Source organism: Vicugna pacos, chromosome 1, assembly GCF_048564905.1.
Source record: "Vicugna pacos chromosome 1, VicPac4, whole genome shotgun sequence".
Classification (NCBI taxonomy): Eukaryota; Metazoa; Chordata; class Mammalia; order Artiodactyla; family Camelidae; genus Vicugna; species Vicugna pacos.
The window spans coordinates 29,491,964-29,564,052 of record NC_132987.1 but is presented as its reverse complement, the minus strand read 5'-3'; the positions used below and the strand labels follow the sequence as shown (position 1 = coordinate 29,564,052).

At 38.1% G+C, this 72,089-nt stretch overlaps 1 long non-coding RNA gene across 1 annotated transcript; it reads right to left on the bottom strand.

Moving 5' to 3' along the window:
• Positions 1-34,825: 34,825 nt before the first annotated feature.
• On the bottom strand, positions 34,826-37,741 carry LOC140696026 (uncharacterized). Its single transcript, XR_012071955.1, has 3 exons — positions 37,603-37,741; positions 36,525-36,604; positions 34,826-34,902 (listed from the first exon to the last, which is right to left on the bottom strand). It is a non-coding gene; the product is annotated as an uncharacterized lncRNA (long non-coding RNA).
• Positions 37,742-72,089: the final 34,348 nt, after the last annotated feature.

The following is a 72,089-nucleotide window of genomic DNA, read 5'->3' as shown; positions in this document are numbered from 1 at the left end:
GACAGTTTGGTAGTTTCTTTCACCTTTTGATGTCCCACAGTTCTTAAATGTTCTGTTTTGAGGGGTCTTTTCTCTCTTTGCATTTTGGTTTACAGGTAAGTTTCTATGGATCTGTCTTCAGGCTCACCTAATCTCACATCAATTATGTTGTCTTTTTTGATGAGTCATCAAAGATATTCTTCATTTCTTTTACAGTTTTTCATGTCTAACATTTCCTTGTGATTCTTTCTTAGAGTTTCTGTCTTAGCTTACATTACCCATATATTCTTGCATGTTCCGTACTTTCTTCCTGGGGACCCCTTAAAATATTACTCACAGTTATTTTACATTCCCTGTCTGATAATTTCAGCATCTCTAGCATATCTGATTCTGGTAATTACTTTGTTTCTTCAGACTGTATTTTTTCTTGCCTTGTAATTTTTTTTGAAAGTCAGACATGTTGTATCAGGTAATGGGAACTGAGGTAAATAGGCCTTCAGTGTGAACATTTATGTTAACGTGACTAGGCTTTGGGCTATGTTCCGTGTTTGCTGTAGCTCTACAGACCAGAGACTCCAGATTCCTCTAGTGTCCTTGGTTTTGCCTTCTCTCTTGGCTTTGGGCTTTCCTACTCCTTGTCTTCCTCTGAGAGAGTCTGTGTCTTACAGCTATTTCAGCTACAACCCACAGTTATCCTACTGGAGTCCTGTTAGTGTGGAGAAAGGAAGTGCTTTATCATTAACTCAATAAAATGTCATTCAATTAAATGTCGGTGTCTCGGGTTTTTAGTTTTTTCCATCTTCTCTCCTCCCTTTCCTGGTTGCAGATTCCTGGTCTATTTCTTTTAACACCCAAGGCTATTAGACAGAAAGCCTTGACCTTGGGTGAGAGAAGTTTGGAGGCAACTGGAGGTAGAGAAAGTGCATTCCCCCGGCAAGGGTAATGCTCTTCTAAGATCTCTCCTTAGTTATGGAGCACGTGCAGGATGTATTTCACGATGGTTAATCATCCCCTGTCCCCACCAGACCCAGGGGAGACTTTCTCAGATCCTTACTGTGATAACCTCATAGAATTTCCATAGGAAAAGCTGAAGAAAATTTAGAGACTCCCCCTCTAAGATTATGGCCCCCAGGAGTTTCTCATTCTCAAGCTAGACCACACTCACTCAGCCTTCTCCAGAAATGTATCAAAATTACCATGTAAGTGTTCCTACTGGTTTTGACTTCAACAGCTTCTGCTCCAAGTAAGCAGACCTCAGCTGTGATTCTCTGTAGTCAACTGTCGGCCCAGAGTTTGAGGGGCTAATTTACTCTGCAACGTCAGTTTTCTCATGGGTCCAAGAAATGTCATTAATTTTCTGTTTCTGAAGCTTTTTCTTACAGTAGGGATAGTAGTGAATGCTTGTAAGTGCTTTACATGTCAAAGCAAAACTGTAAGGTCTGCATTTATTTTTAACTTAAAGCATCAATTCTCATTTTAAACAAATAGTAAAGGAAATAAGTAAAAATTTTGTTTTGAGCTTAGAATTTTATTTTTAAGTAAAATTTTTTCATATCATGAGATATATTAGTCTCTGAAAGAGTCTTCTAAGGTTAAGGGGAAAAGAATTACGAAAAACATAAAGAAGTTGGAGTCATTTTTTAAACTTTTTTTTTCAAGTTTAGACAGTTTGACTGAAAGATAAGGAAATTATCATTCTTACTTCTCATCCAGTGTTCTGTAACCTTCCCTTCTAATTTTTGTCATTCATAATATTGCTTTGATACAGTGAGGCTTATAACATTTCCGTTGTTATTTCTGCAGCCATTCAGCCATCATGTTCTATGAAACAGACAGTACATACATAGGCTTTTTACCCTGGCTTTTCCTTTTTGTAATATCTTTATTTTGATTCATTTCGTCATCAGCTAGATTCGGCATTAAATGGTAGTTTGTTTGTTTTAAAGAAGGCTTTATATGCTGCGCTCCCTGGATTGTTTTATGTTTTAAAATGTGGTCCTGAAGCTTTTATATTTTAATAATGTCATGAGCTCGTGGAGACATTCTGTTTCTCTCAGAACTTTGGAAATATTGTTTCTTTCTCCTGGCTCTGAATTATATTATGGAGAAATATGAGAGGAAATTTTGTTCACTTTGGGAAGTGATAAAACATAACCAGGATATTTATAGGTGATGTTCTGTGTCCGTTTTCCCTGTAACAGTCCTTTCTTTCAATCTTCCTTAATTTTAGGTAGGTTTTCTGTATGAAATCTTTTAACACTTTTTATATTCTATTTGTCCATTTCTTGACTTAGGTCTGGCCTCTAGACATAGTATCTTCTTTCCAATTGCTTTAATTCATTTGTTTTTTCTTATTCTATCCATTTGATTATGTCAAACTACTCTTATCAGTAATTTGAGTTTGTTACAGCTTTTTGTTCCTACTTCTAATTTATTTCTTAATTCTATAACGATATTATTTTATCCTCAGTGTTTTTCTTAACCGTTTAATTTCCCCATTTCCATCTCATCCTGATATCTTGTCTTTGGATTATTTTCCTGAATTTATGTTCTGACTAAATTCCACAGAGTAAAGCAACAGTGAGTAATGCTCCTTGTTCTTTGAGGTGTTTTTTTTCCCCCAAATTGGCTGACACTTTCTGAAGTTTATAACACTAGCTGTATCCCTATTTTAGTTTGATTATTGCTGAAAGGGGGGATTTTTTAATGGTTTTAATTTGGAGTTGTTGCCTTCATTGTTTTTCATTAACTTCATTTGGGAAATATTTGATTATCTTTTATAACATATTTATGCCTGAAACAGCATCTATGACACTTGCTTTCTCTTTATCCATCATTTTCTTTTCTTCTTCCTTTCCTCCTCTCTTCCTTCCCTTCTTTTGATTTTGAATTACATAAAATTCTAATTTTAAACCATGTTTGACCTATGAAAACAGCAGTTCAAACTACACAAGATACAGAATTATGTTGAGTTGAAATTTCAAGCCAATAATCTGATGTTAATTTGCCAAATATCAAGATGGTGTTTAATCATATTTCTAAAAATCTTCCATTGACAGCTCTCTTGTCCTGAGAGCTATGAGATATGGGCTGGTTGCTAAGTAAACTGAAACAATGTAACTGTGGGTTATAGGGTTGGGCAGGTTATGAGTACAGCATGATTTTTTTTTTAAATCCTACATTATTTTGTAATCCATGTGTCTTGATAAAGGTTAAGGAAGGCACTGGAAATTTATGCCCACTCTACTAGCCATTGAATTATTGACCCTAACCTGTTAAACTGTATCTTTTATCTGAGATAAATGAATAAATGCTACCAAGATAAGTGTATTTCCAAATACTTCTTTTCTGCTGATCCACTGATTCAAGAAGTACTTACTCCCTTATATGTGCAGGGCCTAGTCAGCTAGGTCCACTCTAGCCTTCTTGATTTGCTGCCACACTGCTGCCTTCGGTTTTTAGGACCCAAGAAATTGATGTCCTACCTCAATGTTCAAAAGAATTTTTCTGGAAGCTCTGCTTGCTTCGTAGAGAATCCAAATCTCAGACATGCCCCGCCTTTACCTAGAGGATTCCACACCACTGCCCTGATTGTCATTTATCAGGATCTTAAGTCCCCACATTGCTCCTCCTACTACTAATGTCATTGTCATTAAGAAGTTGCAGCTCTGTTTGCTGTTTCCTTCCAACCTGTCTTCATGTAGTCAAGAAGAGCTCACTACCACCATTAGAACTAGAAAAATGAAGACCAAAAGAGAAGGATTAATATGCATTCTCTTTAAAAGAAAATACTCTCATTACTCAATAAAATACAGTCTTGCCCTAGGGCTTCAACAAGACAATAACAGCACTGCAGAGTCTCCCACCTTTTGGTCCATGTCTTTGGCCTTCTTGTTTAATTACCAGAATTACAGGGTACTAGTCTTTAAAGATAACTTAACCCAACTTCTTTTGTTTTGAAGATGAGAAATTAAAAGATAATGATTTTTTTCTTGCATCTATATTGAATATAATTGACATAAAATATAGTTATTTAAAATGTACAATTTTGTAAGTTTAGGTATTTGTTTATACCCAGCCCTCCTTGCCTGAACTCTCACCATTGGTGTGTTTTTTGTCACTGTAGGTTAGTAGCATTTTATAGAGTTTTATATAAATGAAATTATGCTATACATACTCTTTTTTGTCTTTTTTCATATTGCATAATTATTTGAGGCTCATCCCTGTTATGAATCCTTCTTTTGCTGAGCAATATTCCCTTGTATGAATATACCACAAATTTGTTTATCCTTTCACCTATGGATGGAGATTTAAGTTGTTTTCAAGTAAAGTTGATGTGAATATTTGTGTATAAGTCTTGGAATATACATGCTTTCATTTCTCTCGGATAAATACCTACGGGTGGAATGGTTAGATCACATGATAGTTGGGTATTGAACTTTCAAAAATAACTTTAAAGAAAGTAGGTTGTGCCACTTTCCATGGTATTGAGAGTACCATTTCACATTCCCGTTGTAAGAGAGCATTGTAAGAGAGCTCCAGTCCCTCCACATCCTTGCCAACACCTATTATGGTCAGTCTTCTTATTTTTTTCTATCATTTTGTGTATCTCACATTTTTTATTCCTAATTTCTTCACTGTTTTCCTAGCATAAATTCCTGGAATCTGAAGCTAAAAAGATGACATTTGTTTTTCTTTGTAATTAAAGTTTTTTTAATTGAAGCATAGTTGATTTACAATATTATATTAGTTGCAGGTGTATAGCAAGATGATTCAGTATTTTTACAGATTATACTCCATTAAAAGTTATTATAAGATAATGGCTATAATTCCCTGTGTGGTATGCTTGTTGTTTATCTGTTTTATACATAGCAGTTTGTATCTCTTAATCCCATACCCCTGTCTTGCCCCTCACCTCTTTCCTTTCCCCACTGGTGACCACTAGTTTGTTCTCCATACCTGTGAGTCCGTTTCTGTCTTGCTACATACATTTGCTTGTTTTATTTTTTAGATTCCATATATTAGTAGTATCATACAGTATTTGTCTTTCTCAGTCTGACTTATTTCAGCAAGAATAATGGTCTCTAGGTCCATCCACGTAACTACAAATAGCAGAATTTCAGTCTTTTTTATGGCTGAGTAACATTGCATTGTGTAAATACAACACAGCTTCTTTATCCAGTCATCTGTTGATAGACACTTGGGTTGCTTCCACGTCTTGGCTATTGTAAATAGTGCTGCTATGAACATTGGAATGCATGTATCTTTTTGAATTAGTGTCTTCAGAGTCTTTTTGTTTCTGTTTTTGTTTTTGGATTATATACCCAGGAGTGGAATTGCTGGATCATATGTTAGTTCTATTTTTATTTTTTTAAGGAATCTCTGTGCTGTTTTCTGTGGTGGCTGCACCAGTTTGCATCTTCACCAACAGTGTACAGGGGTTCCTTTTTCTTCACATCCTCACCAAACATTTGTTATTTGTGGAATTTTTGATGACAGCCGTTCTGGCAGGTGTGAGGTGATATCTCATTGTGGTTTTGATTTGTATTTCTCTAATAATTAGCAGTGTTGGGCATATTTCCATGTGCCTGTTGGCCATCCGTATGTCTTCTTTGGAAAAATGTCCATTCAAGTCTTCTGCCCATTTTTTCATTGTTTTTTTTTATTGAGTTGTATGAGCTGTGTTTATGTATGTATGTGTATATGTACGTATGTGTGTATATATATACACATATGTATATGATATTAACCCCTTGTTGGTTGCATCATTTGCAGATTTTTTTTCCCATTCTGCAGGTTGTCTTTCATTTTGTCAGTGGTTCCCTTTGCTGTACAAAAGCTTGTAAGTCTGATTAGGTCCCATCTGTTAATGTTTGCTTTTATTTCTTTTACCTTAGGAGACAGATCCAAGAAAGTATTGCAATTTATGTCAAAGAGTGTTCTGCCTATGTTCTCTTCTCGGAGTTGTATGGTTTCTGCTGTTATGTTTAGATGTTTAAATCATTTTGAGTTTATTTTTTGTATATGATGTAAGGGAATGTTCTAATCTCATAGCTTTACATGTGGATGTCCAGTTTTCCCAGCACCACTTGTTGAAGAGACTGTCTTTTCTCCATTGTATATTCTTGCCTCCTTTGTCATGGATTAATTGACCATAAGTGTGTGGGTTTGTTTCTGGGCTCTCTATTCTGCTCCTTGATCACAAGCAGAGTCCAGGCTTCTCTCAGCCCTCCTGTAAGTCCAAACAGTGCTCCAACCAGCCAGAGGGGCTAGTCTCCCTCATGTAGGACCCCAGGGCTGGGGCATCCACTCTGTGACTCACTGCTCAATCCCCAGGGCAGGTCGCTGCCCATATTTTCTCCCATTTCCTCTGAAATGGGGGGCACAAGTCCTTTTTCCTCTTTACCCAATTACAGGTGGATCTTTCCTTTTCAGGGGCACAAGTCCTTTTTCCTCTTTACCCAATTACAGGTGGATCTTTCTTACAGCCTTGATTGTATGGGAGTCCTTCTACCAGTTTTCAGTTCATTTTTAGTGAGGATCGATCCACATGTAGATGTATTTTTGATGTGTTTGTGGGGAGAGGTGGGCTCCATATCCTCTTACTCTGCCATCTTCGTTTATCTTAGCCTTTAATTTTAAGAATTGCTGTGATATGTAGTGATATCTCTTTGTGGTTTTAATTTTTTATTTTAAAAGAAAAATGATGTTGGACTTACTTTCATGTGTTTATTTACCATCCACAGATCTTGCTTTTGGACGTATATACTCAAATTGTTTGCCTAAATATTTACTGGACTTTTTTTACTGTTGGGTTTTAAGAGTTTCTGATATATATATTCTGGATATAAGTCCTTTATCAAATATATAACTTACAGATTTTTTTTCAATCTATAGATTGTCTTTTTATTCTTTTAATAGTGTCTCTTAAAAAGCAGAAGTTTTTAATGAGGTCCAGTTTATCAATTAGTTCTATTATGAACTATGCTTTTGATGTCGTATCAAAGGACTCTTTGCCTAACCCAAGTTCATAGAGGATTTTTTACTAGGTTTTCTTCTATAAATTTTATACTTTAGGTTTTGCATGTAGGAGTATGATAAATTTTCAGATAATTTTTAAATAGGTTACAAGTGTTTTTCAAAACTTTTTTTCTGGATATGCATATCAAATTATTCCAACACCATTTTTTGAAAAGAGTATACTTCCTCCATTGAATTGTCTTTGCACCTTTCAAATCAGTATTTTTATACATATTCATATAGGTGATCTATCCCTTCTGTTCTGTCTACCTTGACACCTATAAACATTGTCTTAAATACTGTAGCTTCCTAATGAGTCTTAAAATTAGTTCGTGTGGGTCTTACAGTTTTTTCTTTTCAACAGTGTCTTGGCTATTGTAAATCCTTTGAATTTCCATAGGAATTTTGGAATTATCTTGTCAATTCTACAACAACAACAAAAAGCCTGCTAAGATTTTGAATAGAATTGCATTGAATCATTTTGTGGAGCACTTACATCTTAACAATACTAAGTTTAATAGCATATGAACACACTATATATCTCTCCATTAATTTAGGTCTTTTATTTCTCTCAGCATATACTAAGAAAACAATTGATTACTAGTCCAGCCTGAAGCACTTTGGAAACACAAGCTTTTGCTTTCACATTCATTTTCATTTATTTTAACTCTTGTTAACCATCACCATCCTGTTCAACTTATCTTAAGCTGTTTCAGTCTAACCCCGCTTCCTGGACACACCCTCCATGACGAGTCTCTTCAGATAGGCTTCTTTAGCTATTTGCCTACAGCTAGCATTCTCCTGTTATTTTTCATCTCATTATGAGAAGTAATTCTCTGGAAATTTGGCAGACGGAATACCACAAAGAGAGGAATGGCAAGAGCACTCAAGCTCATAGTGCAGGTTTAATGTGTAAAAAGCACTTTCAGATGATGAGCTATGACTGAACCACCTCATACCAGGGGCTCCCTGGGCTTTCTCAGTGAATTTGAAGCCAAAGTTCTTTAGGAATTGAAAGCAAACAGGTAAGTTGTGAATGCTCCAATCGCCTCCTTGGACTGTAGTAAGCATGTGAGAACGCGAAGGCTACATTAAAATTAAACTGAATTTCTAACATTCTTGTGAACCAGAGGCCAATCTGAGCCAAATATATCCTCTCCTGATTCAGTAAACCCCTTTCAGTCCCTTGGTTCACTATAGGAATCATAAAAACCAAAACATGGTCTTTATTAGTTAACTACTGATCTACTTTCTTTTTGATCAAACACATAGGTCATTTGAGGACATTTTATTTATCAGAGTTGCAGAGAAGAGTCTAGAAACACACTGCCTGTTCTCATAGAGGATTCTAATTTGTTATGTCAAGATCCCATTTTTCTTTCCCATCACACCCCAGCTGACCTCTGTGTTAAAACTTGGCCACTGCTGCTCTGAAGCAGAAGTTGAAAGCTGGAAGTTTTCATTTCAATTTTTTTTGTTTTTAATATTCTTTGTTTAACTTTGTTGTCCTTAGAGTTAATCTTCTGGTTTAAAGCAAATGCTATGTATGCAAAAAGACATCTTCATCATCACCATGAGACATTTTGGCTAAAACATACTGAGAACCTACTTTTACTCCCAAATATAATTTTATTTTACTAAACAGTAAATTTGAATTTAAAAGAATACAGTCACATTTGTGTTGCTCACTAAGCATCTTTTAACTTTTGCTGTGCAGTGTGTTATTCAACTTTTTCATATGGTTTGTAAAAATCCAGGAAATTCCACTGAAATGAAAAATAATTCTAATCTTGCAGAACTTTTCATGTTGATGGTCTGGAATGCTAGAACAATCTAGAAAATCTTAAACATTCATGCATCTTAATTAAGATAACACCAATTAATTATATGGATAATATTTGAAGTTCAGGTAATAGCCAAATGTTTAACAAAACATTTTCATCTGTAATGCTTGGATAAAAGTCTTACAGAAGATCTTGAGTTTGCTAATACTTAATTTTACTTTTCTATGGCTGGAGTGTCTTCTTTTTTAATTGCTTCATCTAGTAAAAACATACAACAAAATTAAGTCTCTATTTCTCGTATCTTACCCTACAATTTTGTGCAAAATGCAATCCCTAATAATAGAAACACTCAACACAGCAAGAAGTAATCCTCTGTAAATAAGATGACCTTTATCCAAGTGGTCACTTAATTATGTTCAAATGAGAAAAAAATCTAAGATAAATTGGTACTGGGGAGTTATGTACTTTTGTGTCTCTGTGTTCTAGTTTTTTTTATACTTGAAGTATAGTTGATTTATGTGTTATTTTCAACTGTATAGCAAAGTGATTCAGTTATATATATATATATACTATCATACATACATACATATATATATATATATATATATATATATATATATATATATACACACACACACACATATAAATGTATGTATATACCATATCTTCTTTAGCCATTCAACTGTCAATGGACATTTAGGTTGCTTCCATGTCTTGGCTATTGTAAATGGTGCTGTTGTGAACATTGGGGTGCACATATCTACTTTTCTATTCATCGACAGATAGATAGATAGATAGATAGATACACACACACACACACACACATCAGGGAGCATAATTCCTCCAGCTTCCGTCTTCTTTCTCAAAATTGTTTTAGCTATTCAGGGTTTTTTGTGTTTCCATACAAATTTTAAAATTAGTTCTGTGAAAAATGCCATTGGTAATTTGATAGGGATTGCATTGAATCTGTAGGTTGCTTTGTGTAGTATAGTCATTTTGAAAATACTGCTTCTTCCAGTCCAAGATCACTGTATATCTTTCCATGTATTTGTGTCATATTCAGTTTCTTTCATCAGTGTCTTACAGTTTTCAGAGTATGGGTCTTTTGCCTCATTAGGTAGGTTTATTTCTAGGGATTTTTTTTTTTGATGCAATGGTAAATGGAATTGTTTCCTATGTGTTCTACTTATTTATGAGAAGAAGAGAAAAAGTTTAAATAGTTATTTAATTACATTATAAGGACATCTGAATTCAATAAAATCTTTGAGAAAGTCCAGAATTTTTATATTAAGATATATATTACAGTTTGTTATTAATTACAAAGAAACTTTAGTACTTGGTGTCTTCTTTTCCATCGTATCAGTGTCATTTTGCAACCTAAAACATCTGGATACACAGAATCTGTGAATTAAATAAATAATAAGATGAAAAAAACCTCTCTGCCATCGTAAGAACAACAATAAAAATAGTTTAAAAAACCACAGAGACTCCAAGATCGTCAGCTTTGTGGAAACAAGGATTTTTGTTTCATACACTGATGCACGCAAGCTGTCCAATAGTGTCTGGCACATACTAGGTCTTCAGTATTTATTGAATGAATAAACCTTGTGGACTATTTCAAGGTCTAATCAGAAATGTATGATTTTCATTCCCTATAATAAAAAAAAACTATGAAAGTTGAGCCACATATCATGTATAGAAAATAGAAAAACAAAGGAGAGCTAAGGAAAGAAGTAAAAAGAAAAAATAAGAGAAGATAAAATAGACTTGACATTAGAGAATGGAAAAATCAGTTATTTTGATTAGAAAGAGAAATGGGTCTAGGGATGTTATACCCTCCCATACTGGAAAAGAACACCAGTGAGAGTCGTAGAAAAGAAAACTAATCTGCATTGGAATTAAGAGGCTTCTGGTAGACTAACTGGAGCCCAGCATGCATTAAATGCCTGCACATACCTGTTCGGGTAGAGTTTGGGAAGTAGGAAAAGAACATTAGGAAGGAATACAAATTTAAAGCAGTAAGTTAAATCCTGTTGACTCTAAATAATTGGTATATCATAATATGTATCCAGTATTGACTTAAAGCCCTGTTATCCCCATAAACACAAATACTATAATTCTCTACAGTAGGCTAACGGGAAGATGGTAATGAGCAAAGAATAAATGAGAACAGGATGAACAGACAATCCAAAGTGGAGATCTACCTCCAGCTTATGTGTAAGGGAAACTGTGAAGTCATGTTCATAACTGATTGAAAATCACTTACACATTCACCTGAGGCTGGCTTTACCAGCCATGGATCCAAGTTGCTGGGAGAAGCAGGGCAGTCGCCATCTCTCACAGAGGGCCTGAGTTGTGGCTTCAGGGAGCTCTGTCCGAACATGATGTGATCCAGTGACTAGAGGTTTGAAGAACAGAGTTTTCCTTCACCTCTCACAATAAAGTACACAACAAAAAAGAGCTGAACCCCTAGCTGAAATTGGGCTGGGGTTTAGTGCATACGACAATCAAGAAATCATAACAGAAATCTGGTCATAAGGTAAGGTTTGGGAGGAGGACAGATGGCTGGTGAATGTATACAAAAACAACTACTTCGGGTACTCTGTGAGCCAGGCCAATTCCAACTCTACCTACTAGATCAAATAAACGTATGTCCACACTCACATGTAGAAAATCCGTGTAGAAAATGCACAGCAAGACAGCCTATGTGTTCAGTGTCTTTGATACCCATAAATGGAAAGGTCCCATACCAAATACCCCTTGAACCATGGGTTGACCTGAAATTCCATGCCTATATTTTATGGGTTAAAAACATTGCTAATTACCAATATTGAATAAATTAAGGGGGAAAAAATCAATTGTGAATGAATAAGCAAATAGCATATCTCATTGCTAATCCCCTCCATTGTTTTATGCCCATATGACTCATGTAACATTTATAAAGCAGAACCTGGTTTTCCTAAAAAAAATCCTGCAGAAAATTAAAGAATGCTTTCAAAATTAAAAAAAAAAAGAAAATAATTATTTTCTGCTTCTCTAAGTAGAGAATAGAACTGAGTAAGTGTAGTGTGCTGCCACCTTTATTTCTACTGGAGGTCACTGGAGTCACCCTGTACCATATTCCATTTTCTGGCCTTTGACTTGAGGCCCCTCGCATGCATGTTCAATTTCCCACCACTCCAGGGTCACTGGTAACATGGCAACTTTCCACATGCAAAAGGAAAATTAACAAACTTATATTATTCTTTGTCTGGGTTTTTAAAAAAAAAAACATACATCAGAGGGAGCTTACACTATGCAAATGCTCAGCTGCCAACACAGCACAGATGGGCTCAGGAACAGAGAATGATGTAGATCGGCAGGACCAGAGCAGTCTGTGGGAAGTCTGGGCAGAAGATCTGATGCAAAAGACAGTAAAGGACTATTGAATGCTCCATGATAGATGTGCTTGTTCCCTTGCCCGGATGCCCTTTGAATATAGACATTTTGATCTCCAAGGCTGACCTGAAAAAAAGATAGTTTAATCTAGTTTTGAAAGAATAGCCCTACTGCACAAACAATGGCTCACAACGTTAAAACATACCAACTAAAATAGCAAAGGGATTTCATATCTCATTAAACCAGCTATCCTGTGTATTTGATATTCCACTTAATTGAATATTTCTTAATTTGTTCAAAATTGCATGAGCCTGCTGTGTTAAGTCCATTATTGCATATGGGAATACCCACTTTCAGAAGAGAGACAGAAAAAAGTGTTAACCTGTTTGCTCTTGGTTTTTTCTTTTCCCACCTCTACCTTATTCCCAAACTGCAGTTCACACTTACTCGCTCCTATTTCTTTAATTTTCTCTTCTTCTGCCATTCTTTCTTCCTAGTTCTCATTTTCCTATGCTCGGCTCACTTTTCTTCCTATGGCTGCCTTAGGACTCAGCTTTTTTAGCTAGTTAGTGATATCACTACCCAGCCTTTGACTCCAAGAGACTAAATATATAAACAGACAACAGCCAGATCAAATATAAAAACATCTCTGACCCACAATCTACAGCAACCAGTCCAGGAAGCCAAACCACAATTTCTGTAGCAACTGGTCCCAAATAATCAGGACTTGATTGATAACTGATAACCTCCATATTTGTACCTGCTTTGAACTTAGGACCATCTGGAGAAAGCCAAATAGGCACCCATAACCAATCACATAGGATGCCCTACTTATAATTTGCCTGCCTCCAGCCTCCCCCATGCCAGCAGCCTCCAATCAGGGCACATCTGAAGCCTTCCTTTTCTTCCGCTATAAAGCTTTCCCACTCTGCCTGCCTTTGAGTCTCTACTAAAACACAAATGATGGTGGCTGACTCCCTTGCCATAGCAAGCCCTGAATAAATAGTCTTTGCTTGTTCTCATTTGGGTGAACTTTATCTATTTCCACAGTTTTTTCGTTTCACAAAATTGCCAATTACAGAAATTCTTTGAATAAATACCATGGCCTTGGCTTTTCTGGAGGCATTAGCTCTCTAGCTCCTTCCTTCAATTCCTCACTTTACTCAAACGCAGGCTATCCTTTAGGAGCCTTTAAAAAGAACCTCTTTTTTTTTTTAATTACATGTTTTATTAGACTGAAAAATGGTGAAATATTATTTAAATTGAATGTGCATCAATTCTTGTTCCTAAGCTAAAAAATAAAATCGTGAATTTGTTTCCATAAGTATAACAGGATGTCTAATAATACTTCGTCTATCAATGAACGTATTCTGAAAAGTCATTTGGTTTGTGTCAAATAGATACTATAAAAATAGAATGGGCTTTTTGTCTGAAACTATTATGTAAGGCCTCAGAGTTTTCTAGTAGTTTAATGCTTTCCATTCTATTCACGTCTTTGTTGAAGTGAAATGTAAAACAAAATAACCTTATATATGCATATTGGGACTTCTAACAGGTAAGGTTTCCATGGATACTTTTATACAGCCACAGAGTTTGTGTGTGTGACGAAAAGCATTCATTTCTACTTCTAAGCAATTCTGTTCTGATAAAGAACTCCTGCCAATCATTTCATACGTCTTGACTTTCTCAAAGAATAAAAATAATACGTATCATATGTGCTATGTTGTAAGTCATGAGATAGTCTGTCTCAGTAACCTTTCAATCATCTGGCCTATTCTAGGAGTGACTTGTAATTTTGTTAAAGCTTGAAAAATCTAAGAAGGTTTTATAAGCAAATTTTAATTAGTTTAAAGTATTGTCTTCTAGACCTGTATAAAGCATTTCTCTCTCTTTTTTTAAGGGGTGGTCATAATTTAGGCAGTTTAAATTACCCAATTACCAATGCTAAAAGAAAGGTTTATCTCTTACTTAAAATAGCATTTGGACCAGTTTAATCTTCTGTTGTATCTTGACTTGAAAATCTTCAAAAGTCTTTGACTGAATCTAATTTCCTGACATGCCAGCCAAATGAAATTTTCTCCTACCTTCCTATCTTTTGGAGAAACATCTCAAAAACGATGTAAGATTTCAGTTCATGGAGTAGCTGGAGCCCTGTGGTGGCAACAACTGAGTGATGACTGGCGGGTCACTTCTGTCCCCTTGCTGGCAACAGCAATGCCAGGAAAAGGCCGAAAGAATATCCATCTGTTTCTAACAAGTCCACAAAAGAGCCTCAGGGGCTCCCAGTGCAGGCTGTCTGTAGAACCATGGCCACGCCTTCCTCCCACCCTCCTGATCTGTAGATCCTCCTCCTGCTGAAGGACCTGGGTTGGTCTGAGCTCTCTCAGGATGCCTTCCCGCCCCTCCTCCATCACAGCATCTTGCTGCTGAAGCAGTTTTGTCTCCTGACTCGTGCAACCGTTCCCCTTTGCTTGTGGCTGAGACTCCTGGCTTCATTTTAGTTGTGTCATTTTGTATGTTTTTTTAAAAAGTTGTACACATTTTTGTTTAAAAGTAGTTACTTAGAACAGGAACAGAAAGGGGCTTAAGCTTCATCACCTTCTAGGTAATCCACCTCTAGAAGAACCATAGTAAATCCTCACCCCCACCACTGCTAGGTTAAATTTTAAGCCCTATAGTTTGTGTTCTTATTAGTGTTCTTACTTTATGTACTTACGTTTATTCTTTTATCTTTTTTAGTTGAAGTATAGTCAGTTTACAATGTTGAAACAATTTCTGGTGTACAGCATAATGTTTCAGTCATACATATACATATATGTATTCCTTTTCATATTCTTTTTCATTATAGGATACTACACGATACTGAATATAGTTCCCTGTGCTATACAGAAGAAACATGTTATTTATTTGTTTTATATATAATAGTATCTACAAATCTTGAACTCCTAATCTATCCCTTCCTACCCTCTTCCCCCACTGGTAACCATAAGTTTGTTTTCTGTCTGTGAGTCTGTTTCTGTTTTGTAAATAGGTTTGTCTTTTTTTTTAGATTCCACATATAAGTGATCCCATATGGTATTTTTCTCTCTCTTTCTGGCTTACTTCACTTAGAGTATTTGTTCACTTTTAAAAGAACAAGGCTCAAACTCCTTAAAATGTTATGTGGAGTCCACGATGGTCAGTCACGGTGATGCCATCCTTTGAAGTTTAATTTCCAGAAAGTTCCTTCCACATATAAAATAGTCTCTGAACTGCTGCTCTCCATTTCATTTTGTTCTTTCATGCTTCCAGACCTTAGCACTTTCTATTCCTTTGCCCAGAATGTCCTGCCAGCTCACCTCCCTCTCACCCTTTTTTCCCAATTTTCACCCATCAGACTCCTCCTGATCATTAAGAGACACTGTTAGCATCAGCTCTTCCGTGAAGAACACAGAATACACTGCTTATACTCCCGCACTCCCAGAAGTCAGGAATCCTTTACTCCGCACTTCAGTACCTGTCCTGCATTCCTCCAGTGCAGCAGTGTCACACTGAATTACACGCCTTTTCTGATATGTCAGTTTCTCCACAGAAAACTCAGATCATTTTAGGGAGGTAACACTGGAATCAGGATCATGAGGATTGAGTGTGAGGACAAGTTTTGTCAGTCCTTCACTGTACAATTTGAAAACTGGCTGTTCTAAGCTATAAGCCGAGGGACCTGGATCACATGACACCTGAAATCCCTCCCAACCCTAATGTTCTATAATTCTTTGGTTCTCAAATAGCATCCAGAGTATGTACGTGTAATAGTGTATTTTTAAATACACTATTTAATAACTATTTATAGAACTCCAACTATATGCCTAGAACTGTGCTAGATTTTTTTTGAAAGATAGTCAATGTTTGCCTTCATGGTTTATAAGAATTAGGCCTATTTAGAGTTACCTTGATAGATTTAAGCAAACAGAATAGTAAAATATAGGAGAAAAATACTCAGCACACTGCAAGAATTATATGTTTTAATAACTGAAAAATGTAACAAGCTACTTCATATGGTGTAAGTCAAAAAGTCAAGATATTTGCTCAAATGGTTTCATTAACTGTGAAAATATGTTTGCAGAAACCATGAGTTTTGATAAGACAAGTCTGTTGATATAGTTTTTATTTATTTCTCATGGCAAGATGTCTAAAAAAAAAATCTAATTAACTTGGGTTCAAAGTGAAAGCATGTCTTTTCAGATTTCCACGAAGTCGAGAGAGAGAGAGAGAGAGTGTATGTGTGTGGGTGTGTGTAGGTGGGTAGGCTCTAGTGTTCCAAATCTGTGTATTCCACTTGTTTGGCTTCTTTTGGTCAATAACAAATTCATTCAGTAAGCACGTTTTACCCCTACTTCCTACAAAATACTGTGTTGGCACCATGGATGCAAAAGGTCACATGAGGCTCTGGAATCCAAACCTAGCAAAAAAAAAGGGGGGGGGTGTGCAGGTCCTGGACAAATCAGCCCATGAAAGATCTCTGTGCACCCCTGCTCCCTAGTTCTCATCAACACCAAGGAAAATACTCACAGTAATAATAATAATATTCAATACCTTGCATTTGCAATTTGCCAAGGATTTTCATATCAACTCAGTAATCAGTGATGATGTTTTTGACCATCAATTTTTTCCATGATAACTTCTTCAGAACTTCTTTAACTACAACAGTCAGTCATCTTTCATTTTGCATATTCACAGTTTGCTCTGCTTACCTCTAGTCAGGCAGCTGTCCAGTGGGTAGGTATTATCATTTTCCTTGGTTCACCGAAGAGGAAAGGAGGAGGCAGAAGTGGTAAATAAGCTGTGTAAGTTCACACAGCTAGGAAGTGGTACCACTGGAATTTAAGTCCAGGAAATCTAACCCCCAAGTCAGTGCTGCTCAATACCACATTGTCATTTTATCCTGGGGGAATTAGAACCTAGAAATTTAAAAAGGACACATGCAGCTTTGAGGGAGAGTTGGAGTCTATAAAGAGAGAATGCTTTGGTCTTGAATATGTGGAGATTTATGGGCCAATTAGATGCATGCAGTTGAGCCTTGGGTCTTTTTAGTACCAGCCAATGAAGCTTCTCCTCCCTTCTAAGCCAGCGCCTAGCACCCAGAGCTCCAGGCATCTTAGATTCTGAAAATGGATCTGTCCCTCTGCTGAGATTTGTTCCAGCCCAGAAATAGCTCTTCCACTTAAGGGGGAATGTAAAGAACTCTTAACAAACCGTAGTTAGTTACCCTGGGGGAGAACAGTCTAGTAGAGAAAACCAAGAGACTGTGTACGGAAGTTAAAGTATAACGAAGACTTAAACACCAGTGCAGTTAAGAGACAGTGAGTGCCACCACTGACAGTAGGCAATGCATTGTTCCACTGCTCAGAGAGGGAGAATCCCTTTGCAGTTACGCAGTGTTGAAGGAAATAGAGCCATGGGTTCAGCCTGGAAAGTCTGATGCATTTCACCAACTAGGGAGTGGAGGGGAACATTCTTGGTGAAAGGAACAATGAAAGCAAAAATGTGACATGAGAAATATGCTTTGCGTTCTCAAATGAGGGTCCTGAAATATCACTTTTGGAAAAGCAGGTTGGATTAGTGGTGGCAGTAGAGTCAAGAACGGTTCAAGTCTAGGTGCAAGTTTGGAAATGAAAAGACAGAGCTCTCATTGATTCCCTAACTTGTGGAGCTAATCAAAACAGAAGCCTTTTTATGGGTACAGCATTCAGATTCTGCCATGGATCTGAGTTAAGAGATTCCTGCTTATTTGTCTTACTGGCGTCAAAACTGTTGGATGCTTGTAATTAAGTCACTTTTAGAATTCTGCCACCTTCAGCCACCTGGAGATTAATGTAGGCCCCCATATTCTGGAGAGGGCATAGGAATGCGGTGACAAATGTAGTGTATACTTTTATTTAATTGAGAAAGAATTAGCTGGCATCTTTCAATGTTTGCTTCCATTAAAAAAAAAAAACCCACAGATTTCTAAAAGGATATTTGGTGCATTAAAACAAATCAAAACAATGTAAGAAAAGACAAACACAAAACATTTTTTTAATTGCTCTGAATTCCACCACCAAAAAGACCTCCATTATAAACATCTTACAAGTATATGCTGCCTTTCTTTTCTTAGGCGGATTGATTTATCTCTTTACTTATTTATAATTTGTAATAAATGTATAGATTTGCCATGGCATTATTTTTCTTTTCCTCATACTTGAAGGACCATGTCCAGACCTTTATTTGTATGATACTGTGCAGCAGTTACTGTATAACTTCTCACTATTCTCATTCACTCATATTCATTCTCTCTCTGAGGTATCTGCGTGTGTATCTGTGTGTGTGCTTCTGTCTGCCTTCAGTGGACTTTCCCAGGGGAAGGAGACTCGGTAAGTAAGGGCTAAGGTGGGAGCATACTTGGTTCTGATGTCTCTCTTCTGAGATTCGGCTCAATGTCCTGGACCAGGGTTTTGTAAGTCTGGAGGTGCACCCGATTCTCGTAGAGGGTGAGGTGGGAGGAGAGAGTACCATTCTACTTTGGACCAATTTCCAAGTGCAGAGTGTCACAGAAGGAATTTTATTTCTGAGAGCATCAACTTCCTTTTTTATTTTCCTCATTTTACCTGTAGTTTCTGGTAGCAATTTCCACTGTGGCCCTATACAGGAGAAGACAGGGTTAATTATAGCTTGTTTTTCTGAATATCTAGGAATATTGTGAGAATATCAGGATTTAGTCAGTGCACCAAACTGACTTCTAGATTTAGAAGCACTTTGAACCCCACTTGTGCTGCCTTCCTTCTCCAAAACCTTCTCCCCTCCAAAACCTGTTTCTTTCCTTGATTGTGTTCCTGAAGCTTGCATGGTCACAGTACGTGCCTTCCCTTGTTTTTATTGTTAGAGTATATAGATACAATGCAGAAGTGCAGACTCTGGTAATAACGGACATCCCTGGAACTATCGAGAACCTCTGTTCCAAGAATTCCTCTCGTCCAGCTTTTTACTTCTCTTTATGTGCTCCTCTTCTTAACATCAAGAAGAGAAATAGTTCCTCACTCAAGCCACATTTAGAATTGGGAGAAGCCCCAGCTAAGGCTCCAGCTAGACTCTTAAATCTTCTGACACTTTAACCAATGAGGGGCCTTTCTTCTTTTCTCAAGACTATCTAAGAAATTGATTTATTAGGTACTAATCTCTCCTAAGATCCTTGAACTAAATTACATTTTTCTGGGGCACGCTTTAGAGGATACTGCCCTTACAAAGACCATGGCAGAGTGTCAAGACATAATAAATAGCTGATTACAGTGTACCTACTCTGACAGTACATTTAAGGATACTGAATACCACTTATTTTTTTAAATATCATAAAGGCATAATACGAATGTCTAGAGTTAACTGAGATTAAACAAATTAATCATTTTATGCCATGCTACAGAGGATTTGGAAAGGCGTATACATTGTAAGTGAAGAATTAGAAGGCAAGTAATAGTAATTCAGAGATGCTAAGACAAGTCAATGATGATTGATAGGTAATGAACTAAGGAAATAGTTATGCATTTAAGTGGTAAAATTAGATATTAGAAACAACCTAAATAGCCAACAATAGTGAAATATTTAAATAAAGTTTGTAATGTCCATATAATGGAATATTACACAGCCATTATTAGGTAATGTGTATATAAGATGATTTCAATTATGCAAATAATCTGCATATTTGAATAACTGGGAAAAAATTACACTAACATTTTAGGAGGATTTATTTCTAGATGGTGGACTTTAGGATAACTTTCTTTTTTATACTTTGTTATGGTTAATAAACACACATTACTCTTAAAGGAGGAGATATATATTTTACATCAGTTAACAATAATGAAGCATCAATGAAAGAAATCATGTTTATCAGAATAAAGAAAGCTGGGAAAAGATTAAGATGCACTTTAATGTAAAAACTGCAAACATTTTGCCAGGAGACCAAGGCTGTAAATAGATTAAAAAAATGGAGCTTTTAATTCCTAGGTATCTCTCTAGATGAAAAGAAATAAAGATTTTCCTATGACTAGAATGAAATGAAAAGCCACATTTTAACTAAGTAGTAGTTAAAAATGAGTGAGTACCAGTGAATGAAATTTAGAGTAACAAAATTTTAGATTTAGTTAAGACTTCAGCAGTCATTGAATCCAACCTTTTGAGAGGGTCAGGAATCCCTTCTTCGGTACACTGGAGAAGTGGGCATCCAACTTCTGTTTGAATACCTGCAGTGGACACACAGCTGACCACCTTAGACACAGTCTACTCTACCCCTTCGCAATTCTAGGTGTTAGAAAGTTCTCTTTTATGTGGAATTAAAATTGGAGTCCAGTAACTTCCATATGTTTATTCTTGAAGAGTACTAAAAATGAGTAAGAATAAGTTTTTAAGCAGTAAAAATATTGATGTATTTCCATAGAGGTTTGGAGAGAAAATCGGAGAAGTTTTATAGTTGTGAAGTCAATTTCAATTTCCTCTTCTTTACAACAGTGTTTCTAATATTTGATAACAGACCCCTTTTAAATCCTCCCTTTGCCCCAGAATGATTATCTTCCATAAGACAGTTCTTCCCATGACATGGTTTCCAAACCCCTGACAGCCCAGGGAATCCTCCTTTAGAAGCCATGTTGAACTGTTCTGTCAACAAATTGGTAAATCTGGGAGCTCTGTTTCCCATAGTCTCCTTCCTTATGTGGTTCTGCGTTAGAGCAACCAAAAGAGGAAGCCGCATAAGATTCAGAAGGCAGGAAGAAGTCATGGTCATTATTTCTGCAGGCCTTAGCAGGCAAGTGGAGTGATGGACAGATACAGAAGTGCTTAGAGGGTTTCACTTGGCCCTCACTCTCCTCTGCACCACATCTAGATCCTTGTCCTCACTCCTGATCCTTGTGCCCCAGAATAGCCCCAGTCCCCAGCTAGCCACCTGGGGGAAGACACACTGACGTGGTAACAACACAGAGGGAACAACCAGTGCTGTCTCTTAAAGGTATAACGTCAGCCACATATGCAATTTTAAATTTTCTAGTGGCCACATTGAAAAGGTAAAAAGAAACAAGTCAGTTTTAATAATCTATTTTATATAACCCAACATAATTAAGGATGTATTCTTTCAACACATAAACAATAAAAAATGGTTAATGAAACAGCAGGGAAGCTAGCGTACTAAAAACGGTGAGTGAAAAGGAAGGTAGCAGGGGACGAAGTAAAAATGCAACCAAGAACCTGTTTGTAGAGGGCACTGTAGACCACAGTAATGGTGTGGGATTTTCCAGGGTGTAATGAGACATTTGAGTAGAGGGATGGCATGAGCTGACTTCTACTTTTAAATAGTTTTGATTGTTCAGTGGAGAATAAACTGTAAGGGAGCAAATCTGGACGTGGAGAGCAGTGAGGAGGATTTTGCAGTGTCTTAGGTAAAAGATGAGGGGGGCTTGGACTAGGGTTGTAGCGTAAAAATGATAAGTTACGGAAAATCTGTGATGTGGTTTCAGGGTAGAACCGACAAAATTGGCCCATGGTTGAATGTGTGAGAGAGAGAAGCAAGACTTAGAGATGGTGCCTATCTTTTTGGATTAAGCACTTAGGGATGACAGTGCCGTTGACCATGAGGAGGGAGACCGTTACCGAGTCCAAACTCGGTATCCCATATATCCCATATATTTCAGGCTGTAGGCAACATTCTTTTACACAAAGGTGCAGAACCAGCGTGACTAAGCCCAGGAAACTGAGCACAGGGCTAAAGCCGAAGGAAGAGATATAATATGGAGTCAGATTTGTTCTTTTCTACTTATAAGACTAAGAAAAAAACTTTATTTTGTTTGGCTTTATCATAAAATATGATTTTAAATATTGATTCTTTGTCATTTTGACAAGCATATCATTAAGTCACAGACATAAATCTTGAACTGAGGAGAGCTGACTATAGAGTTTTATGGTTCCATTCAGCTTAATAACCAAGCATTTAACATTACGTCCAGAACACAGTTAATTCATCTTACTCCACTACTTCCTATCATTTACACATCTTGTCCATAAATATAAAATTCATTCAGCATCGTGTTTCATTTATGGCATTACTTTGATCTCCCAAACTAGTAGCTTCATTTCTTCCTTCCCTACTTAGCCTGGACCATTTCAGTGAGTTCTTGCCTATATCCTCCAGTCTCTCAACCCCCTCTTTCCGGCTCATCTGAGTCACCAGTCCCTAACCTGTGATTAGTCCAACCATCTGTTTGCTCAACAGATACTTCAAAGCTGCCGAATGCTGCTGGAGAAACACTGCATAACTGGATTGCTTGAACTTACCACATATTTACCATTTCCAGCCTCAACTCAGTCCACAGTGTTGTTGGGCAGTGCTTTCATTGCCTCTATTAAGATAACTTTCCCAATCACTAAGGTTATCATTTTATGTTTTTGCATTCCTCCTCGAACTTTCACTTTCATACACAGAAAAAAGTATTGCTTGCTGGAAAACAAAATGAGTACTCCAGGTAATTAATTTATTCACATTTTCTCCTCCAACTACAACATTATATATATTGACACTCATCCTCACCCACCACATTCAAACCTTCTTGCATTCATCTCCAAATGTCTCTTCCAGATGGTGCTGCATCATCAATTTCTCCCTCTTCATTGACTGCTTTTCTTTCTTCAGTAAATATGCTTAAGTCTCCTCTCATCCTAAAGAAAATCTTCTTCTCTCCTTTGTCCTTCTTAAGCTACTACATCTCTGTCCTTCTTTCACTGCAGATTTCATCAGGAAGTTTCATAATCCGCTATAATCACATCCCTCTGCTGAACCTGTTCTTCCCAAAGTCTTTAGTGACCCCCAGGTCTTAAATTCAACTATTTATTATACTTCTTTTATCCCATTTATCATCTCTGTAGCATTTAGTGCTGTTGACCACAGTCTCTTTCTTGAATTTCTCATCTCTGGCCCTCACTCCTCTGATCAATTCTGGATATTCTTGATTGATTCATCTTCCTTCACAATCACTTGCAGATGGTACTTTGAGACCTTCCCACATATTTCTTTTCCTCTCGTGCACATTCCTCTCCTTGAGTGATGTTACTCACCTAGACAGTCTACTTTCATCTACCATGGTAGCTGAGAAAATGTGCTGTTGCAATCTCCTACTGTGAGGAGCAAAGTTGACTAAGAGCCCTACCTCCTGCCCTTACAGATCAGCCACCACATTGGCACCAAGGCCATGCTTCCCCTGGCTGCTCCCAGTCAATTGAGTTTGATTGAGTTTGGTTGGATTCTAGTGCAGACTCAGGATGCTCTTTTGGCTCTAGGACTCCACTGAGCCTGGAGAAAACTTTCTTAGGATTGTGCTGCCATCTGAGACTCTTCCCATGCAAACCTCCTTCCTTCCCTCACTCCTTATTACAAGTGTTAAACCAGCATTGTGGTCTAAAGGATTTCCCTGCCTTTCTTCTCCTTCATGAATATTTCCCCCAATAATTCTCTTGCACACTTGATCTCAACTTGGCAACTACTTCTTAGAGGATCAGATTCCACCCACCAGTACACTGACAGCTGACAAATATATCCCCAGTTCCTACCCTGAGCTGAAGATTTATATAACTGATCGCTCAATAACTTCTCCAGGTGATTCAAATATATCTCAAATTCAATACATTGCATATTAAATTCCTTATTTGCCATGCACTCATATTGCTTTCCAGCAATTCTTGCCTCGTGTAGTTGCACCATCATCCATCCAACTGTTCTCTCCTGCTCATCATCCCCTCTTCCATGTGCTTAACTCGGGCATTCATTAAACTATTCGGGACTGGTGCCCTGTCAATTATAGACACCTGGCTTTCTGTCTGGCCCCTCTCCAATTCTGTATTCACAAAAGGCTCTCTACAAGCTGGCTCCCTCATATCTTTGCCTGCTTTATCACTGTCACACTTCTTGTCCAGCCATCATTCTATACTTCCTTCCACTCACTAATTAAGTATTCCACACTTGCTCATGGCTCTGAGTCCTTGAAGGTGCTGTTTTACTATCCCCTACTGTCGCTGTTGCTCAACTTCTACACGTTTTTCAAGGTGCAACTCAAATGTTATTTACTTGAGGCTCCACTTCCAAACCAGCTACTACCATAGACAAAGATAGCAAATCTTCCCTTTTTATTATCTTAGTACACCTATAGACTCCAATTACAGCACTCTTTTCTTGTATTTTGCTAGTTGTGTGTATAATCTGTCCCTGTCACTATCTTCTAAGACTTTGAGGAATGAACTATGTATTATTAGTCTGTATCTGTCCAGTTCCTTGAATGGTGCCTCCATCATAATAGGTACTCAATAAATATTTGTGGAATTAACTGAAGCAGCAATGAAATTAAGTAAAGTTATATATTGATTGGACTTTTCTTGAGAAATGCATGCTAACTTTTAATGATTATGTCAGTGTTTCTTAAATGCTTGAAAATAACCTCCTTTTTTTTTTTTTTTTGCTGCCTCTATCAAAACAGATAGGTTTGAGGCCACCACTCAAAGTCTGAATCAAAACCTAGGGCTAAATCTATAATTTTCTTAAGAAAGAGCAATGCTAGCCAGACACAAACTTATTTGAGCAAATCCAAGTGCTGATAGTATGAAGGTTTTTAAGGAAGAGTTTGTTTTGAGACATATTTGTCACAGAGGCAAGACGAGGGTGACATCAATCTTAAAAACTGGCACAAATACTCCACAAATAATTACTGAATATCTGCTATGATGGATGCACTTTTGTGCTGGATACAAAAGTGCATTCTGTTTGGTTAGAGAAGTAGAATGGGTTTGATGTAAGCTTTAGAACTGTGTTCAATGCTTTGAATCGGCCACAGATTGGCTGACTTTCAAAGCATGAGGCTGTCACTGACTGGTCAGCTTTCAGAAATGTAATCACTGAAGCAAAGTATCATTGAGCAGGAAATTTTTAAAATCAATTCTGGTAATCTGTTAGAACCATGGCTACAAAACAGTCAATAATTGATTAGACAGATGTAAAACCATTTAGGTGGAGGTTTCTGTGACACTATAGAACAACCAGTTTGCTACGAGTGGCGTGAGACCCTCTGACACTGCTGACTTCTTACCTTAGTTCAGTTAGGGTCTCTAATGTACTCCAGGCTCACGAAAGCACAGACACACACATGCTTTATTCCTACAACCTGCTGATTAGAAAGAGGAATACAATAATAAATGCCACTGCTTGGTGTCACACAGTCTCCCCTGGAGGGCTTATCTTTTACTGAGAGGGATAGATCAGTGAAAATATTAGTGCAAGGAACTCTCTGAATTGGGGACTGTCTGTCCATAAGGCTGATTTTATTTCAGGTTTGTTAAGTAATGAGCAACTTGAGAGCTATAATACAAGAACTCATGTTTGCTGAGCCAGGTATTTTGAGTTATGCCAAACGAAGCACAGAGAGCAGAAAAGTGAGCCAACACATATGTAACATGTTAATCATTCTTTACATATTATCAATTAATCTCCAAAACCACCAAGTAGGTAGGTGTTATGTTCTTATGTTCATTTCTGTGAAACAAAGTGGAACTTAAAGGGGTTCAGTAAATTTTAGAATGGAAGTGACAAAATTAGAATTTGAATACAGATTTCTTTCTTTTTTTTTGTTTTTTAATTGAAGTATAGTCAGTTACAATGTGTCAATTTCTGGTGTAAAGCATGTCCCAGTCATGCATATATATATATATATATATATATATATATATTCATTTTCATATACTTTTTCATTAAAGATTATTACAAGATGTTGAATATAGTTCCCTGTGCTATAAAGGAGAAACTTGGTTTTATATCTATTTTTATATATAGTGGTTAATATTTGCAAATCTCAAACTCCCAAATTTATCCCTTCCCACTCCCTTTCCCCCAATAACTGTAAGATTCTTTACTATGTCTGCGAGTCTTTCTGTTTTGTAGATGAGTTCATTACTATCCTTTTGTTTGTTTGTTTCCAATATAAGTGATATCAAATGTATTTTTCTTTTCCTTTCTGGCTTACTTCACTTAGAATGATGATCTCCATGTTGCTGCAAATGGCATTATTTTATTCTTTTTATGGCTGAGTAGTATTCCATTATATAAATATACCACATCTTCTTTATCCAGTCATCTGTCAATGGACATTTAGGTTGCTTCCATGTCTTGGCTATTGTATATAGTGCTGCTGTGAACGTTGAGGTGCATGTATCTTTTTGAATTATAGTTCCCTTTGAATGGGATTGCTGGGTCCTATGGTAAGTCTATTCCTAGTCTTTTGAGGAATCTCCATTACTGTTTTGCATAATGGCTGCACCAAACTGCATTCCCACCAGCAGCGTAGGAGGGTTCCCTTTTCTCCGCAGCCTCTCCAGCATTTATCATTTGTGGACTTTTGAATGACAGCCATTCAGATTGGTGTGAGGTGATACCTCATTTTAGTTTTGATTTGCATTTCTGATATTAGCAATGTTGAGCATTTTTTCATGTGCCTATTGGCCATTTGTATGTCTTCATTAGAGAATTGTTTAATTCTTCTGCCCATTTTTGGATTGGGTTTTTTTTTCTTATTAAGTTGTATGAGCTGTTTATATATTCTAGAAATTAAGCCTTTGTCAGTCTCGTCATTTGCAAATATTTTCTGCTATTCCGTAGGTTTTCTTCTTGTTTTACTTCTGGTTTCCTTTGCTGTGCAAAACTCGTAAGTTTAATTAGGCCCCATTTATTTATTTTTGCTTTTATTTCTATTGCCTGGGTAGACTGCCCTAGGAGAACATTGCTAAGATTTGTGTCAGGGGATGTTTTACCTATGTTTTCTGCTGGGAGGTTTATCATGTATTGTCTTATATTTAAGTCTTTAAGCCATTTTGAGTTTATTTTTGTGTATGATGTGAAGGAGTGTTCTAACTTCATTGATTTACATGCTGCTATCCAGTTTTCCCAACATAACTTGCTGAAAAGACTGTCTTTTCTCCACTGTATATTCTTGCCTCCTTTGTCGAAGATTAATTGACCATAGGTCTGTGGGCTCATTTCTGGGCGCTCTATTTTGTTCCATTGGTCCATATGTCTGTTTTTGTTCCAATACCATGTTATCTGGATTATTCTAGCTCTGTAGTATTGTCTGAAGTCTGGGAGGGTTATTCCTCCAGCTTTGTCCTTTTTCTTCAGTTTTGATTTGGCAATTCTGGGTCTTTTGTGACTCCATATAAATTTTATTATTATTTGTTCTAGTTCTGTGAAAAATGTCACCGGTAATTTGACAGGGATCTCATTAAGTCTGTAGCTTGCCTTGGGCAGTATGACCATTTTAACAATATTGATTCTTCCAATCCAAGGGCATGGGATATCCTTCCATTTCTTTAAGTCATCTTTAGTTTCCTTAATCAATGTTTTGCAGTTGTAAAAGTCTTTCACCTCCATGGTCAGATTTATTCCTAAGTATTGTATTGTTTTGGATGTGATTTTAAAAGGGACTGTTTCTTTACTTTTTCTGATATTTCATTGTTAAGTGTAAAGAAATACAACTGTGAATCCAGGTTTCTATTTCAATAGTCAAGAAAACATTCCCCCTGAACTGTATTCCCTGCCCCCAAGGAAAAGTGGAATACCTCCACTCTGAAGAAATCAGTCTGGAGAGAGCATGCAGTGGAGACTGGGGGAATCACCACCAGTCATCCTGACCTGGAAAAACAGTTGTGCTAAAATTTATATTTCTGAACCTCTTACTCATTGGCTGGGGTGTTTTGTTTTTGTTTTTGTTTTTTTTGATTACTCACAAAACAAAAACTAAAATATTCTTACATTTTAGAAAGTTACCCAAACTCCAAATGCCTGCTGTTCTCACACAAACATTTGCTGTGCAGAAAGCCACAGCACAAGAAATTGTGGTGTAATTAGGTTCCAGTGGGTATACATAAATGGCCACTTCAACATACTCACTTGTCAAAAAGCTACATGACTCAATAATGTCATCTCTCTCTCTCTACCTCACACATTTTTAAAAAATGACTGAAATAAATATACAAAGCTGTATCAAAATATGAAAAACAAATATGGCTAGCTTAAATTTATTGAGATTTTCTAGGAGTCATATGTGCTACTAAGCACTAACTTAAAACAAGGATAGGGGCATAAAAACAGAGAAGAATGGAGTTAATTATTTTTTAAATGCATACAATAAAGTCCTGTTCACTAATATTGGACAGATCACAAATTTGACTCTAGGTATTTTAAGTTCTATTTAAGAAAAAGATTTGGTGTTACTCTTAGTAATACAATTAATTCAGATTGGCAATTAAAAATGATAGTGTAAAAAGTCAAAAGACCGGAGTGAAAAATGATAGCACAGTTCAGTATATAAAAGTTGAAAATAAAATCAGACCATCAGAAGAAGCACAACTTTTTCTTGATACTAAGCCAGTAAGCTAATTTCTTTTGTGAATATTCAGAAATACGGTATTGAGCAATGGCCTTAAAAATATCTACTTCCATTAAATTGTTTGTATAGCATCTTCTGAATATCCCGGTACCTTGAGTATTTCAACATATTTCTACTGACAATGAGTGGCAAACATTGCCTATCATATTCAGTATACTAAATAAAGATTCTGGTTTTCTAAACTATTTATTTTTGAATAGGTAACATGTAGAACAGAACACAAAGAACAGAGTGAAAGTCTCTCCTAATCGTGTCCTCCAGCACCCCAGTTCCCAATGGAAGGGAAATAATATTAAATACTATAATTTTAGAAAAGTTCTCTTAAATAAAGGCAGACCTGGATCTGTAATATTGAATAGATCCATCTTTTATCTCAGAAAATCAATCCAGAACAGTCGACTGTGAGACATATCCTAGTAAGAGTATTGAACTTTAGAAATAAAGATAAGAACCCTCTGTGTTTCCAGGCAGAATCAAAAAGTCACTTAGAAAGAACAGAAATTTAGGTTAGCATCAGACTTAGGGTCATCAACAATCAAAGCAAGAAAGCAGTGCAACACCCCCATAAACTTCAAGAAAGAAGGGGTAAATAAAGGATTTTATATACAGCCAAGCTGTTCTTCAAATATTGTGGCGACCCCGGAATCTTTCCTGGGGAATCTACTAACAGATGAACTTCATTTAACAAAGAAGTGATTAAGGGAACTAGCAAAAGAACTAGTACTGAGGATTAAATATACAGTTGACCGTTGATCAATATGGAGGTTTGGGGTACTGACTATTCGCATGTAACTTCACAGTCAGCACTCTGTAGGCAGGTCCACATCTGGGGATTCAGTCATCCGTGGATGGTGTAGTACTATGGTACATACTTAGTGAGGAAAAAAATTCCACATGTAAGTGGACCCCCACAGTTCAAGCACCTGTTGTTCAAACGTCAACTGTACGTAATTATAGATCTAAGACTAACAGGTAAGAATGAGAAAGAAAGCCTAGTATGTAAATATCCTTTGTCAAAGTCAAAGTAACACACACACAAAACTGAGAAATAAAAGAAAAAGAATAGTATATGGTCACTGACTGCTACAAAGGTAATAGGTAGAAATAAAAGGAAATCATCTAAAGCTGACAATATAGTTGACATCTAACCAAGGAAGAAGGGGACTAAAAGTATTAAAAGTATCAAAATAAGGTAATAATTGTTTTAAATATGTATCTTAAACACAAAAATATTACAATATAGTAGAAGAAGTTTAATTGAAAAGCAGACAATACAGGCTACTTAAAGTCACATAGTAAATAAACATAATTCTGTTATGAAAGTCCAAACTTACCCGTCATACTGATAAATGTAAATAGGCTCAATTTATCTATCTAAAAATATTTTTTAGATTTGCTTACAAATCAAAACCAGAGTAAGGAATATTCCTCAAGACACATGATTTTATTTCTTCCAAAAGTCATTGTCATTCCTCTGCATTTTCCTGCCCTGAGCATTTGCCAATATCGGCTTTGTTCCTGTTTATACTCTACACTTGCAAAATATGTTTTTAATCCCTCCAATCTTACTGTTCCAAATTAAGTCTTCCAAAGCAGTTTAGCATTGGATGTTTATTAAAGTAGAGGAAAATATGGGCAAATGTTGGGTTTTGAGGGAAAGAATCCATCATGTAATGCTTTTTATTCTTAAATGCTAAGTGGTTCCAGGCTTTCTCTTTGTTTCTTATGGAATTGCATCAGCTTTTTAAGGCTAAATACAAGAGATCAGAAGAAAAAAAAAACACATCAGGAAAAGATACTTATTTAAAAATTATCTTAAAAGTCTATTTCCTTGCTATGCTATCACAGGTAAATCACTAATCTCAGCCTTTTCCAAAATTTTGCATCCTTCCTACATTGCAGATAATTAATAATCAGCTACTTTAAAAGCTATTTATAAGCAATGTATAGTATGGATGCTCACAATCATATCTTACAGAATTTTCACTGACTTTTACGTTAAATAACATTACCATATGGAAAAAAATAGAATATATACATAGAAAAAAACAGCCCAATAATTAAATCAGCCACAATTCCACCACAACACTGTTGTAAATGTTTCCGTATATATAGATACGTGCACAGCAGCCACCAGACCTGCAAGCAGCCTGCTGCCCCTTCTCTATCTACCTCTTTGATTTGCAAATGGAGATGGAAAACGAGGCTCGGAAGGAAAAAGTCAGAGCAAAGGCTCTAGTTGCATCATAGGCACTGACACCTGAGGACCTTTAGTGCGGCTCTTACCAGGCCAGAGGGTTAAATACTGAATGAAAAGCATCCTTAGATAAATTGTAATCTACTTAGACTTTTAATAGGGAGTCATTTGTATCCTCCTAGTTTTCTATCAGAGAATCAGAAACAGAAAATAATATTTCTCTAAAATATTGATGCATGTGGTTTTTCAAATAATAAAAATTACAAGTAACAGATATTCAATGCAACAAAAAATTAGATGATACAGAAAAGTACAGAAAGAAATTAAAAATCCCACATTCATCACTCACTCTGCCACCATATTTTACATCAACAAACCATTTTGACATGTTTTTAGTGCCCGAGAGAACTGACCCTTAACTGCAAATATTGGGACGTTACCTGGAGAGGAAGTGGACGATTAACCTACTACTGTGTCCTTTCACCTTCTTAGTAAGGGTCAGCCAGGATTGGTCCTTGACTACAATTTAGTCACAATTATATTGTATAATGGCTAAGTATTAATTATTACGTATTTGATATTAAGTATTAATGTCTAAGTATTAATTGCTCCAGCTAAAATTTTTTTACCAGTGATATGAAATTAATTTGGTTACTAAATATCCAGCTTTCACAACTATAACATTTTTCTTAATTCCACATATTTATTTGAATTAGGCCAGATGATTCTTGAGTTTCCTCTAGCACTAAAATGTGGGTTGCAGTTCCCTGAAAAGCAATATAAAAAGAAACTAAGACAGCACTGTAAATAAGTTAGCTTTTTGTGAGATTTTCTTAAAGTTATCAAAAAATCAATTCAAGCGTTTTCTTCTAATGCATTTTGACGTTTACTCTTTCAGTATAAAAGTTGGTTACCATGCAAAAGCATATTCTTAATAATTGATGTTGTTTACTTTGAATGTGATTACTCATAGAAGGCTGGAGAAATGAATCAATACTTGCTTAGCTTCTCCAAAATAAATCAGAGATAATTGTTAAAGTAATGCACGTTAATTTAGGCTGTCAAATTAATTTCCCAACACCTCCTTATGCTACAAGAGTCTTAATTAAGAAATAACTAAGGTTGCCTTCCCTTATCACAGGTACTGCTGAGCCACTGGCTCTGAACAAAGTCATTTAACTCCTTTGATGTATGTGATTTAAAGAACACCAGAGAAAATCCACACCCCATTAGTTATGCTGTACATTTGTAAAGGGAATTGGCAGTTTGCAAAATGCTTCCATGCTCTTTCTGCAAACTGTGTTCAGTTCTGTAAGATGCATCATGGGCCTCCTACAAAGCTATTTCAGTACTGTGTGGAGCCCCCCAGAGGGTGCAGTCTCAAGTTCCTTAATTTTAAGAGGATCACTGACTAATAGAGTGCCTCAGAGAGAGAAAAGTGAGTGATGAAGTCTATGGACATTATGATAAGAGGGAAGCTTGAAGGAATTGGGAAGATTTAAGAAAAGAAGGGGTATAATAATTGGAACATCCTGTCTCGTTTGAATGTATGGTATATGGCAGAGGGCTTAATCCTTTATCTGGTTCAGATGGCAGGAGCAGCTCTGGTGATTGATAATCACAAGGAAGTACAAAAAGATTTAACATCAGAATCTCTTAATGGTAGAGAGGGCTGCCTCAGTCAGGAGTGCGCTTCCTGGTGCCAAGCTTCCCTTGAAGGACCACTTAGGAGGGGTGAAGGCTGACACTGAGGGACAGTTCTCCGAGGCCCACAGCCTCAGGCTTTCAAGCCTGCCAGGCATGAGGAAGCCTATCCTTCTTGGTCCATCCCACACCTTGACTCTTGTTACCAACATTAGATGGACATTGCAAAGCTCCAAAAGGCAAGTGACCATTCAGAAGCCCTCTCAGTCCATTACATGCCAAGCTAAGCTTAGGGACTACCCAGTGCAGTTCTGTAGAACTGGCCACTGCCAGGGCACAGACCAGGCCATTGGAGAGCACGTGTGACTCTAAGGGCACCAGTCCCCCTTCCCAGAGTTTAAGGAGAGCGCTGCAGTTCTTTACAGGCTGCTACACTCTGTCCATCCACCTAGTCTAGCGCTTACTATATAATTCTTCGTTACTTTGTACAACATGCTTCTTTAAGAGCAGAGGCTCTTCTGTTTATCCTTATAGCACCGTAACTTATCCAAGTGTTGGCATTTATTAGATACTCAGCATGTGCTTAGTGGAGGAATAAATGTATTCCATTCCAAATAGGCATTGCCTCAGTGCAGGCACTACAGCAATGGCAAGATATAGAGAATTAAAATAAGGTTCAGTCCTTGCCCTTAAGACGTACTAAAAAATCAGAATAAATATGAGTCAGTGAGGATACCGATAATGGGTGGAGTTTTGACTTTTAAGATTCCTTTCAACTCTAAGATTCTAGAAATCCACCTTTCCTTCCTCAATTAAAATAGCTTCAATGCAAGGGCATGAAAAGTGTCCATACTCTATTAGGATTTTCCTAGGTTTTAATCTACCGTAGGTAATACAGCTCAGCTTCTAGCAAATCAAATAATGTGAGGAGTCAATCTATAGATAAAGCATGAAGTTAAAGAGTTGGGAACAAAAGGTCTTGGAAGAAATTAGTGTTGAAACCATATAAAATGCTCTTTTCTCATATTGAGAAAAAAAAGACTTTCTGGTTCTGGAATGTAAAGTGTATGGTAATTTATATACTACTGGAAGAATTCAAACTACTTAATCTATATTAAAAATAATAAACAAGTTCCTACTATATAGCACAGAGAACTATATTCAGTATCTTTTAGTAACCTATAGTGAAAAAGAATATGAAAAGGAATATATATATGGATGACTGAAATATTATGCTGTACACCAGAAATTGACACAACATTGTAAACTGACTATGCTTCAATTAAAAAAATAAAAAAGACTGTCTGAAATTATAAAAAAAATACTGACAATGCTTACTCTCCACTTAACATTTACAGATTAAATCTGTTCTTTTATAATGTAGTTACTTTCATTGTTCGTGTTTTACAGAGCATGAAACAGGACATAGAACAAAGTCATTTGCCCCTGGATTATGAAGTAGAAAGCGGTGCACATAGGTAGTGAAGCACTGGAGTTTACATTCATAACTACTTCACTATATTGCCTCTTCTAATAATCTCCTAGATCACGATAAGAATTTTATTTCTTACATCATATTAAGATTCTTTCTGCTAGCTTTTTCATAATCCACAATCAGTGACCCTTGATTAGCCTCGCTTCTGATGCATTCGTGAACAAAGACAAGCCTAGGCTTTGAGGGAAACTGCAAAGCAATGAAACAGAGCCCCTTAACAGGAAAACAGTTGCTGGGATTCTAGCCCCTTTCTCAGTTTCTCTGGTATCATTTATGTAAAACCAGACAATCATCACCCTCTGTGCCCCATTCCCCATGCCGATGTGCAAAAGGACACAGCTGTATCAAATAATAACCGATTATTTGATCAAATGACAATGGACTACTCTACACAGTCACACACACACAAAAGCCAACTAACCAACTGTTTTGCTAAACCATTTTGATTTACTGGGGGTTAAGTTGCTTACTCTGAAAAGCAAGGTGCCTTTCATTTTGGAATTGCAAGATCTTTTTTTCACTTAGTTTCACACGTATTCTGTTTTTCACTTTGTGCTCTAAATAGTTAGTTAATTGGGACTATTTAACAGATTGTATATGTGGCTGCTGAGGGTAATTGTATCTTAACAACTGAAGGGTTTTTTACTTAATTTGTGAGTTGGTTCATGGTTTGGTTGAGAATGACCTTGCCTCCTACAGTTGGCATCAAAGAGTTAGGCAGAAGCTGAAGCATTCCTGACTGTAGGAGGTGAAGCTCATTCATATTCTTTTGTAAACAAATTAACAGTTGCCAGTGTTTGTTTTCATCCCACAAAATCACCTTAGCAACATGGATGTAGAAACAGCACGAACCTTCCTCGGAACCTCCAGTTGTTCCCAGCACCAGGAGACAGCAACAAACCTGACTGGCAAAGTTCTCCACTTATTTTCATCCTGAAAATGAGTGTCAGAATTTCCATGAAACATTATACAGCCCAATGTTTAAAAAAAAAAAAAAAAAGCTCAACTACTCTCATATATACAATAGTTATTTCTCAATAGAGCTTTATATACTTTTAAAATTTTTTCCTGACATGGTTTGACCAAGTTTAAATTAATTTTAGCCCAAAAAGAAAAGGAGGATCTATTTCCAAGTAACTTAGGAAATTAGGCTGGACTAATTTGAATTGTGGGCCACTGATGATAGTTACCTTGTATTCTTCTGTGTGTGAGGAATATGAACGTTGCAGAGTAGAGAAAGGTACAGCCAGAGTCTAGTCACGGAGCCCACCTGAGAGCCTTGGGGCAGAGGAAACCTGGGGCAGGACAAACCTTGCCAGACAGCTGATGTCAGAAATCTGTCCCAAATGTCTGTGAATCTTTTTCTGTTTTATAAATAAGTTCATTTGTGTCTTTTTTGAAGATTCCACATATAAGTGATATCATATGGTATTTTTCTGTCTTTTCCTGGCTTACTTCACTTAATATGATGATCTCCAGGTCCATGCATGTTGCTGCAAATAGCATTATTTTATTCTTTTTTATGGCTTAGTAGTATTCCATTGTATAAATATACCACAACTTCTTTATCCAGTCATCTGTCAATGGACATTTAGATTGTTTCCATGTCTTGGCTATTGTAAATAGTGCTGCTATGAACATTGGGGTGCAAGTGTCTTTTTGAATTAGAGTTCCCTCCAGATATATGCCTCACAGACACAGAAAACAAACTTATGGTTATCAGAGGGGAAAGGAGGTGGGAAGGGATAGACTAGGAGTTCAAGATTTGTAGATACTATTATATATAAAACAAATAAATAACATGTTTCTTCTGTATAGCACAGGGAACTATATTCAATATGTTGTAGTAACCTATAATGAAAAAGAATATGAAAACGAATATATGTGTGTATATGCATGACTGGAACATTGTGCTGTACACCAGAAATTGACACAACACTGTAAACTGACTATACAGCTGTTTATTACTTTTTCTCCCTTTTTAAATAGAAATATAGTCAAAACAAAAAAAAGGGAATCTGTACAAAATGTCCCAGATAGCCGTGTTTTGTGTGCTTTCCTGTCCACTCATCCTTCCCACATAGAGAGGCAAGAAACCTGTTTATGGATTTCTTAGAGTTTTGTATGCTGCTGATCTTCACTCTAGACAAAGGAGAACTGGTTAGGCGGAAGCACAATGTATTTAAGACTGCCCCTGGGCCTTGGCCACCTATAGCTCTGTCTTCACTCTTTGTCTTGTCTGTCTCTTTGCGTTCCTGAAAAGTTTTGTTCCTCAAGCAAATGTTCCACATAGTTCAAGAAACCAGTAGTAAGAATTTTATGTTTACAAATTTAGCAGAGGGTTTACCCCAATATTCAGAGTGAAGGAAAAGCAGACCATCATAAGAAAAAGCACTTCCTTGTCTTCACCACTGTTGCTCTTCAGTCTGCGAGGACTTGCCTTTTCATTGCTGCATTAGTTCATAGAATGTCTAATTTACTAGTGTCTATGTTTAAAAGTTGTAAAAATATTTTTAATGGTTTTAAAGAATTGAGATATCATAGGCGCTACTTACCCATTTTTCTGTCTTGTGTGAGGAAAATCCATGCTGGCCTTGCTGGAGAGAGAAGCATCACGGCGTGTGTCCCTGGCACCCTATAGTAGAAGAGCCATCTTTAAAACAGTACAGAGCCTGGGACTTTAAACACTACCATGAAATGCAAAGAGTGAAAACTACTGGATGCTACCGGTGCCCTTATAAATTGGAAAACAACTAGTGATACAGACTAAGAGCCTTAAAGAAGCTCTTGAACAACTTTGTAACACAAATCTAGTGTCTTAGGTTGGGTTCCCCAAGAAACAAGTTGAGGCAGATTTTCCTGCAGGCATTTTATTAGAGCGTCCCCTTGCGAGGAGCATCTGTGGGGAATAATAGAAGCAGGGCTGAGTAGAGAGGGAAGCTGAATGAGGTCGCATGAGGGCCTCGGCAAATCCCACAATCTGAATCCTGTATAGCTCTTCAGAGACTCCCAAGACTTTATACCACCACCACCTCCTAGAGGTGGGCAGCCACAGGGGAGGAGACCTGACACTGGGCAAGGCAGCTCCCATCTGTTGAGGCAATTCCTAGGGAAGAACTCAGCTGTGTACCAATATCAACCACATTCACAGCAGCCAGGGAAACGGGGGCCTTGGTCCTGACGTGGGGAATCTGGGCAGCAGACCGCAGCACGCACTAGAGTCCAGAAATGGCAAAACTCAGATCCACTTGGTTCGTGTAAGTTCACCATCTGGAATCACCTTTTCTAGGGTTCTGGGCTCATGCACAGGATGGAGGCTGGTGCGAGCAGCTACAGCCCTCACCACCGAAGCTGGTCTCGGGAACACAACTTGGGCTACGCATCTCCTTTCTTTACTCTGTTCCCATCTAGATTGTCTTCAGTCTCAAAAAGCTCACTCCCTGGTCTAATCAGGTAATGCATGCCTTCATTCCTAAAAGTTCTGATCCTCTGATGCCCACGCACTTCTTAAACTGTGGTGTTGGTTCTTGACCATTTACTGTCAACATCTGGTAAGGAGTACCAAGGAACATCACTGGATCACCTGGCTAAGGTATTCTTGCTCCCCCACTGTGTCATGGCGGTGCTACCTACTCCTGATCATCAGGATCCATCAGCTCAGCCAGGATGGTGGCTCCTTTCTTGGCCTCTGGCACATGGAATCTAAAGTGCTGGTTGATTAAGAAGCAAAAAGATCTTCAAGTCCTGCAGGTAAAAGCATTCATCTTCTGAGAACAGAACCTCTGGACCTGCAAAGCTTGTCATCGTAGTCAGAGGCACATCATAGTCAGAAGTGATAGTAAACTTTCCCATCGTGTCTCCTGGGGACACAGCACTATATAGTGGTCACTAACTCAGGATGTATCCTATATTCTAGAGGATGGCACCCCATCTTTGCAGGGTATTATCTCCAAACTTAGGTTTCAGCTATACTTTCCAAAGGCAGTTTCATCACCCTGTATAAATCTAGTCCCTTTTGAGTGGTATGGTCTGTTGTAGGAATGGTGTATTCTGTTGTCTTAAATCCCCTGCCAACCTCGTTTGCTTTAAAGTGGTCCTTGGTCTGCAGGTACAATACCATGTCTGTGGATCAAATGTTCTGTAAACACTGGAGATGGCTGAGGCCCTACAAGGGGGAAATTAAAACCCATATCTGGAATATAGACTGATTTCAGTAAAGAAAAATTGCTGCCTTTTTCAGGATGTAACTGACTTGCCACCAAGTGACTTCTTAGTCTCTTTAGAAGACGGTGCCCTGTCAGGTCTCTGTATTGTTCTTCACTGCTGGCTGGTTGGATATCGGGCAGCAATAGGTAGCTAGATCAGCCACAGTGACCGAGTCCGCGATGCTGACTGGACCCAGGCAGAGTTTCCATCCCTAACATCACAGATACTCTGTTCCCGCTCTCGTGCCAGCACTGCAGTTGCTGACAGCAGAGGCTGGCTGTCATGTGTCTGCCAGCAGCTGACGGAGCCGTTCTGTCTGTCTCACTTTCAGTCCCTCTTTCATGGTAAAAGGAATGGCGGGTGTTCAAGTCCATGGACCTTCAAGAGCTGTGCTCATTTCCAGAGGCCCATCCTAGGCCTTTTCCTCAGCCCTCCTTTCCCCCAAAGCTTCCATCTTTCTCCTTTCCAATTTCTGATCAAGCAGCCACACCCAGTGCCACTGATTAGAAGTCCACGTACAGGTTAAACTGGGGCCATTTCTCTTTCCATATAAATCAGGTATCCTGGTGCATGTCTGAAGCTCTGCCCATGAATAATCACTCCTTACCTCTTTCAGGGCCGCAGCTGAATGGGACTATAATAAAGCAGTGGTCCACTTGGAGCTTGTACTTGAAGGTGAAGATTAACCACACATGAGCCAAACTATCTATCACACCCACTTCTTTAAGCCTTTGGATCTCTTTCCACTATTTGCATGGCAGTTTGGAATTTCTAGCTCAACTGGAAAGGGCCATCCCTTTTACCAGGTTTCTAAAAGCTAACAAGTAGCTTATTAGCACCAATTCCCAGGGTCCTTGCCAGCATGTTATGTCCTGTATCATTTCCAAATCAATAATTTCTCCCTTATGCAACTTTGTATTCTCTCCCCCTTGACTCAGCATGCTCAGAATCCAGCCCTCCTAGCTCCTGACAGCACACGTTTTCTAAGTCCGAGGATAGTCCCTTTCCTCCCCTAACACGCCCAGCACTTCCCATACCACGTTACCTTGTCTCTTGACTACAGTCTTTGTTGTCTGGTGGCCAAGAGAAAACATGTTGGCAGATCAGAAGAGAGGAAGGTGCATGTTGCTTTGCAAAACAAGGCTTTTGAACTATTTTTCAAGCAAAGAGGGAGTGATAACTTTCAGTGGGCATTTATGCAGAACCAGATTGTCCAGAAAAACCTAGAATTAAGACTTTTTTAGTGTATCAACTCAGATGTCCCCATCACAAATCTCAGGGTGTCACTCCTTCCTAATCAGAATCTGACATTAGCATCATAGACTTGCCTTGCAGGGGCAGAGAACTCAACTTTGTCCGGAGAGCCACTACCCTTACAATGAACTCTTCAGGTTTTTCTGACCTTTCATAGCAGGAGGCAGACATATATATTGCCACCAAGGAGACTATCTAACCTTCATATTTTGTCCTAAAGTGATGATATATTGCCCTCAGCCTTTCATTATCGTTCTCCAGTGAGTATAGTAGAAAAAAATAATTTTTCCTCCACCGTTTTGAAGTTTTGCTGAGACTCCTGTAATAAAAGACAGATTAATAAAAGAAAAACAACAAATTTACCATGTATAACTCATGGTATATATGGGAGATACTCAGGTTAAAATGAGTAATTTTCCAAGGTCAGTTAGAATTTAGACTTCAGCGCCATTTTAATAGGGAAAGGGGAGGGGCATGTGGGACTCTTAGGGAAGACTAAATGATTTTTAGGAAAGATGAATGAACCCTTAGAAGAACAGATAGGAGGTGCCATATTTGATGACAAAGTTTGGGTGCGGTGTCACCTTCTGTTCTCTCCTGTGACAAGGAAGAGAGAATAGACAGGGAGGGGATCTGTGACAGCTGAGTCCCTTTTAGAGGATCTATCTTTAGGCAAATAAGGGCACTTCAGGGAAATCCTCTCCCTGCATTTGCTGTTTCTTAAGTGCCTGTAGCTCAAAATAATCAATATACTAAAGCGTCATATTTTAGGGCAGCATATCCTGAACTCCTGCATCATATTTCGGAGTGGTATATTCTGCTACCCTTCAAAGGCATTGATGGAATAAGTCATCTGATTCTACTTTTTTTATCATTACTGTTCTTCCCAGACCTTTATAATGCCTACAGTAGTTCCTACTCCCATACCAGTTTACCGCCTGTGGGAGTTTAACAGTCGCACCACTACAGTAGGCTGGGGGCTGCCCATAATCTACCCATCACCAGTGACAGGGTCCTTCCTCCCAGCCAGCTGGTCGGTGACCCAGCTCCAGAGTCACCTGAGTCTCCTTTGTAGGCTCAGTCCTGGCATTAATAGCCTGAGGTGAGATTCCCCAAGAAACCAACCCTGAGCTGGAGAACTGCATCCAGGTGGTTTTTTTGGAGATATTCTGAGGAATAACACCCATAAGGGAGTAAAGGAAACAGTGTTGGGCAGAGGGAGAAATTAAACTGGAAGCAGTTGGAACAGAAGTCTCAGCTGGTCACGCGGAGAGCTCTGAAACTGGACTGGCCTGCCCAAATGGTGTGTAGGAGGAGGCTGGGCTGAGGGCAACAAAGGGTCAGTTTTGCAACTTCCTACACTGAAGAGTCATTGAAATGTGGGCTGCTTATGACACTGGCAAAGCAGCTCCTTTCCCTCCAGGGCAAGTCCTAGGGAAAGACTGCCTGCCCAGCGCTCTCAGCAGGCCACGGCCCTGGAGCTGAGGAGGAGAGTTTCGTCCTGAAGGGGAGTCTGGGCCTTGCACTGAAGACTTTACTTTCGGTTTTGAGTGTCTGATACGATTTGGGGGCAACATATTTGCTCTCTAATTTATTTTACTAGGTTAATATTTTTAAAGCTTGTAAACCCTTACCACAAACAGACAATATAAGAGGAGCTAATTTAGAGCTATGCAGGGCAAGAGGGAAAATTCAACCCAGAACTACAAACTACAGAAGACTCAGAAGTACATGACCTACATCCTAAATAATCAAGGATGGACTGTGTTGGGGAATCATCAAGTGCCTTTGTGCTAAGAGCCTAGTTTCTTATTTTATGAGTAGCCAGAAACTTGGATTTTTACAAGAGGAAAGGAGCGCTCTGCTCTTATCTGACATTCTCGAGAGGCCTGTGGTAAAGTAGTTCATGGTGAGATTCCTGTGCAGTTAAAAAAAAAAAAAAAGTCAGATTCCTGACTGCATGGAGACCTCGGATAAGCAAATGTAGTGTCAGGAGGTTTCACTATGGCTTCTTTAAGTCTAGAAAGGGCCTGGAAAGCTTGTACACAAGGCAATTGTGATTGTGTTTCAGAATCTTATTCTCTCTCATACTTGGGTGTGTGTGTGTGTGTGTGTTTACCATGATCAGGCAATGGCCAGCTATAAATAGACTGAAATAATGGGCTAGGAAATAGGAGTTACAACTCTGATGATTTCTGCTATGATAACAAGAAGGGGAAAAAAACACCAAGCAGGGTATCCTAAAGAAAATCGTATAAGCAACTAAACAAAATAACCAAAGAGAAAAGGATGGAGTAGACTTCAGAATGAGAACTTGCATCTGTGCACAGTGGTAGTCTTAAATTCTGTCAAGAGGTGTTAAAGGGAACCTGGGCCAAAGAAAATGGGGGGCTCTCAGATCATTCTCAGGCTAAAAATCTCTAATTAGGTGGTTTTTTTTTTTAATGAATTGACTTAAATTTGAGATGGAAATAATTATCTTTGGTAATAAAGCAACTTAGAAACTCATTGAGCTGTCATAACTGTGCACTTGGACTTGTCATGTTACTAATTTCCTCCCTTAGACATCCAGTTATCAACACATCTAATAATATTTAAATGCACAAAAATGACTGTGTCACTAAGGTATTCACTTCCTCTCACCTTGTTTGTTCACTCATCCCTACTATGTTGCAGACATTGCCAGGTGTAAGGGATAAAAGATGACTAAGAAACAATTCCTGTCCTCAGGGAACTCAGTGTAGTAAGATACACAGACCTAAGTAAAGGTGATACCAGCTACAGAAAAATATAGAAAGAGTGAGTCGTTAAATAGGATGCTTAGTGACTACCTACTATGCCCCAGGTTCTAATATTCATAAAATAGGGATAAAACATGGTACATATTCTCAGTGAACTCACGGGAGGGGATATCTTATCTGGACTCATTTGACTGAAAAAGAGGGACATCTCATCATCAGACTGAAATGATGGGTGAGCATGTATATGTTTTAGTTAAGTTTCATACTTAATGACTGTAATTGTCCAAGTAAAATAGGAGATTTTTACCTGCTCAACCTGCTCTTGCCAAGGGGAGTATTGACTTCCTCAAGTAGTACTCAGTGTAGGAGCTGAGAAGAGAAATTGTAGATTAGCAGGCTGGAATCGTGCCATGAGGGCAGCGATAGAAAGGGACTATGAGAGCTGAGGAGATTGGCAAGAGAACAATTCAAGTCCATAGATTCTTGTGTTCTTGATAGCTGAACACCATAGATCATGGGGTCTAAGCAAAGTCAGGAAGAAAATGAAGGTGGCACATAGTTGAGAAATTGGAAGAAAATGAATCAATCAAGTAAATTTAACTTTTCATGAGGCCAATGAGTATACTGGGGTGACAGAGCAAGAGCTGGAAAGATGGGAGGTCATGGTTTGATGGTGAGTTGTTGAACTTTGATGTTTCAAAGGAGGAGACTCCCAAGTCACGACAAGGGTAAGTGAATGTGAAGGCCTGTGGCGGTACAGAGATCAGAGAACCATGAGGGCAAGGGCATTGGAGAGGTCATCCATTTGAAGTTGAGAGTAAGCCAGGATGATGGTGGAAGTTGGGGTGGAGAGGAAGGTCGGGGGTTGGCTGCCTGCCTCAGTGGAAGGATGACCATCACCCAGTAGCTCACTTGTCAGGGGTCCCTCAGAATCACATCAGTGGGTATATTCCTTGCCTGGAGGAGAAGGTAAGGATGCTGGTGAGAATTACCTTCTCACTGGCCCAGTTTGATCTCCGCCCTTGTTATTCCTGTCAGAAAGATCTAAGGTCTCTAAATGAGCACCGAACAGCAATCATTCTCAATACAAGGACAGGAAGTTAGTGTAACCTCAAAGACCTTTTTACTTTATTGTGTTAATTTCCTCTTTAAAAAGTATTTTCTGCATGACTGTTTCCTAATAAGAAGGATGTGGGGCAACAGGAAACTCACTGTCTGGGTCTCAGAAAATCTTTATGACCCAGTTCTATCTCCTGGATGAATTGTCATGCAGACAATTCACCTAACATCCCTCAACCCATTCCAGAAAAAGCAGGAGCATCTAGAAGCTAATCTGAGGCAGGAAAAAACACACTGTATTAAAGAAAGTAAAAGAAAACTACTGAGATTAGAGAAAGACAGGGGAGGTTGCACCTCAGAGAGTGGTTAAGACAGTCAAATGCGCAGTGGGTATGAAATTGCTTCTGTACTGGAATACCCAGACAGGTATGTCATTGTGCTTTTTTTTCCAGCAAGTGAGATGCTGAGAGTTACTTTAGCTTTCTGTGTCATTGAGGACACAGTTAGGAAGACAGACTAAGACTTTCAAACAGAAGGATTTAGTTACACAGCTTCCTCAGTTTAGGTCACTAAGAAATGACAACGTGGGACAAGGATTTGGGTGCAGGTGATGTTTTTGAAGGTATGCTCTTTAAGAAAAGCTTGTGAGGGAGAGAGCAAATCAGGTTGGAGAAAAGGAAAGGGCCAAGCAAGGATGCGGTCAGGTCAGACAGGGGGCGCCCTGTAACATAAACCCCACCACAAAACCGTCCCTTCCTTGACACAAAGTGCTCAGTGTTTCATAACCTGGACCCGTCATCACTGGCTGTGGCTGCTCTGTCTGCTGCCATGAGTTCAGTCACAGAGAAGGGGGCTAGTTTTGAGCTCTCAGCAGTCAAGGTTCATGGCAGCAGGGCGGTAGGTACACCAGGCCAGTAAGGGGACTTGGAGCTGGCGTATCTCCTGCAAAAGCTGGTGGAAAAACAGAGTCCTAAGAGGGGATGGTGAGGCCACCCAGAGTTTGGCAAGAGCAGGAAGAAGCTGTCGTTCCTAGGTCTAGAGAGACGACCAGAGGAAGTGGTATTACAAGAGCCCACAAGCCAGGCCACTGAGTGGGAGGTAGACATGGTAGGCATGGACCAGAAAGAGCTGGGACCACAGGAAGAGAGGCTGCCTGGCAGAAATCAGAGCTATGGAAGAGATGCTGCCAGAAATGCCATGAAAATCAGAAGGAGGAGGGGGAGAGGAAGGAGGAGAAGGAAGGAGAAGGGGAAAAAAACCCCAAAACTACACCATTGCCATCATCCCACCCCATGACCCTAATCTTGCTTCCCATTGGATGAATGAACCTACCTAGAGCCTGGGGAAGGTAATTCCTTGCCATTCAAGCCAGGGCAGAAGTTTGGGAAACAGATCTCAGAGCCAATAGGCGGTCAACTGGGTGCCCCCTAGAGAAACTGAGGGCATCTGCCCTTAGGAAGGTGAGCTCAACTGTCTGAGAACAGTGTGTTCAGATATCAGATTCTCTGCATTTAGGGACTCTTTGGATTTGGGTAGGAAAAGCTTAGGACACTGAGTCTGAAGCAACAGCCACCCAAATCAGTTGTGACCAGGGGCTCCAGAGCCAGTGTGCAACCTCCAAGCTTACTCTGCATAAGGAAGTAGATTTATAAGACCAGTTTTTATTAATTTCTGCTGACTATTTTGAGGATATATAGACATCTCCTCTAACTACTTACCTTTGCTACTTTCTAAAGGAGTAAAATTCTATTTACAGGAAATTGGTGAGGGCGAGGGTACCAGGGAGACTTAGAACTTCCAATCATCTTCAGAAAAGAAAAGAGAATTCACAAAGCCGTTCTTGATCTTAAACCTATGTTAGCAACCCAACTATGGCAATAGCATAGATGGTTCCTGGGAAATGGAAACCAAAATGATAGTTGGGGAAAAAAATGATATAAAACGTAAAATAGGCCAAGAGAGCACACAGGTTTGGGAATTAAATATGTTGCCTTTTTATCTTTCATTCCTCACATAAAATTGATTCCTGTGTTTGAAACCTACTCTGAGTTTTGTTTTTTTTTATTGATCACATTGCCTCTTGTCATAAAAAACATCTAGCAAGATATTATCACATTGCTCTCCAATGCAACTATAAAAATGTGCACTGTGTGGCAACTTGCAAGATACTCATCTACACCTAAAAGAAATGATCTATGGACATTTTGATGAAATGCTTTATCCCAATCTCATGCTTGGCTGGTGCTATTTTAGAGGTCCACTTGGAAATAGGTTCATTTTTTTAAACTTTTTTTCAAGGTGGTGATGAAAAACAGGTCATTTATAACTTGATAATATCATACTTAGGTACTTCATTGTCTTGGGACTCATATATCTTGACTGAATTTAAAACATCACTATTTGAGTCTTTGGAAGTATTTGCAAGTCGATATTTCTCTTCCTATTAATGAAGATGAAAGGATTCTAGAGGCAGAAAATTATAATCAATGCAAGAGGTACTGCTTGTCCCCCTGAGGAGCCTACAAAGATCCAATCCATGTTTTCGCTCAAGAACTTTTTGAAGTGCTCGAAGCAACTGTCAAAGCATCTGGGATGTCTGGTGGTTTAAACAGTCCTTTCTGAGAAATATGAAACATTAACTTTCTAAAAATGGCATGACAGAATGAAACGGACTAATGTACAGGAGTGGTCTGAGGGTGAGCAAACAAGTGACATATGAGAAGGAGCATGGTCTGCTTTTGATTTTTTTCACTTTAAAAACTCCCCTTTCACATCCCTAACAGAATCACTCTTTTTTTTTTTCTGTTTTAATATCACATGATGGTGGGAAATGACAAGAAAGAGAATGCTGAGAAAGTAGAAGAATGCTGTGGGGGCCGCGTACGGTGGGATTTTAAATAGAATAGAGAAGGCATTACCTCTCCTCCAGTGCCGCGGGTCCGCCGTGCACGGTGTAGGCCGCAGGGTCCTGGGCAGAAAGTCGTGTTTGGAGGTCATCTAGTCTCCCTTACATCCTTTAAGCGAAATTGTACCTGATGTAAGATAGAACGTAGGAGACATAGGAGAAAAATCCCTGACGTCACCCTGAACTGTGGTGAAAGATTCTCTCCACTGCTGCCCCATCCCCATTATCACAAAAGCTCCAAATACATGGTTTGATTTCTACAAGTTACTGAAACCAAGTAACCTGTGAATTTTCTGTTACCATCTTGGTAAATGGAAACCGGAAGAGATTTTTTTCAAAGAGAGACCTCATTCTTGGATCCTGTGGCTTTCATCCACTTTTCTTGCTGTTGTCCTTCCCTCACTGTAGCCTCTCGGGTCCATCACCTTCATCAACCAGGAGTATCTTTTGGGCTCCTGCCTTGTGGGACACACTGACCTGCACTATGGGGGGTGCAAAAGGGGGAGGGGAACGGGCTCTGCCGGCCAGGAGCTTCCAGCCTCCCCTCTCCGTCTGACTGGCCTGCTACTCTCCCCTTCCTCCTTCCAGCGACTCCACCGTCCTTGAAGACTGAGCACAAGTGCCCCCTCTCTGAGTTCCCCAGTCATAGTTGCTCCCTTTCTGGAATCAGGAACCACAAAAGTAGAGAAAGGGGGTTACCATAGGCTAGAGTGGCTGGGAGATACTTCAGAAATAAACAGACATGAAAAGCTCAGCCTAAAAGAGTCAGCCAGAGTGGTTCAAGTATGGAGGGGTAGAACAGATAAATAGCAAGGTCCTACTGCACAGCACAGGGACTATATTCAATGCCCTGTCATGCCTATAATGAAAAAGAACATGAAAATATAAATATATATGCATAACTGAATCACTATGCTGTACACCAGAAATTAACACAACATTATAAATTGACTGTACTTCAATTAAAAAAAAAGTATGGAGGAGTAGGAAAGATCTTCTAGTGATGGGAATGATACATGAAAGGTACAGAGGTGTGAAATTAAAAAGCCAGTCTGTGTTCTGGTTAAACCATTGAGGAAAAAATTCTGTGTAGGAAAATAGTGATGGCAGGGATCAGTGGTTCTCAAATTTTAGATCAATGTTGTCCAAGAGAGGTGTAATGCAAGCCATGTATGCAGTTTCAGATTTTCTGGCAGGCACATTAAAAAAAGAAGTAGGTGAAATTCATTTTAACAATGTATTTTTTAATCCAGCTTGCCCAAGATATCATTTCAATGTGTGATTAATTTAAAATATCATCTATGTGACTTTCACATTCTATTTTTGTAGTAGGTCTTCAAAGTTTATTGGGTGCTTGGCATTACAGCCCATCTCAGTTTGGACTGGCCACATTTCAAGTGCTCGATAGCCACAGGTAGCTAGTGGCTACCATCTTGGACAGCACAGCTTTGAAGTACATCAGAATCTTGTTAAAATGCAGATTGCTGGTTTCACTCCCAGAGCTTCTGATTTACGAGATCTGGGGTAGGGACCAATCATTTGCATATCTAACAAGCTCCCGGCTGATGCAGATGCTACTGGTCTAGAACCACACTCTGAGGGCCACGAGTTTAGAAAAGTGGTTCTCAAGCCTGACTGCAAGTTAGAAAAAAGCAAGGGGAAAAAAAAAAAGCCACCCATCCTCCAGGCCCCACAGCAGGCCACTTAAACCACAAACTCTAGAGGTCAGGCCCACGGGGAATTGATCTTTTAAAAAGTTTCCCAGGGGATTTTAATTATTAGCCAGGTTAGAGAACCACAGAAGAGGGAGGAGAAAAGGCCAGAAAGATGTTTTAGCAAACAAAGGAGGGCTAAATTGAAAAAAACAGAAAAATACACTAAATCTTACAAGTAACAGGGAGCCTCAAGAGGCCTTTAAACAGGGCAGTGCTATATAGTGAAAGCATTATTTTCTTGAGTTGCTTGCAATGGTAGTGACCTGTATCAGGAAAAGTTCAGAGAGAGGTTTAAAATGGTTCAAGAGCTCGATGAGTTTGCGGCAATGGAAGTGGGGGGTGAGGAGGGGAAATAAGAGTTACACGCACTCGGTTCAGCTACATAACTATTCTGCAGAGTGCTGGGTGAAGGGTAAGAGGCAAATACCAACAGGCAAATTGTGTTATTTGTTTAGTTCAGCAGAGAGCGATAAAGAGCAGCCACCAGTGAAATGCCTACAAAAGCCATGTCAGAAAGGCAACAAAAAAGACGGGGTTGGGTAAAGAAACCACTAGGAATAAATTCATCCTGTGAAAGACAGAAGCTTCCGTTTGGTTAACATTTGCTAGGACTGATCCCTAGGGGGCAGTCCCCTCCAGATAGTATTTGCCCCTTGCTCATTCTTGCCCACACACTTACATTTAAAATTTGGTTTTTTCCTTTTTTTTTTTCAAATTGAAATATAGTTGATTTACAGTGTTGTGTTAGTTTCAGGTTACAGCAAAGTGATTCCCTTATTTATATATATATATATATGTATTCCTTTTCATATTCTTTTTCACTGTAGATGATTACAAGGTATTGAATATAGTTCCCTGTGCTGTACAGTAGGACCTTGTTGTTTATCTGTTTTATATATAGTAGTGTGTATTTGTTAATCCCAATTTTTCCCTCAGACCAGACCTGGAACAGTCTTCAGGACTCCTAGTATCTAGGCAAGAGTGTCCTTCTGTGTCTGAGTCTCTAGCTTCAGGCTGAAACGTGGAGAAAATGAATTATCAAAAGTACTTGAAGTCAATGGAAACTATAAACAAAAGCCAACACAAGTCAGTGGTTCCTGGAGAAACAGTCCCCAGTTTGGGAGGACTGGAGATGGAGGTGTGGGTGGGTGGGTGAACTAGCATAAAGTCACGACAAAAACAAGATTTCACAGCCTGAAAGCACATTATCCATCAAGTACCACAGACACACACCCTGTGAGAGCAGGCGTGGACTGTTGCCAATATGCCACAGAATTTAAATTACATACAAGCACTCGGGAAAAGCCACAACAATAAATGACAGTCCTGGTATGTAGTGATTTCACATATCACCTCAAATGTGAAATGTAATTTACTGTGGTTGAGTACATGCTTTAACAAAAGAAGTAGCCACCAGAAAATATCTAAGGTACCAAGTATAGAAACCAGCCAGTACATGTTTAAATCAGTTGTTCCATGTCGATTGTAATTTATATCCATCCTTCCTCCTCCCCTCTATGTTAGAGTTTGCACAGAGTCTACAAAGCCTGTTAATAGGAAGCTTGATAAGATTCTTAATGAGACTTTAAGACTAAGCTGCCATTACAGTTACTGAATCCTGGGTTCCTTGTTCTCCATCTTCTATTTTCTTTCTGTTCCCTTGGCATCACCGCTTCCTCATCTGTATTCTTAAAATATTCCCGCTGAGCCCACTAACAAATTGCCAAGCCAGACTGGCAACTTAATTGCATCCTTGAGCCTTAATCTTAATTCTGAAGATTCTTCTTTCTTTTTCCAACATGTCCCCTAAAATTGCTGGTTCAAATATTGTGATGAGCCAGAGATCCTATTTTCCTGTAAGTAAATTACCACACTCCCCGACCCATGGTTGGCTGGCTACAGCAAACCTGTATGTTCCCCTAGGAAATCATCATACTATCTTTATTGGTAATACCTAAACTCACATTGGCGTTTTAGCCATAAATTTAAAATCACTTTTGATTTCTGGGAGAAGGAATTATTCTGAAACCAGTTAACCTCAAACATTCTGGATTCTACTAATCTCCATAGTCCTGTGAATGAAAAATACTGCAAGCCATATCGGTAAACAAAGAATGCTGTGGCCATCAAATCATCAGCCACTACCACCACTCCCACTTCAACTTTTCCAAGTCCAACTACATTTGGACGTAAAGCTTAAAATACACAGACGATGAATAAGGTTCACTATTTTAAATGACATTAATAAAAATGTTTCATCAAGCCCTTGCCAAGACAGAAGTGAATCAGAACATTTATACTGTAAAATTAATGAAATTAAAGAAAAAAAAACATTTCTTAAATCTTCAAATAGGAGTTGGATGTACTCTAAGCACTTCTTTAGGTATTCAAGCCTGTTCTAACTCAGATAGGTCTAATAGTTCTAATGCAACGCAACTTGGCAAATGTTTCCCAAAACAAGGTGAAATTCACTGGATTTCTTCAAAGTGCTATGTTTCATAAGTCTGGACAATGCTTTCATCAGAGCTTGAATTTCTGGAAAAGAACTGCTCTTGCTAGAACTCTGAGTAGGCGTTAGAACATTCATTCTGGGTAAACTTCTTTGCAGTGTAATCTGTCAAAAAATAGGTACAGCAGATACAATATCCGAACTTACACATAATTAGTATTTTTTGGAGCCTCCTAAAAGAACTCTTGCAGGGATCAGCACTCATGAATATTAAAGGATAAAACTCTTATAAGTAATCGCTGCCCTTTAAGTACTTTACTTGGTTAAGTAAATCTTTTGTATCTATCAGCTAATTCTCAACTGGATCTTAATTCTTTTCCAATGAGCTGGCTCCCCACTCAGACAGCATGCAGATCACAGCTTGGCTGTGAACCCACGCAGCAAAATTAAGCTGTGCAAATATTAGCCCACAATACGGAGCTGTCGGAAAGACCTTGACTTGTACTGTGGTGCGGAATGGAGCCCAGAAGGCTTTGGTGGAACTACACCAGTGAATTATACTTCATATTTGGGTTGATGGGTTAAAAAAAAAGAGAAAAAAAGGAAATAAACTCTTACAGCAAATTTTGATTCAAAGTCTAGAGAGTAGTTACTAACAGGAAAAAATCTACATCCAAAGCCTAACTACAAAGCATAATATTTAGGACTCCAAACACAAAGGAAAATTATAAAGGATGCCTTATTAACTTTCAGATATTTTTACCAGTCCTGTAATGAGGAATCTATAATACTAGTTATTGGGAAAGAAAAATAAGCCAGGCTACAGGCCATTCATTCTACCTTACTAGAATCCATGTTAGCTCTCTTTTCTCAGTTTAGGTTTTTTTTTTTTTTTTTTTTTTTTTTTTTTGCTTCTGTCTAAACCAGAGCCCCTCAAAGTATCAACCTTCACTCAACTGATTTTTATCACCAGGCTTGAAACAAGATGTATTTATTTATTTTTGCTAGATATTGGTTTCTAGAAAAACGTCTAACACTAAGTAAATGCTCAGCAAATATATGCTGTAAAGAACTCATAACAAAATGGATATAGATGACATCACATGATCTATACAGAGTTAATGGAGACATAAAAGACTATCTCCAATGCCATGACTTCTAAGTTGATGATCTGTGGGCCCTCAATGCTTGAATAATCTGTTTGTGCAGGAACTAAATCTGAATATGGAGAAAAAGTACATCCTACACTGGGTCTTAATTGACTATTAAGAATTAGGGTTATTTATGAAACAAGCAAACGAACAAAAACCGGCCTGTATGCAGCCTGTTAGTCCTGCCGAACAGTTCATGCAAACCTCTAACAGATTTTTTTTACCATCCAAATACTACCAACTGGCCTAACATGTAAGTCTTTGCTTTAAAGTCTTTTTGCATCTGTGCCCTTAGAAACTGGTATTATTTATTTAAATTGACAGATTTTTTTGTTTTAATTTAAAATGTAACACATAGTTAATGTAGAACACTTGGAACATACAGATGTCTTTGAAAAATTCTAAATCTTTAGTCCTCCATATGCAAGCAAAATATTAGCAATTTAGTTATGATCTTATTATTATTTCTTTAATACATAGAAATGACAAGGCTCACTCAAGTCAGAACCCCTCCAGGGAAGCCTCTCTCTAGGGCTTCACTTTTTTGTATTGATAGTCAAAAATACGTAGGAAAAAAAATTCAAGGACATATATCATGTGTTCAAAGTATTTCTGACAGTAGAATCCTTATTTTATTGTACACATTTTGTATTGTTTGAATTATTTAAATGAGATGTGTTTAAGAGAAAACACTTTAAAAGAGTTAAACAGTAACTTAAAATGAGGGTAATACCACCTAAAAATGTAAAAGTATTATACAGTCTAACATAATTTTCTCTTTTACTACTAGAATATCCAAAACTCATTCTATATTCAATTGTAGTAGCTAACCTAGAATGAAACTCATAAGGAAACTTGGGGGGTTATTAAATTTTTATTCTCATTGTCACCTTTACATTAAATTTGGGCACTTCTTATTTCATTTTTTAATTGTAATTTGCTTCAATTTTTTTTGTTGTTGTTTTTCAAATTTTTGTTTGGAGAAATAGATGACTATAAACTAATTAAAATACAAAGCCAGAAAAAAATCTAACTTAGCTATCAAAACTCAGACGAACCAACCCATACGATATTTAAGACCTTATGAAGAAAGTTGCTTTAAGTATCAAGGCCTATTACCCCAGAAGATGCCAACCCCAAAATTAAAATCGTATTTCACCAATTTCAGTAAGCCACGTTCACAGGCACTTTTCCCACCTGCTCTTTTCAGAATGTCTTTCTTCTGCAAAATTTCCCCCACCATCCACCCATGCCATCCAGAAGTCCCCAGGGAATGTCGCACATGAGCTGAAAAGCCAGCAACATTATGACAATATGCCTCCCTTTGGAGGTGTTCTTCCCTTTGCCACAAAGGCTAAATGGAAGCTGCTCCACACTCCCCAGTGCCAGCAGTTGCGGGGTGTTCCTTCCTTACGTGAGCAGCCTACCTTCCGTCCTCCATTTCCTCCAGGTGCTCCTCCTTCTGTGTTTGCACTTCTGTTGAATTCCACCATTCCTTTGGGTGCTCCGGCTTCCTCTGGTGGCTATACCACTTCCCTGCATGTCCTTCTGTCCCCCACTGCCAGCCACAGCTGCCACCTCCACTGGGTTGACCAGCAACTTCTTTGTCCATTGGTTCAAGTCTCACCTGCCCGCTGAGTCCTGCGTTCAGTGCTGCACTGCACTCCATAGTGGAGACTAGAGAGGACCCCTCTCCCATTTAGGGTTATACTCTGTTAGAGGAGAGCCAAAGAAATGCGCTTGTGACCTGACGGCCAGTTTACAAGAACCCAGTATTTCCTCTTTTTAATTACAGAGTGTCTCCTCTGGGAAATTTAGATATGAAGGAAGAATTGAGGGACTGCAACAGGAGATAAATACTGGGCTCTATGCAGCCTGTTCCCCACTTAGGCCCAAGGATTTGATATTGATTTCACTAGTTGTCTGACACCCTCTTCCCTGAGCATCAATTCTCTTCCAGCAGAAGCCCCATTCTGTCATGCAATTAAGCCTCAGGGAGACTGCCCATTAATTTTGCAGATACCACCAGAACTGTCAGAATTCCAAGGGTGTACCTGGCTTAGGCTCAAGCCAAAAACTCCATTAGAGATACAAATAAATGCCTTGAATAAATAAGGAGCAATCCCATATCTTTGAGTGGGAAACTAAATATTATTCACAAGATCAATTTTTTTTCTAAATTAAATAATAGCTTTAATCCATCAAGTGTTACCAGCATGGCAAACATAAATATTAAACGTACTATAACTTTATTTTAAGTTAATATGACTCTGATCCCTATTCTGCTCATCATGAAGTTACATAGTTACATGGTTGAGACCAAACATTTCAGCCTGAATCTGAGCCAGGTACACCTCTGGAATTCTGACTGGTCTGGTAATGTGCCTTGATTATCTTCCCAAGAAGGATCTGGTCCCTAATTTTAATTAAACCAGATTAATAGGGGGGAAATATTCCCTTTATTCATAAACTTCTTATATGTTTTGGCTTATAAACTTATTTACAATTATATATTATATTAGTTATGTAATTATTGGCCACTAAGATTATGCCATTATCAACAAAAGTAAATAATTCTTCCATTAAGTTGCTGTATTTAATTTACTCACATGGCACTGGCCACATTTATTCTTTAAACTTCTTGGGAGTTTCCCTGAAATTATTTATGATATGACTGACATGACATTGTATTAGTTTTAGGTGTGCAGCATGATTTGATACATGTATCCTGAAATTTAACTTATGTAACTACCTGTCTTCTTGTGTCCTATGGTACCTCTTAGTTGATCAGTTCAAAGATAGTCATCAACAAATGAAGGTTACAAAGCCAACCTGTTGAGAAGGGAAAATGTGAGTGGATAATAATCTGACTCTGAAAAGATTTTTAATAATCAACATATTCAAAAGTCAAAGAAGAAACAACATTTCAGTGAAGTGAAACTTGCTTTAGCTTAATTGGAAGCCTCAGGGTAAACCTTTATGTATTTTTGGAAACACTCTAAACTGAGTAGAATTCTAAAACATTACCAAGCTAGTTTAAATGTTTTAAAATGCCAGGAGGGAGGGGATAGAGTGGTCTTAAAAGTTTTTATAGATGGGTGGTTGATCTTTTCTAATAATTCATTAGAAAAATATGCTCAATCTTTCATGGTAGGAAAATGCCAGTAAAAAGAGAACCATCAGCCGCTCAGTTTTATGTTTAAATAGGAGAGTCTAATTGACTGCAGAATAAAAAATAGCATGCATAATCTTTTAAAAAATTATCAAAAGCATTGTCCTTGATGTTAGCCTGACATTATTCCCTTTGATTAGTCAAAAATAACGTCGTGGACTTACATAGCACTTTTCTTCATAGGAACCAGAGAACTTGCCTTAAAAAAAAGCCAGTCTCCCACTATATAAGGATGAAGGTAGAAGGGACTTGCATTCTTGCTAATGAATAGAACTGCTGTCTTTAAAACAAAAACAAAAACTAACAAGTCCACCTGTGGCCCACACTCCTGAGCCATCTCTATTCCCCCTCCTTCCTGTACCCACCTCATGACAAGTGATGGCCCTCCACACCCAGCTCAGTGTCTCTTAACAGGCCAGAGGAAAGCATCAAATCCAGCCACAAATGGCCACGATCAGGAAGGCATGTTAGCCTGCAGCTCTCTGCACCCTGGAAACCAAAGAAACTCCTCTTAGGCAGGAACAAGGACTCTCAAGGCATGTTGGTTCTTTCTTCCATCATTTCTCCATTTATTCAGCTAACATCTACTGAACCCCTACTATGTGTAAGTCTCTGTAATAAGTACCAGAAAATCAACACTGAGCAAGATCCACGAGGGCCCTGCCTTCATGAAGCTAACATTCTAGCTGGGGAGATCAGTATTAACTAATGAATTACCTAATTGTTAAAGTAAAATTGTGAAATGTATTATGAAGGAGAAACAGTGGGTGCTGTGGAAGCAGAGAATGGATGAATCTGACTGGAGGGTCAGAGATGGCTTTCTGGAGGCAAAGACATGTGATCTGGGCTCTGGAATAGCAGCAAGAATTAACTAGGCTAAAATAGGAGGAAGAATATTCTAGGAAGGCCACAGATTGCTCCAAGATCCTGAAGTGGACAGAAAAACAATATTGATTATTGTTGTATTTTGAGGAAGGTCAAGAACATAATGTGTATGAGGAAGTCCACGTGGAAGTATTTCATAAAAGGTAAAACACGGGAAAAAAAAAAAGGTTAGTGATTACTTCTCCTGGTTATTACTACTGTTGTTATTGTCTGGTTTTAGTGGAGAATCGGGGCTGTATTTTTCTCTCACTGCTTTTAACGGTAAGTTAGTTCACCCTTTTCTACATCTTGGCAATATCGTGACCAGGCACAGTAATTGTTTATAAAGTTACAATTTAAGATTAAATCACACTTGCAGTACCGTATCTAATTCAGGGTCTACTCCCACAATGCCACCCCTACGCTCTTATGCCCCCCTCCACCTGCTCAGGCCAGATCTGTGGCTTGAGAAGGTTTGTTGGTCTTTCATTCTTCCTCGCTTACTTGATGTGGTACTGGCACTGTCGGGGTCATGGGGATGGAAGAGAGTTGGAGGACAAGGATATTTAGGTGCAGAGAGAGAGAGAAAGAGAGAGAGAGAGAGAGTTAAAGGAAAAAGTCAAAGTCTTACTTGTCTAGGGCTGGTATAATCTACCTGTGTCCTCAATTATGACAGGTTCTAAATGTAGGCTCTCTCCTAGAGGACATTTGAGGTTTGTCTGGAGACCCCCTCTTGGACCTCTACAGGGCACCATTCCTTCACACAGGCGGTAACTTTTCCTGCTGACCTCTCATGACCCTTCTCAGCTCTGCACCTTCCACTCTCATCCCGGTGAACACAGACTCTTTCAACTAAGACCTTCACACCCCATGAACCATCTCCTTCAGCAGGATCCTGTCAAGATGGCATAGTGGCTATTTTCAATGGATTTACTTGACCCATATTTGCATTCATGCTGTTGATATCAAAGTGCCCTCTTTTCTCCTCCCTCTGTAATGGACAGCTCCAACCTACCTCAGACTTCAGAATCCCCGACCAAATGCAGGCACCAGTCTCTATGTCAGTGTACCTCCCCAAATGCTCTAAAGTTCAGGGTAGCCTAAGGTATAACGATGCATTTATGCAGTTCAGTAAATATCCAGCTAGGGAATAAAATTCCATTCTCTTCTCTTGAGGGGGGAAAAAACAGCAGCACAAAAGAAACAACATCAGAATTTTTAAAAACCTCTTTAGAAAGCCTTATCTTTCTATCTTGTCTTAAGGGAGGGAAGAATATGACAAAGCGTACTTCCTCTTTAAATTTCCTATGTTCTCTTAAACAGGCTGAAGTAATGGACACAAAGCACTGGGAGACAATGGGAAAAGGACCACTTTACATTCTGTTACAGAAATGTCAGTTGTTCTTATTTGTTGTTTTCTTTTTCTTCTCATTATCATCATCATCTTTATTATTGTTGTGTTTATTATTTAGGGAACACTAAGGCACAAATATTGTGAAGTTAAATTCTTTCCCACCGAAAATTGTATAGTGGATGCTGCCTAGAGGGCCCTACCCCAGCCTCTGGGAGTATTTCCAGCAGAGAGCTCTTAGTTGTCCACCCACTTTAGCAATTGTATTGACTGAGGAGAGTCACCTCACCCAGAGTCACATCACATTCCTCATTGGGTAGTCTTCAACCAATTACTGGTTGATACGGAGATACAAAGCCTGGTCCTCTTCCCTTACTTGGAAGAACTTGAAAGAGATGCCTCAGCTCCACAGCTCCTCATGGGTCGGTTGAGGCATTCACTGAGATGACATTGTAGCCCAGCTTCTTCCTCAGTCCAGGCCTCCTTCACCCCATTCCATCCACATGGGTAGTTCGCAAGACCACTCCTCACACAATGTCTGCACACTAATCTCCATCTCAAGATCTCTTTCTGAGGGCACCCAACCTGTGACAGACCATGAATAAGTAAAGAATAACCACTATTTCCACCTCTATTAAACATGCTGCTGAAGGTCCTAGAACAATGCAAAAAGACAAGAAAAAGGAATAAAAGATACAAAGCTTACAAAGGAGAAAATAAAATTGTCATTATTTACAGACAATGTGATTGTCAAGAGAAAATCCTCAATAACCTACAAATAAGGTATTAGACTTAATAAAAAAAAAACTTTAGCAAGATTCCTGGATAGAATAATTTTTATATTCCAACCAAAAAATTCAATTTGAGTCTTTCAAAATATGCCATTTATAAGAATATAAAAATAATCTAAGAATAAATCAAATCAATGATTTTAAAGTAATCATTCAAAAAAAAAGTATTATTGAGAGTAATTAAAGAAGACCTAAGTGAACAGAAAGATAAACCACAATTATGAATTGGAAGACTCGATACTTTACAAAGATGTCAATTCTCTTCTAATTATTATAAATTCAGTGCAATGTCAATTGCATCAATCAGTAATTATCATGATAAAGCTGTGTAACAAGCCATCCCCAAACTCAGTATCACATGACAGTAGTCATTTATTTCCCTTCCAGGGATCTATGGATTAGTGCTTGATCTACGTGAGGTTCAGCTGGATCCACATTGGCTCTAGAAGAGAGTTAGACCAGGCCTGTTTTGTCTGTCTTTCATTGCTAGAAACCAGTGGCTACTCAAATTACATTTTTCTCTTGTAATGGGAAAAATGCAAAAGTCAAACCCAACTGTGCAAGCTCATTACAAGCCTCTTCTCACATCATATCTACAGACATCTTGTTGACCAAAGCCTGTTCCCATAGCCAGGTTCAATATCAAAGGGGTGAGGGCTATCCTTTTCCCTTGAAGGTTGTTGGGAAAAAGAGAATGAGTGTCTATTTGCTAAGCAATAATTACATCTACCACATTTGACAAGCTAAACACCTTTGAGTACTTTTCTGTTTGTGTATTATAACAATGGAAATTAAAATTTTTTTAATTTTTATGATATTGAACTATAAAGTCTAGAAAAGGTTTTAAAGTTTAACAAATAGATTATATTAAAAAAAATTATAGGAGCAAGTATAGAACTTTTCCTGTAAGCATTCAAAACCCTGAAATTAATTTTTAAGGATAATTACTCTTTATTAGACTATCTCTATAAATCCATAGCAGATTCCTAGGTTTCTTTTATGTCCACTAGCAAATATAATGAATTTTTATTTAAGGAAAAAATTAAAATTTTATTACTTTATTAATTAACTTTTATTAAATTCTTACTTTATACCAGGCCTGGAGATAGACAGCATTGTGGATGACACTGTTTTATGGAATAGAGAGGGTGCTTTCTCTCAAGAATCTAACAATTAGGTTGAGAAAAACAAAACAAAATGTTCAGAATAACTAGTTTGAGTGATAAGAGGACTGTTTCCATCTGAATAAGGGAATATTTCTTACAAATACTTTATTTGAAATATCCATGAAAAATATCTACAGATTTGAAATGCCACTGCCTCACTGTTACATTTTCACATTGAAATTACTTTTAACGTGAATATAGCTGTCTTCTGAAATTTTTTTATAACCAGAGTAAACATGCTAATAATGTGTTTAGCTTTTTCACATCTCACTTATGAATGATTTTTCATATATGTATCAGCATATTCTACATTTTTGACTCTTTAATGGCAATATAGTGTTTACTCTTATCTGTTGATCACTCAGTTATGTTCACAATTTTTCAGGCTTGGTTTATTTGCAAATGTTCAGTGTTAAAACTTTTCCACCTTCAAAAGTATGTATATGTGTGCGTATTCTCATTTTGGGTTATTTTCTCAGAGTGTATTTTTAAAATGTTTATTTTAGAAGAGATTTAGATTTACCAAAAGTTGTGAGGCTAGCACAAGAAATGTGATTTATTTCATGTGTATGCAAACCTTTTCTCACCGTGCAGGGGACCCTAGAGGGCAAGTACACTCTCCAAAAGGGTTCTCCATCCTGGAATCCATCGCCTTCAGAGATCCATGAAATTGCTAAAATCCTGAATAACCATGTGAAACTCAGATTTATTGCTACACTTGAGGCTTGAGTCTTCCAGCTCATCCAAATAAGTTTTTCTTCCCTGCATATGTTGTAAGTGACCATATTTTTGGAATAACTTAAGTCGATGATAAGAATGATATTTAAAAATGACACAGGAACTCCATTTACTGAGAACCTAAGTGTCAGGCACTGTATTAGACACATTACATATGTTATGTCATTTAATCCCAACAATAATCCTAATGGATTAAACCTAATGGAAGTAATGGAACTCTATTTATAAGGAAGAGAGTTCAGAGTATCTGGTTCAAAGTATCAAAGGAGTCATTGAATTCCTTGAGATTGTTTAGCTGCAAATCACACCACAGTTCTACTCCAAACTAAATAAAGCTTGAATCCAGGTCACAGTCAATAAATGTCTTTCATAATTTGTTAAACATATGTGCTATACCCAAGGGAAAAAAAAAACAGACTAAAATTATTGGACTTCTACTATAAAAAAAAATTTGTTGAAAACCTACCTTTATTTGTAGCCTAAATATGCCAATAAATTTAAAGGCACACGCAATTTTTAACCAGAGGATAGCTAATTTGCACACTTCACATGTTTTGTTTTTCTCAACAAAGACTAATCTGGTCATAAATATTTTATGAAACCTTCATGTGTTGTAGCAGAGTTTAATTTTCATACATACTAGAATTCAGCTGGGACAAAGCATTGTAATATCTGGGCTTTATATTTACAAAAGCCATTTGATGACAAATCAACATTAAAATGGGCTTTAACATTTCCTGGGATGGCAGCGGTGATCTGTAGGGTAACTAAGGACCTAAGTTAGCAAGGAAAACAGTATCTTGTTCCTTTCATGTCTTTTTAGTCCATGCTTAGTTTTCCTAAATTTCGTATTTGAAAAACATCCCTATGTTTTTTTGGAGATTTTACTTTTAAACGCTCCCATTTTACTTCTTTCTTAGCATTTATTTTAGTGAAGGCATATCTTGGCCACTTAAAAACTTCAATTAAATAACTGCAAACAAATCTTTAGTATGCCAGAGAGAAAAAAACAGATTTCACAATTGGTTATGAAGCCCCACATCTGTCTTTTCAAGGGACTGATTAGGAAAAGACATATTCTTCTCTCACTTTTGATCTAAAAAGGGTTTAAAGAAAGAAGTGAACAAAGCACAAAAGCTAGAATTGGTCTGATGGGAGCATTCAGAACCAAAGGCACTTCTCCCCTTAGGTGCTGAGCACCAGGACTCAGGCAGAGTCCCGAGTATATTGTGAGAAACCGTGCGTTTTATGGTAGAGACTGGGAAGTGTAAGAACAGGTGGCATGAGTGAGAAGATTCTGCTTAACAGAAGAGGAGGAGGCTCCTGAGAATTTGGGATGCCATATGTTAATAACAGTTGCCATGGTCCTCGTATTTGTGTCTCTTTAAAAGTAGAGAATGTGAATGAATATTATTCCTTTTTGGGTCCAGAGACTATAATAAGAAGGACACTGCTCCTGGATTAATTTAGGGGTGATAGCTTAATAAGCCTTACATATGTATCAAAAAAATTCTGTAACTTGAGTTTATAAGTTAAAATCAAAGGAGGAAGGATGTAGCTCAGTGGTAGAGTGTGTGCTTAGCATGCACGAAGTCCTGGGTTCAATCCCCAGTACCTCTGTTAAAAAATAAATAATAAACCTAATCCCCTCCCCACAAAAATAAAATTGCACAAAAAATAAAATGTTCTAAAAATTTTTTTTAATTTAAAAACATATTTCCATGTCAATAATTATAAATCTTTATCACTTGTATATGCTGCAAAGTATCCTATAGTGTGAATGGAACATACTTATCATTCCTCTATTTCTGGTCTGATAGGCTCTTTCTAGATTTTCATTATTGTCAACACAATGACAAGTTATATAATTCTGAACATCTATATTCCTGTTCCTTTGAAAACCTGATGAGTCAAAGATCTTGAATATTTTTAAGCTTTTGGATATACATTCCAAATTGTCCTCCATGGAAGTCTGTAACAATTTATACCATCAACACCAGCATATGGAGGTCCTATTTTCTTACTTGGCATATTTCTGTGACATAAATTAATGTGTAAATACATGATTATCCAGGATTTTTATCTAAAATGAGAGTGAAGCTTCACCATTCTTCCAACCTCCCATCCAAGCTGACATCCAGGAAATGTAAATTGCCTCGGTTTGCTCAAATAGGAATGGATTGTCTTAAATATGTGTCACTCAAGTTATTTCCTTAGATGTAGGCAGTTTGCAGAGTCTATCTGAATCTTCTTGTCAATACCCAGACAGTACTCAGAAGAGCACACAGTTCTGAACTTACCCTTGCAAGATGTCTTAGAAGTGTCTGTTCTCAGCTGCAGCATCCCCTCCTCCTTTGATCTGCAGGATTCCTAAACCTGTTTTGGCATAAAATGTGTCATGTGGTATGGATAGCTGAACATTGTCATGGGAATTCTGAATATTAAAATTAAAGGGGCACAAAGCATAGAATAGTTTGCAAATATGTATTTCATCTAGAAGCTGGGCTTTGACACATCTGTAACCTCAGCTGATGTTCTGGTAATTAAGCCTGTATTTTCTTATTTTTACCCCTTACCTCAAATTTTCTACAGATCCCCTTACTAGTAAACAAGAGTATCTCTGAGCATGTTTATTTTGGTAAGGTTTTCTTAAAAAAAAAAAAAAAAAAAAGTCTTCTTTTCAACTGTAGGATTTCCCCAGTGTGGATTTTCTGGTGGATTTCTGCCATCTGGGTGATAGTTGAGACCTTTCCACAATACTGGGAAAACAAAGTAGAAACTGAAAATAAACTCTGCCGAAAGGTCACGACCCAATAATAAAGAAATGAGAGTAAGCAGTCAAGGTAAAAACAAATACCAAATAGAATACCCCATAATCGTACGTTAGTTCTTGCATTTTCTTTCTTAGCCAAATAAGAAATTACTGAGCGAAAACTGCATAGAACAAGGGCAATCTTATGATGTTTTATAAATTAAGAAGTGAAATTTTTAACAGCACAGAATGCTCTGGCCACAGATAAGGAACAATAAGGAACTGAAGTTGCCCTTGTCTTTTTTTAGTCCCTTGACCATGTGAGGGACCATGGGCGTAGCAAGGTGGAGAAAGACAAACCCTAATCCACAGAGTCTGGAATCTTCCTCTTAGAAATTCAAGATGATTTACAGCTAATTTTACCTGTCTTAAAGCCTTTCCACAGAGGAACCACACAGATCTCTAGGCAATTTCATGCTCACTACAGAGATGAGAAGGCTAAAACACTTAAAAAAAATACAATCAATCAGGGAGAGAATTGGTCACAAAACCCTGCTTTTCTTTTCTCCTCCACGGGTCTCTGATAATTTGGAATCTGGAGTTTTTCTTTACTGAGAAAAATAAGAAAAGAGAACCTGTAGGAATATTTGCACCTACCTAAGTCTCCAGTTTTAATGAAATCATTATCTCAGAGGGTGTTATTCAATATTTTTCTTAGTTGGAAATATTTTTTCTGTTTTTTTCTTTCTTTTGTTTCTGTAAATCCTTGGATTTTTTTCCCCCCGACCCCAACTCTTTAAGGAATTAAAGAACTTGAAGTGTGCACAAATGAATTGAGATTTCCTAGAAAACAGAATTTTAAAAAATATTTATTGAAGTTGTGATTCATAGTCTCCAGAGCCTGACATAACTGCCCCCCGCCTGGCCCTAGGAACTCATCTCCCCCTACTCTTTCCCTTTGCTGCTCCAGATAGGTCTCCAAGCCTTCAGTTCTCCACACTCATTCCTGCTTCAGGCTTTTAGCCATCCTGTTCTGTCTGCTCAGAGGACTGTGTCCCCAGTTCACATGGCTGTCTCTTTCTTGTCATTTAGATTTGAGCTCAAATGTTTCATTTTTAGAAAGTTTACTTTGTCATTCTCTGGTCAAATGATAATTTTCAAAAGTTAAAATCAGGACTCTCAAACTAATGCTGAATTAGTATTAAAATGTTTAACTCATTAATAAGAAAACAATTAAGATGATAAGGCTTGCTTTTTCCAAGGGGAATTTGTGGAATAAATGCTTGTATATCATCCAAAAAAGGTATAATGAAGTGAATTTGCTATGTTAGACACAAAACTGGTTATATCCTATAGAACAATGAAACCATGAAATTTAGGGTTACATTCTCTGCCAGATAGAACCCCATGGGTATTTCAATTGGACAACTGTCTTCATGTTAATATGTAACTTTGCAGAGTCTGGACCCTAATCACTAGTAAATACTAAGTCAAACAAAGTTACATTCTTTCTTACCCTGTACCCTGAGCCCTCTAAACAATGCCTGACATATAGTAAGTGCTCAAAAGAGATTTGGGGGGATGGGGGTGATAGGGTGAACAGCAATATTTTAGTGAAAGTAGCTAATGCATGGAAATTAGAAAGCAGAGGAAACTGAGTATCTGGTTGCAAAGTGAAACCATGAACAAACAAAGAAGACAGAAAAATAGAAGGTAATATATAATGGTGCTGAATAATATACATACTCTGTTTCAGAAGGACTGTCAGGATGGTAACATCCACAAAAAAGTGTAACTTCCAACTACTGAAAGTTTGACAAATACACTGGAAATATTTATGGCTAAATTTGATGCTAAGAAAGCGCTATAAAGATAGAACCCTTCTTAAACAGCATTTAGGAAAAAGTATAAAGTATGTTTTAATGTTCATGTTACAGAATTTTACTATGGTGTATTATGTTATTCTAAGAGACAATTATAGGTGAAAATATGAATGGACACTTGAAATTTACTTAAAGGAGAAAACCATTTTATTAAGTACCTACTGTGTTTACAGACTATCTCTCACTGTAATTTGTGACATCTGGCCTCTGCTTTTCATGAAAACCCCTTTCTCCTAGTTTGATGAGTGGTAGATCTGTTATTTACATATTTGAAAGGCATGGCATTTGCCTATGGTGGAACAAAAAAGAGTTAGCACTTCTTTTCTGTTTTGTTTTTTTTTTAATTTTTATTTTTGCCTGAGTCTTATTAACTCATTAGTGTATTGAAGATGTGATAGCAATCCCCCAAAACATTGAGAATTGACTCATTTGCTCTCCGGTGAAGTGATGACATTTTCCCCAGTAGTGTTTCCCTCTCTATTGTTTTCTCTGCACTTGGCTCTTACCATCCCAAAAGTTAACTCACGGATGTCTGAAAACAGACCAGGGGAAAAGAGGGGGGATTTTGTAAGATGTATAATTCTTTAAGGAATTTTTCAGCCTTTACCCCCAAACAGAATTAAACAAAGAAAGGAGGAAATATTAGATTGATAAGCCTGTTTTAAGTTGAGGAGTAAGTAAGAAGTAAACACATTTTATCCAATTCAAAATTCCTAACAATGAAACACTGTGTGTGTGTGTAGAAATAAATGAGAAGCTTGATGGTGTTATTACTTCAATTCCTGCTTAGTTTTATAAACTTAAAAACTGAGTTAAACATTATTTAACAACTCTGTAACTGTGTGGTTGGCTTTGGGTTTGTAGGAACAAGATTCAGAAACAATAAGGAACAGCTGCAGTGGAAGAATTTGCATTCCTTTCCATGTAATCATGATAAATATTTTTTTTCTAATTAGGGGAGCAGTTAGTCAATATTAAGCTCTTCAACTGAACTTTCATTTCCAATAAAAAGAAAACATAAAACAAATAATTACTAGAGGGCTTGGGAATTTTTATGGTGCTTAATCATTGACATGACATCTCTGTGAAAAATGGTTAGTTTATTTTTGAGGAACTGAAAGCTTTTTATAGAATCTCAAAATCTTCCACAAATTAAAAAAAAAAAAAAAAAAAAGTGGCAGACAAATTGTACCAGTATGACTTTCAAGTAAAGTTTGAAAATACGCAAAACGAAACAGTATTTTTAAGGGATAAGTAGTGAAATTATCGAGAAAAACAAAGAAATGTCATCACAAAATTCAGGATAACTATCTCAATTAGCTTTTAAAAATGCATTATATTCCTGTTTCCATTGTTTTGCTTCTATTATTGTGGTACACTAATAACCCTAAAATTCCTTATGTAGGAATAGTTAAAAATGTCAAATAGAATGTTTTTTAATTGATGGACTAATATCTTAAAAAGTTAAGCCTGTGCTCTGCATCCAGGAGCAAAATAGAAGCAGAAAACCCCAGAGGTATGAAAGACTGAGTGTGCAGCCCAACCCGAGGACATCAGTGGGGTTCACACAGGTAGCCTGGAGCATGAGACACCTGAGCAGAGCAAGAGAAAACATTGGAACCCATCCCACGTAAAGCTGAGACTTCAGTAATATTACATGGATAAAGCAAAGTGATCTATTCAAAAACAATTCTAACCATGGTAGACTAAAAACAAAACTGTCTCATCTCTGTGTTTCAGTTAACAGAAAAAAGTCTACACGATTTAGCAAGGACAAACCAGCCCACATGCCTAGAATCACATGTCCATGTGGTCTGAAAACATTCCAAGAAGTATCTTATTAAATAGTAGTGGATGACACAGTACCGTCAGCACCCTAGCAAAAATAAATGCTTATTCGGTCTCAACCCGGTCCTCACAGAACAACAACAATTAAGGATTTATAATTACCAACACACACACAATAGAACAACAGTAGGAATCAAGAACCACAACAAACAGCAAAACCAAAGACTTCAAATACTGAAATCATTAGATACTGAATATAAAGTAAAGTAAATATATGTTTACTATGTTTAAAGATATAAAAGAAATAAAAAAAGAGAAGTTAGGAGAAAGAGACTATCAAATGTCCAAATATATTTGAAAAAGTGGAACTCTTATAAATAGATAACAATTAAAATAGATGGACTCAATAGCAGATTAAGCCAACCTAAAAACAGAACTAATGACATGGAAAACAGACCTGATGGCATAATGTAATATGTACTGTGGGGGGAAAAAAGAAAAGAAAAAGCAGAGCAGGGAAGGGAGGCGCAGGAGTACAGGTGGAGGAAGGGAAGCCGGGTGCTATTTTGAGAGCAACCAGAGTAGGTGTCGCTGAGAAAAAGGTGAGGAGCGAGCCAGATGGATAATGGTGTTCCAGGCAGAAGGAACAGCCGTTAGTTGAAAGATGAACCAAATCAGAGCCGTCACAGTACACAGAAATGAATGAATGCTGGGGATAAAACAAAGATCCTATGAGCTTCCAGAGAAAGAAAAAATATGGTCCCAAAATTTATTTTCAGACTTTCAAGTCTCAAAAATTTACCTCCCTTGCTCCCTTCCCTTGAAAACCTTTGGGAAATATAGTCTACCAAAATAAGGAAATAAACCAAGAAAGAGGAAGTCCTGGCATAGAACAGTGCTGATCCAACAGAGGAGCATGATACGGGGAATCCCAAGGATGGTGCAGAAGAAAGGTTCCCCCGTGGGGCTGTGCACTAGGCACAAAGAACACCCAGTGTGGTTGGGGGTAGGTTTGACAACTCTGACAGGGACTTCTGAGAGAATACCAGACACACCTGGCATCCTAAGAAGAAATCTAGGAAACTGGAAAAAGGTCTACAGCTAGACTTTCAAGTACATAGGGAAAAACAGCAAATGAAAAGCCAGAAGGCACACAGCAGTCCTAGGGAAACAAAAAACTGTAGAAAAAAGTGTCAGTCGTGGCTCCCCACCTGCCTCGGTTGTGAACGAGGCTCTCTGAGGATGCAAATCCTGCTAATAGGATGGGGAGTAATCCTTGGGGACTGAGGGAGGACAGCATGGAGACTGGATGCGAAGTCAAGAGATAATGCCTGAGACTGAAAAATCAGAAAGTAGTAACAAAGGGATGTTATTTAGAAAAGAAGTTATCATTACCAAATTACCAAAATCAATCACCTGACAGAGGTAGACACGCATGCAGAGGGTGAAGGTTGTGGAGACAATGGAGAAGAGGAAGGCGTACTGCCACTTTTCTTAACGAAACTCTGAGTCTGTTAGTGCTTTTATTAACAAAATATGAGATCCCTATATATAAGAGCAAATTTTCTAGTAGCCACATTTCAGAAAAAGTCAAAAGAAACAAGTAAAATTGTCATATTATGTTTTATTTAACCCAATCTATCCAAAATACTTCAAGCAGTAATCATTACCAAAATTATTTAAAAGCTATTTAACTTTTTTTTTTTCATACTAAGTCTGAAATCCAGGGTGTATTTTATCCTTGCAGCACATCTAAATTAGGACTGGCCGCATTTCAAGTGCTCAAGAGCCACTCAAGGCTATAACTACCTTATGCAACATTATAACTCTGAACTGTACGCATGCATAATTTTGATTAGTTTTTTAAAATTTGTAAAGCACTGATGTGGACAGTTTGTCCAGTCATTTTGTGAATTCAGAATGCAATAATGCCATCAAAACAGGGGGGCAGATCATTGAATAGACCAGGAAAAGTTGAATTTTTGTGAGCAAACCTCATGAAAAAGTGAAATTGTGGATTTTTCATTCCCCATCAGAGCAGGCGATCTCATCACTCCTATGAACTACTCTTTATATATTACATTTCACATGTGTTTACAATCCATTCCCTTTCCCTTAGAGGTAAAGAAACCAATTCAGATAAGTGATTTGCCCAAATTTAATCAGTTAATAAGCAGCAAAGCTGGATTCAAATTCAGACAGTCTGACACCGTCAACCACAATCTTCACCACCGTGCACTGCATCACCATCTCAACATGTGGGTGATTTTCATTAAAGATGATACATGTCTAAGTAAGTGTATTACTCACTGTGATCTGAATGTAATGTTTACTCGCATAGCAGTGAAAAGACCATCAAGGTAATTCTACTTCTTGGTGAAGAAATTCAGAGTACTTTGACCATTTGGAGTAATTTGTGACTTTTTGTTTTGTTTTGGGAAGAAAGTAATTTAAGATTGATTGATTGATTGATTGAAATGGATGTGCTGGGGATTGAACCCTCCCCCTACTTTTTTCTGTTTTGTATTTTTGTAATTTGTGACTTCGAGTGAAGTAATTTGGTTTCAAACTATACAGCCATCAAAATAAGTTTGAAATAGAAGAATTGTATTTCTCAACAAACTGTCAGTGCCTTTCAGGAGTTATGCAGTTAGATGGAGTTTTTACAACTAATGAATCCAATTTAACAATCGATTCAACTATATTGACTTTCTATGACTGTGTAATAAATAGCCCAGAAATGCATATGGCTTAAAACTACAAACATTTGTTATCTCACAGTTGTTCTGTGTGAGTCAGAATCAAGATGCAGCTTAACTGGGTGCAGTCAAGGTTTTGGCCAGGACTGTGGGCATCTCAGGGCTGCACAGAGAAGGCTATGCTTGCAAGCCTACTCGTGGCTGTTGCGGGTCTAAGGGCCTCTCTGACTGTTGGCCAGAGGCATCAGCTCCTTGCTGCATGGGCCCCATCTTTCAGCTGCTTGTGACATGTTAACTTGCCTCCCCCAGAATGAGGGCTCTGAGGGGTAGGGCCAGACAGGCAAGCCAGGAGTCACGGCCTTTCTGTAAGCTAATCTCAGAAGTGACATCCCATCACCTTTGCTGTATTCTGTTCACTAAACGCAGGTCACTAGATCCAGCCCACACTCAAAGAGAGGAGATCACAAAGGGCATGTATGCCAGGAGGCAGAGATCAGTAGGGCCAGTCTAGAGACTGCCAACCACAATGATAAGTACTTAATTCAACACTCATGAAAAGATGCAACTCCTTTCCACCATTCATTCATCCATGAGTAATCACTGGGCGCCTACTTTGTGCCAGGCTCTAGAAATCTGGGGAGCAAAACAGATATTCTCATGGCCTTCCCAAATCCTACAGTCTAATAACTTCAAAATTAAACACCTAAATGATTTTGATCAAAATGAATAAAATGCTTTAAACAAGAAAACCGTTCAAGAGCTTCTAACTGCCCTGTCTTAACTGCTGTGCTTATAAAGCAAACACCAGTGACCTTTTAGTAAAGCTGAAGAGTCACCTGGTCTTCCTAGGTCATAACTCTCTTATCCCCTTACTTGTTTACAGACGTCCCAGCTCAGTGAAAGCCTGAGTGCTTTACTTTAATTTCTGTACTGACAATACAGTGTAAGTCCTGCAAATCAGACGTTTAACCTCGTCCAGTGGTGGAAAGAAAAGCTGCTCAAGAATTTAGCTCCTTGACTGTCCCTCTAAACCATAAACTAACAGAAAAATCTGTGAGGTCAGCAAAGCTCAATTCAGATCTCATGACCACTTTTTGTCCTCTAACCAAAAACTTAAGAAGTTTTTGACAAGCGCTGAAACCAGGATGATTCAGTGATTGCAAAATATGCAAAATAGATAAACACATGGTCAGCAATTGAAGGAGCCTGCAAATTTTATTTCTAGAGCTCTTTAAGTTCCTTCTGCTATCTTTATCAGGCTCTCCCCTCAGTGAATACTTCATATGGTGCCGAGTGTCCATATTCTTACACTCTTGATGTTTCTCAAGAGAGCTCACTAGTAAGTTTTATTGTCGTATTAGAAATCGTAACATCTTCAGATTTTTAAAGTCACCAGTTTGAGTAGATACACACACAGTAGCTTCTTATACGCACTCACACACACACAGCCCCCACTCCTTGTCACCCAGTAGAGGTCGCATCAGGCCAAGGAAGTTCCAACGTAAGTCTTCAATGTCTCACTTCTGTCTTATTCATTAACAAAAGCAAAACTAATAACTAATACTCGTGTACGATCTACTCATTCATTAACTGCACACGTAGGTTGGCTACAGATACAAGAGTTTGGTCACAGTCAGTGAAGCATTCCATGAGAATCAATTGGCCATATGGAATCTACGGTAACGAATAGCATGTGTTTAATGTTATTAGTGAAAAGTGGTTTCCCACCTTTGGATGGCACACCCACACATTTCAAAGCTGATTGTTTAACACTTATCAGCACACTGCTGAGTTGTGCTAGCCTGAGTAATGCTCACCCAGGTCAAAACTTCCCCAGCAGGTACTGTTGATACACCTGCTCAAAAGAACCCCTGCACTGTGTATGACCAAATTGGCACAGGGAAGTCCAAAACAAGGAGAGGATGGTCAAAGCTCACATTTTAAGCCCAGCATCAACTTTTCTGTTTGGCTGCATGCCTTTTAAGACTAGCTGCTTAAACATCAAATTCTTTTACAACGTCCATGAATAGGCGTTCTCACACAGTAGTTCATGACAGTTTTACACATCTATGAAAATAAGCCTCCGGAAAATGGATTGGATTTTTAAATAATCACAAATAATGATTCCACCTTTTTAAAAATGAACTTTTAAAAAACTGACTTAGATTTAAACTTCAGAAAAAATAGTCAACATATACAGACTTTCACACACAAAAGAAACATCATGGTTCTGGGGGAGTCAGGGAAGAGGAAGGCGGTTTGGGTTTGGGATTTGGCAGCACAGATTTGAAGAAAGGAAATTGTTGAAGGTGAGAGATGCATTCTGTCTCAGTGAAACAGTTTGATGTCAAATTTGGGGAGGTAGATAAAACAATGGATCTACTGAATTATCTTTCATTATCTTGGTTGACTGAAATGCAGACCAGTTCCTAGGAATTTTCTTTTTGTCTGTTTCAAATGCCGTATTCTATTGAACACACGTGAAAAATGCCTGGGAAAACAGCAGAGACATGCACAATCCATAATAGCAATAAAATAGAGCTACCTTATTGTGTTTAATTCGAAGCCCTCCTTTTGCATATTATTTGGTCCAGGATTTATTTGAAACCAGCCAGGGACTTGCTGAATTCCTCTCATGAAAAAATTCCCGAGGCTCGGCATGAGCAGCAGGGCCCAGTCAGCTTTGTTCACAGCTGAGCCTCCCAGTTCCCTCTGCCTTTAGCTACTGTTTAACACCAGCTGTTTGTTCTTTCTGGTCCTCCTCCTTCTCTGCCTCCTCCAGGTCTCATTTTAAAAACCTACCCCATAGATACCCTTTTCAATCCCTGAGTTGCCTTGGCAACTCTCAAAGATAGGATAGCTCACAGCTTCCCAGTCTAATTCCATCACATCCCTCAATTGGTTTCGTGAAGTTAAGCCTTTTATGAGCAGTCAGATATTCCTTAGAGCTGGAACAGGGGTTGGCTCACTCTGAATCGTGTTTAGAGATCCTCACGGGGTGATTTCCTGTGTAGCTCCTCCACGCGCTCTCCTTGCAAGGTGCCTTTCCCTCACACCAGGAAGCAGAACCAGATTATTATATAACCCATTTCCATCCTTCCCTCCATTCTCTTTCAACTTGACCTGGAAGGTTTACATTTTTCAAGTCTTTTGGCTGCCCTGCCCTTTGGCATCTTCTAAAGGTTGGCAGGGTTCTTCGGTTGGCAGTAATTATCAGGGTTGACAAGTTTTCAACTACAGGTCCTCACATGAGAATCAAAATGTTCATGTCTGAAGCCAACTATTTCACTGTATAGGGTGTTTGCAGAGAACACAGAGATAGATCATTCTTTACATTTTGAGAGGAGAAAATCACCTCTGGCCCACCTTTTCACCCAAGAAGTGCTACCACACAACAGACAGTGCCGCCTGCCAACAAGGTCAGTCTAAATTACTT